This window comes from Anser anser (assembly GCF_964211835.1).
Source record: "Anser anser genome assembly, chromosome: 2".
Classification (NCBI taxonomy): domain Eukaryota; kingdom Metazoa; phylum Chordata; class Aves; order Anseriformes; family Anatidae; genus Anser; species Anser anser.
The window spans coordinates 32548716-32620804 of NC_139721.1; the positions used below are offsets into that span (position 1 = coordinate 32548716).

Consider the following 72089-nt stretch of genomic DNA (forward strand, 5'->3'; position numbering starts at 1 on the left):
CTTTCCAGTACCTAAAGAGGGTGTACAAAAAAGCTGGAGAGAGACCATTTATCAGGGAGTGTAGTAATAGGACAAGGAGTAATGGCTTTAAACTAAAAAAGGGGAGATTTAGATTAGATATAAGGAAGAAATTCTTTACTCTGATGGTGGTGAGGCACTGTGAGGCACAGGTTGCCTAGAGACACTGTAGATGCCCCATCCCTGGAAGAGTTCAAGGCCAGGTTGAATGGGTTTTCAAGCAACGTGGTCTAGTGAGAGCTGTCCCTGCCCATGGCAGGGGGATTGGAACTAGGTGATCTTTATGGTTCCTTCAACCCAAAGCATTATATGATTATATGAGTTCCCTGATAAAAGTTGCACAGATATACTTTCCCAGACGGTGTTTCAGCAGCTTCTTATGATATGCACTTAGCCCAAAAGTTCATAAACAATAATAGCGTGCAAAGACATCTTCAGGCTAATATTCAGAACAATATTTTTTATCACAAATTCTTGTTGAGAGGAGATGGTTTCGAAGCAAAAAAGCTTCAAGTGTTCCTCACATCAAGTACAGGTACTTAGAAATTGGTGACAGAACCTTTGTTAGGGGGTTTCAGGCTACTGCAGCCTATGAAATCTGAAAGTTCCTCATAGTATAGAGTACTAGCTGTTTTGCTGAATGGAAATTTGAGCCTAAATCTCGTACCTCCCACCATTAACGTTTAAAATCAAACACTACACCACAAACACACATGCACTTTTAAGTCAGAGAGGAAGACCGGTGGAAAACCATTTTTCATCACAATGCTGCAAGCAAGTTAAAGTGTTGAATTCTTCTACAAATAAATAAATAAATAAATCTGTATGTGATCCAGTCACTGGTTGAGCATGGTGATGAGTAATTTTAAATGTTTTGTGGCTTTGCCAGTTCTTACCGTACCAGCCATGTCATTATGTATCATTGTTTTTCTGAACTGAACTGAATAGTTTCTTCATCTCACAGAGGTTTTCAACACAAAGATATTTTATTTGTGAAGATTGGGCCTGTTTGTTTCTCATCAAAATACAGATTTCTTCTCAATTTGAACTCTTCTTGCTGGAACGGTACAGGACATCTAATTTATGTCTTTCCATAACAAACCTAAGGTTCATTAGTTGAGATTTAGAGAGTGTAATACATCTGCCAGAGGCTGTTGGCTGTTGGCAGTGACTATGCTGAAATGTCTGAGTTCCTTTAGATATCAAACAAAGTTGGCTCCGTGTCCAAACATAGATTTATAAATATATATATATATATATGTATATATATATACTTTCCTAGTGATCTTTGGAAGTCAAATCTTTTCCTTCTGTAAGCAATGAATTTACATATAAAGCAGAAATATCCAACTTCCTGTCAAGAATGTGAGTTATATCATGACAATACACCCAGTAGCTGGGTAGCAAATAAACCTTATAATGTTGAAAATTGCTGGAGAGCAATTTGGAGATCAAAAAGAATGGACCTTGGATCAAACCAGGTCCAGAGTCCCCTGTAGACAATCCTGATATAAAAGGTGTGGAAAAACTAACAAACAAACAAAACCACTAAAATAATACAATATTACATGACTGTTTAATAAAATGCACTCGTCTTTTTTATTGACAGTATTAGGCATCTATCTGCCTTAGTGTTCTGCTGGATAGTATAAATACCCATTGGGTATATGGATGTCTCTTCTTTCCACTTTTCCTTTTGGCATATGTCAGTCACTGTTTAGCTGTTGCTCGATTTTCCTAAACCAGGAAGGCACAATAAAGGTTTTCCAACATACATTAAGTGTCATTATACTATTCTAAACATAATTCTTAATCTAAAAATCATGCTCTGTTTTGCAACAATTACCTGAAAGGCTAAGACCTGTTCTGTTATATCTGCAGTAAATATTATCAACATTCCAGCAAAATACCATGCAGTATATAGTCCCCAGTACCCCTATAAAGAAGACAGTTCCTGTCCTCCTCTTCAGGTAATGACTCTTAGCTCTACACCTGTAGAGGTTTCAAAATTTTGTTTATGAGAGGACTTATGAGAGAGGACTTCATTTACCTTGCTGTAGATACAGTTATTTTGGTTTTGTAGAAGAAAAAAAATATATATTTTATTACTCCTATATATATATATTATAAAAATATCAATTAATTGTAATTAAAATTCTGGAGATAGGAAGAAAATTAAACAAATGTGCAAATAGAACAGTTTTGTGTCCTTTCCTTCTATTAATCAGCAAGTAGTAGCAGTCTGTTACCATTTATTTTCACACTTAAGAATCTGTCTTCCCTAAGTCCTGGGAACTTCAGAGAAACACTTTACATGTAAGTCAAACTGACTCCAATCTAGAATACTCTCTGAATCTAATTTCTCAAGACACTTTAGAATTTCGTGGGTTTTTTAGTTTGGTTGGTTGGTTGTTTTTTGTTGTTGTTGTTGTTGTTATTTGTTTTTTTTTTTTTTGGTTTGTTTGTTTTGTTTTGTTTTTGCTATTATGGTATAGCTCAAATCTGGAAAACAGCAGCAATGAAGAGTTTAATCATAAACCTTCACTTAAGAACAGGATCAGGCTACTATTTACCAAAGTAGTATTCCTTTTTATTGTTATTTATTTTCAGCTTTCTTTTTACTGCTTTTCAGTTCTAGATTTGCTTTTGATTGACTTCTACCATTATGCACTTTCATTTACACTAAAAATTCCCTTAGAATATTATCAGTAAGTACCAGACCCCTAAATGTACCAGACCCCTAAAAAGCAAGGAACTGTGTTGTGGATTCTTCAGCTATATCTGTGGATATTTTAACCCGTACCTCCTTACGTATAGAATGATAGGTCTAACAAAAATGGATCCAGACTTAAACTGTAAACTATGAAATTGTCTATCTTCATCAGTTCAGAAGCGGAAAACCAAATACCTCTCATATTCCTTTAAAATGTCTAAAAGCCTTTAATATGCAATCAATGCCTTTAATATGTAATCAAAATTTAACATGTAAAACAAGAAAAACAGTAAGACTAGATGATCAAGGAGCATCAAGTACCTTATGCAAACTGTTCATCAAAACACTTACCAAATGAAATCACAATCTTTTTCCACATAATTTGTAATTTTCAAGAATGACATTACCTTTGCTGATATAGCCTTTGGCCTTTCAAGTTCCCTCTATCTATATTAAGCAAGCAAATAAAATTAAAATATCAAAAAGCAAATGAATAAAGTAAATTCTCCATTTCTATTTCTCCTAGACAGATTCATGTTACATGTATTAGAAATTTCTTCCCTTTTTAAGAATTAGACTTCTCTTTTTGATTTCTTCCTCACAAGAGTAGTGTTCAGATTACTGCATGTCCACATTTGAGAAAGAAAATCTGATAGTATAAATTTCTACAGACAGACAAGTTATTTTCATAGCACACAAATTCTGTTCTCTTTTCATATATTTTTGGTAAATATTATTTTAATTTTATTAATTATGCCATTTATATTTTCTGTAAGCATTACCTTCTGAGAAAAGATATTGAAGTTACTGCTGCTCTGGAGGGGTACAAACTAAAAAATAAAAATAAAAATAAAAATAAAAATAAAAATAAAAATAAAAATAAAAATAAAAATAAAAATAAAAATAAAAATAAAAATAAAAATAAAAATAAAAATAAAAATAAAAATAAAAATAAAAATAAAAATAAAAATAAAAATAAAAATAAAAATAAAAAAGTAGAGAGAGTCATTCTCAGAGCAAAGACATTAAACCTTTAATTATGAGTAACTGATGAGCTAAGGGGATGGAGTTCCTAAAACTCATATATTATCAGTAGGAAACAAAAGAAAAACCTGTAAATATCTCAAACAATTTATTTTAGATGGTTAAATAATTAAATTTGCAGTTATATACATTTCAGGCCAAATTATGCTTTGTGATGTGTTCCTGTAGTCTTCTACAGAATTCAGTAAACCAAACTAACATGCAAACATAACATGTATCAAAAATTGATCCCTTAGCATCTATTATTTCTTAAACCTTCTTCCTTTCTTTTGGCAATTAACTATACTTGGAAGGTTGCTGTCATCTGGTGTTCAATCTCCACATCTAGTCCCTCTTTCTGTCTTAATAACTCAGTCAATCTTTTTGCTTTCATCTTTATGTACTTAATAAGTACTTAGTACTTAATAAATGTAACCTCACTTGTACTACTGCAGTTCTAGTATGGTGTAGTTCTTCATAATGTTCCATGCTGTTCCATTGGCTTTGCTAGCCAGCAGTGAGTAATCCACAAATTTCTTTACACGTTTTGCAAGCATGTAACAAAATATTTACTAAAATCAGACAAGCCTGTGAAGAAAACAACTAAAAACCTCACTGGACCCTTCTAGTTCCCTTTTAATAAGGAGTTGTTTTCCTCAGTGTTGATTCTTTAATGTTAGTTTTCATGTGTGTGTGCACTAATTCCCTGCATAATTTGTAGATTAAAAAAAAAAAAATGTATATCTTTACAACTTTCCTTGAAGCAGTATTTCATACTTTCAGCTGAAAGCAATTGGATATACTGCATTTATTTTGTCTAAATAATATTTTTCTTTTAAACATATAAGACTAGACTGCCATCACCCATCCTTGATAAACTTATGCTGCATTTTATTCATTTTACTCTATTTTCTCTTTTCTTTTCTTTTCTTTTCTTTTCTTTTCTTTTCTTTCCTTTCCTTTCCTTTCCTTTCCTTTCCTTTCCTTTCCTTTCCTTTCCTTTCCTTTCCTTTCCTTTCCTTTCCTTTCCTTTCCTTTCCTTTCCTTTCCTTTCCTTTCCTTTCCTTTCCTTTCCTTTCCTTTCCTTTCCTTTCCTTTCCTTTCCTTTCCTTTCCTTTCCTTTCCTTTCCTTTCCTTTCCTTTCCTTTCCTTTCCTTTCCTTTCCTTTCCTTTCCTTTCCTTTCCTTTCCTTTCCTTTCCTTTCCTTTCCTTTCCTTTCCTTTCTTTTCTTTTCTTTTCTTTTCTTTTCTTTTCTTTTCTTTTCTTTTCTTTTCTTTTCTTTTCTTTTCTTTTCTTTTCTTTTCTTTTCTTTTCTTTTCTTTTCTTTTCTTTTCTTTTCTTTTCTTTTCTTTTCTTTTCTTTTCTTTTCTTTTCTTTTCTTTTCTTTTCTTTTCTTCTTTTCTTTCCTTTCTTTTCTTTTCTTTTCTTTTCTTTTCTTTTCTTTTCTTTTCTTTTCTTTTCTTTTCTTTTCTTTTCTTTTCTTTTCTTTTCTTTTCTTTTCTTTTCTTTTCTTTTCTTTTCTTTTCTTTTCTTTTCTTTTCTTTTCTTTTCTTTTCTTTTCTTTTCTTTTCTTTTCTTTTCTTTTCTTTTCTTTTCTTTTCTTTTCTTTTCTTTTCTTTTCTTTTCTTTTCTTTTCTTTTCTTTTCTTTTCTTTTCTTTTCTTTTCTTTTCTTTTCTTTTCTTTTCTTTTCTTTTCTTTTCTTTTCTTTTCTTTTCTTTTCTTTTCTTTTCTTTTCTTTTTCTTTTCTTTTCTTTTCTTTTCTTTTCTTTTCTTTTCTTTTCTTTTCTTTTCTTTTCTTTTCTTTTCTTTTCTTTTCTTTTCTTTTCTTTTCTTTTCTTTTCTTTTCTTTTCTTTTCTTTTCTTTTCTTTTCTTTTCTTTTCTTTTCTTTTCTTTTCTTTTCTTTTCTTTTCTTTTCTTTTTTCTGTGTTTTGTTTTATCTTGACCTACTTTTTCTTATAATTTTGTTTCAAAACTTGTTGTTGAGGGCAAACTAGCATGTTTTATGATTACATAATCCTCTCCTTCCACTACAGACATATAGCTTTTGTCACTTTTCAAATTTCCGTCCTTACTAAATGCCATCCTCAGTATTCCCTAGCCAACTCACTGTATTTTCACCTACATTTCTATTTTTTATTCCTTCACATTGTTTTCTTAATCTTTTAATTTTTACTGTTTTTAGTGATATTTTTTCATTGCCTTCTCCGTAAAACTTTCAACCCTCCTGTAAACTCTTATCAATCTGTCCTCAAGGTTTTCAGCTCCTCTTTCCTCTCAGAGGAAGGTTTCAGTGGCACAGCTCTTTCTTTCAGGATACACACCTTATAATCATGCTTTCTCCCAGTGGTTTCATCTTCACATACATTTTTAGCATAGTAATACTAATGCTCCACCACACCTAATGCTAATGTCTCTTCCAATCCCCACAGATCAAGGCCTAGTCCTTCTGGAGACCTCATTATAAATGAGTAACATACCTCATAGCCAAAACTTAGCCCTTAACCTGCAGTTTCATTCTTTGCCAGAGATGATTGTAAGTGTTTAATGCCAGGGTGTATGGGGCTTTGAGTAACCTGGTCTACTGGAAGTGTCCCTGCCCATGGCAGGGGGGTTGGAATTAGGTGATCTTTAAGGTCCCTTCCAACCCAAAGAGTTCTATGATTCTGTGATATTTCTCTTAAGCCAGATCTACGTAGTAGGAAAACTGCCTCAGGTCTAATCTATTTTCTGTAACCAGGATGGTCTTTCTCCTGTCATTTCCTCCTGTCTCATCAGCTGGGGACACAGAAAAGGCCTCACAATGAACTAAGTCTCTGTCTTGAGCTGCCAGTAAGGATCCTTCAGCATCTTTCCCCACATTTCTTATCACTGTATGGTTTCCTTCAGGTTGGCTAGAGAAGTTGTGGATGCCTCAACCCTGGATGGGGCCCTGGACAAAGTGATCTAATTTGTGGCAGCCTTGCCTATTGTGGGGGGGAGGTTGGAACTAGATGATCTTTAAAGTCCTTTCCAAACCAAGCCATTCTATGATTCTATGATTCTATGATTCTATGATTCTTTTATATACTCTTCTATTTGTTGCAATTTTCATGACAGTTCCTGTAAAATGCTGTACGATCCCAACTAAGTTTCAGAAAAAAAAATACATTTCTGTATTTATAAATAGTGGTATATATTTGACAGTTCTTATTTTCCTATCCATTCACATTTTATATAATATCTTCTACTGTATACTGATGGGTAAAGGGCTGTGCTTTTGTGAGATAATCCAGAGTTTATAAAAAAAGGACATTGATATAAACTATAAATTTGGAGTGATGCATAAGTAAAGTAATATAACCATCTTTTTATAATAAAGGAAGTCTGCATCAACAGAAAAATAAATCATGGATATATTCATATGTAGTATACATTTCATGGACACTGTTCTGAGCAACTTAGCTGTTCAGAGATGAATAAACATGGAGTTTGTAATATTATGATACAAAAGAAAAGGAAGGAAATCTGTACTTTGGTGAACATGGCTGCTCTTTTAAAAATTTCTTCTAAAAATATGTTTTATCTGTGGTCAAATTTCCCTAAAAGTTCTCTTGAATATTATATCCCTCCCATGGAGTACCTTAAGGAGAATTATATGCAAGCTACATTTTTTTAAAATTATTATTATTTATTTATTCTCCCACCCACAGGATGAACAACGGCAACATCCATTCCACACACGAGCTGGAAATGTTTCTGTTTGGGGAAATATTTGCTTAATTTTATGAGCTGTAGCTACATTGTTAATTCAGATCTGGTTCTTAAGTTTCCAGGGTTAGTGGTCACCTCAGGCCAATACTCTATGCTGTAGGTCTAGTAAATTAATAAATATAGCCTTCCACTATACGGTACCTGCCAGCTCTCAACTTTCTCATCTGATACATAGCTTTATAGGAGTACTTCTAGTCACAACATACAGTCTTGTATTTATCTCAACTTGCATTCATCACCTCCTTTCCTGCTGTCTGTTGATTTTCATGTGGTTACTGGATATCCCGTTTAAAAACACAGCACCCAGAAGGAATGTAGACTTTTTAGCTTAAAGTTCTAATTAAGAGGTGTAAATCCTTCTGTTCCACATATTTTTAAAAGAGGTTAGAGCCAACACTCACAATTTTCCGAGAAGAACACTCCCTCCAGCTACTGTATGTAGTACATAAGGGAGTAGAGCCAGTTTTAGCCATGTATGAAACTCAATGTATTTGCAGAGGGGCCAAATACAACAATCAAATGTAGGAACTAAAGAATCTTTCAGTAATACAGTGGTGAAACAGCTGGGTTAGAGCCATTTTTCCATTTAAATGTAATGAGATGTAGCGGGATTTTTATTCTGTGCACTCTGAGCTTGCAGAAGTTTCCTGTGTGTATTTTCTTTATTTAAGAAAGTTGAAAAAAAAAAAAAAAAGTTAATTCCTTATAACAACGAGAAGTTCTGTCATGTAAAAATATTAAAAAAAAAAACAAATTATACTGGCTACAACATCCTTACAATTCCTACCTTCAGTTAGCTAGATTCTTATGGAAAGATGGTCACGTATATTTATCTTATGATCTGAGAGAAACAGTAGGACCCCACTGCCACTGACTCTTTGGGTAGGCTCCAAAGAGCCTACCTAACTAAAACTGTAACTAAAATCTGAAAAGATAGGTAGGGAAAAAAAAAAAAAAAGAGAGATTTTTTTGTTCTTGAAGGCAAGCATTCTTTCAAAATTTCTAAGGATTAGATTTTTTTTTTTTTTTCATAAAGTTTAATTTATGCTGACATGAGTCATCTTATTTAGGCTCTAGTGAAACCAAATCTGCTATTTAAAAGTTTTCTCTTTCCTCATATTCAGCAAAGTTGAACTGGCAGTGATAAGATTTTGAAGGGAATAGTCAGGGAATGGAACAGAGAGGATACTAGGTGGAGAGCTCCCAAAATTAAATAAATAAATAAATAAATAAATAAATGAATGAATGAATGAATAAAAGACATTTCAAAGACATTTCATGGAATGACAGAAGCAACATGGGAATGCTGGAGCGTCACCTTGCAAGCTTTTGGAAATTTTCATATGTTAAGCCATCTTCGTTGGTCAGCATCTTTTAGATTTTCTTTGCAACAAAGTCCCTGATACCCAAATTTAAGAATAAAGAAGAGATTCAAAAATTTCCCCAAACCCAAGATTAGCAACTACTGATTTCATCAACTTCAAAGGAAGCTCCCAAGATCCATATATTCCAAAACATATGCCAAACAGTCACTTTGGCTAAAGTGAGGTCAACACATACCCATAACTTGAGAACTCATTTTATTTTATTTATTTTTCAGGGGGGCAAAATATGCAAGATTTAATGTAGCTGCACCAGACAGACTTACTAATTTATAGACTATTTGTAATTCATTTTAGCTGTGAGGTTGACCAGATCTCATTTGCTCTACTTGAGATATATTTTGTTAAAGCAAACATAGTCATATAATGACATTCAAGATTCAAATTGCTTCCACATATTTTCTGTTTTGAAGGAGGGACTTCAAAGCACACAGCCAGAGAAGCACTATTCTCAGCAATGCCCTATCTCTGTTATTTCAGATAGGCTGATCCAGCTTCTAGCCAACATAACCTCACAGAAACAACAGAGGTATAAGGACCACATACATTTATACTTTTTACCCCATTTTTGATTTACCCATGCTAATCTGTGGTTTCAAATAGGTCACCTCAGTCCTAACTAAAATCTTGGCAATGAAGAACTGGAGCAGGAGGAAGAGCTGGATAAGGACATTTGCAGCCAAATGGACAGAAGTCAATTACTCCTCTGTCCCTTCTTCTTCTCTTTCCTTTGCTGACATGTTTCAACAATACACCAATAAGACAAAAGGAATTTTGCCCTCACACTTTAAAACTAACCTGTGTCTTTTCCATGTATCATGAAGCAATGCAATGCAATGCAACAGCCTATACAGACCTTTGCTGCGAGCTCTTGACCAGTAAAGGATCATCTGCAAAGCCTTCTATTTTAAGGCTTCATGACTACATTATCTCATCCAGTGTCATACCCTACTTGTAAGTAGAGCCAGATACTGCATATTAAATATCAAATGCACTGGTAAATGTAAGATAAATATATTGTGAGCCTGAATTTTCCAAAGATTCACTAACAAGTGAACCAAATGAAACAATCAGAATCCCTGGTATCGAGGGATTCAACACCTCTGTTGAAATCTCCTAATGAGAATAAAACATAAACAAGAGTTAACCAGAAAGAAGAACTCCAAATGTCCATGAAAAAGATGCGGACTCCTTTATTGTTGATGTTGGTGGTTGCTTGTCTGATCAAGAAGAACAATAAAGAAGAATAAAGAGGATCAATTATTGATCTAAGAAGATCAATAAACAATAAGAAGGGAAATTGGAAAGTGACGCAGACCACAAATGGTCTTTATGAATGCACTGGTGGCTTACATAAACAATAAACAGAATATAAAAAACATTAGGAAAATTGTAGAGTTGTACCGTGACAACTTCTAGCAACGCTGTCCACTTTCAGTAGCCAGTTCAGGCTATGTTAATGACAGGTAAAGCATGTCCACTTAAGAATCCGATAGAGGAAAAACTAGGATGAGTTATGTTCATGCCCTTGTACATAAGGGTCAGATTGGAAATGATTTGGCGTAGGTGATTGTCTCTTCTGAAAGTAGTAGGTTTCTAACTAAATCCTAATAATGCAAACATAAAGGCTGTTAATGTACTTATTAGCCATCACAAAATGCATTTCACATTGGATGGTTATAATACATTATAACAGCAGCAATCACACCTCTGTAATAACAGTAGCAGTTCATTTAAGGAGAGCAAGTATACCTCTTCTTCTAATCCATTATGTGAACATGATGAATGATGATGGTACAAAGCTCATATAGGAGGGAAGTGGAACTGGAAGGTGAAAGAACTGCCTTTGTAAAAAATAAATGGAGTAGCACATGCATAGATGTATATGGGTATAAACACTTCAGAAATCACCACAATAAAAAAATGCTTCCAAAACCAGTCAAAGTTTAAACATGAAGGAGGAGAAAATTCCTTGAAAAAAACTATTCAACTTCAGAATTAAAAAAAAAAAAAAAAAAAAGGCAAGAAGATGCTTTAAAAAGTAAGAAAATATTTAAAGAAATGTGTTTCTGCAGGGAGGGTCTCCTGGCACTAGAATTTCCTACTTCACAAGGGTCGGTTGACCATAGTCTTAAAATCTGAGCTTGGATTCATTACACAGTGGTTGATATTTGAACACAGTTGCCCATCAGGCTGAGACCCAGATCTTTTCCAACAAACTCCCAGAAATTATGCTTTAAATTATTAAAAATAATAATAATAATAACACAATACTATCCACCACTTTAGAGTTAACCAGTGTAAAGCATACTGGGGTCTGCAATAACAGCATGTTTGTGGTAAAAAAGTGGAAAAGAAACATAAGGTTATTTGATTTAATAATAAGTATTAACTACAGGGGGTTTGCTTTTTCTCTTCAGAAGATACTATAATAAAGCTAATTCATAAAGACAATTCAGGAAAGACTGAGAAAAGTGGAGTCTTCTTGAAGAGAGCATTGTAATGACTGTTTACAAATTGAAATCCATGTTAGAATTTGGAGTTTGGTGGAGCTTAATGAACGTAAGTGCAGTTTAAAGTGTACATAAAATAATACTTCATTTTTGTATTATTCAAGTTACAAGATGGAGGGTTTTTATTGTTGTTATTGTTGTTTGTTTGTTTTTTAACACAGGAGTATTACTGAGGAATAATTAAAAAATAAAAATAAAAATGTAAGGGTATTTCTTCCTAAGGAATGTATAGTAAGGAATGATCTTTCCTTAATGCTGGAAAGAGCATTAAAAGAGCATTAAGGAAAAGATTTGGCTGTTATGCAGCCTGCAGTGTCACAATACCACCAGAGAGCAGATTATCAGGGGGAAGATATGTCCTCCTCTGTAGTTCAGGCCCTCTAATCATCACTCAGCCTGGAGTTGGATTGGTCCTTCTGGGGAGCATTTCATCTCCCAGTCAGCCTCTTGCAATCCAGGCAGCAGGTACAGGGTCCCCAGCGTCGTATCCCACAGATGGCCTGGGCTGGCAGTTGCAATTATTTACAGTGGTAACGAGGAGTGTCTGAACACAGAGGCTTCTTTCTGTCTGTCACTGAAGAAGCTGATCTCTGAAGTTGTGAGAAGTTCACACGGTTGTAGAGGATCGTGGGAATCATAAACCTCTTCTCAGGTGGGAGAACAGTGTATATTCTACTGACAACAAATTGCCAAGGAGCATAACTGAAACTTTACATAAGATGGAAGTGGAAAAAAAAATATACTGCAACATGAAGATGGACATAGTGCAGCCACAGTGGATTCTTTACAGCATTTGATATTGCTCGACATATTCCCCAACACATCATGTTTTGAAGCTCATACCATACTTAGGAAACCATGATTTACACTTTATTTTAAGCATGTATATTATATATGTTATTAATTATTTGTGCCTTATCTTTAGAAAAAGGTTAGACATTTTAAAGATTAATTATGCTAAGAAATGGTATGCTGTGATAGTACAGGGATTTCTTCATGCAGTGGATTTCATTCCTTTAAGTAGTTGTTCCATCTAATTCTTGCAAAATTCAAGGTGAAAGTGACAAAAAAATAGTCCAACTTCTGATATGCCTCTGAACATATACCAAATCCTTAGCAATTGTTACCTAAACAGTTTCTTAACAGCAACAGGCACCGTGCTGTACATCAGGCTATCCATTGAGATTGCATTGAGAAACAAAGGGAGGACAGAGTTCTTCCTCCCTGATTCTCATACCAGAAAACCACCATATATTGAGGGATATTATACACTTGGGGGTATACAAAGGCAGGCAGGACCTTTTCCAGGAAAAGTCGTGGCACTGGCAGGACTAAGGCATACAACTAAGGCCTTAATGATTTGGCAGTGCTTCTTGAGGTAATGCCTTCACACTGCTGCTATGGGCTTTTGCTCAGAAATCCCTTATTTCATTCTATGCTATTCATTTTGGCAGAGAACCAATCTGTCAAATGTCCATTACCTTTCATTGCAGACTACATCTTCAGCATGCAGACTTTGAAAGAAGGCTCTGAAAGTTGGGTAAGCTGGAATTAATTTTATCATAAGTGTTGTATTTGCTGGAACTGGTTATCTGCAATGGTATGAATGAAGAGCTTTACAGTCTATTTTTTCTTCAGATTATGTATGTCAAATTCATGTTGTGGAAACCCAAATCAGCTGTTATAAATCTAAAACCAAAGTAAAGAAAAAAATTGTTCTTTAAGAAATAATTTATACACTACTCCCCTAATAAAGGATTTCACAAGCTGTAATGAAACAAAACAAAACAAAACAGAACAAAAAAACTAAGAGACTGATCACTTGTGTTGGTTCTTATGCAAAATAAAATAATGTGTAGACAGAGATTCAGAACAAACTAATATAAAATAAACCTTTCCTAACTGTTTCAGCATGTTTTACTTTAAAGTTTTTCACCTTAAACCTAAACGAGAAACATATAGACATATACCCACACAAAGGTATTATCATCAACAATAATAAAAACAATATTATCTGAGACCTAAAAATTGTTGAAGGTAAAATAGCTCAAATGATTCTTAATGCCTTTCAGGCACATCTGAATCAAATAAGGTAATTATTCTTTAAAATGCTTACACAAAGTCTGATTTGCATGTTAGTAATTGCTATGCTTTGTGGCATCTAGCAATTGACACAGCAATGATTTTAATTATTGTAATTTCATCAGTATAAATACTTCAAAGTTATGCAAATAGTACCTCATAATCCACATAGACAGTTCAGAGTATTTGATTTACTAGTCTTGTAAGTCTCTTTGTCTATGCAGTTTACTCTCAGATGTGACTGTGCATTGCAATTGAAGCCTTTCACTCACATCAAAGCTCTAAATCATAACAAGATGAGCTAATTTTACAAAGACTGACACTTCAAACATTAACTTGCAAATACAATTATAAGATGAAATATATAAAGGACTTTAGAAGGATATCATCTGGCATGGATACCTGCAGTTCATCATATCTGATGTTTTCTATGACAGTGGTAAGCAATGATACTGCAAGGCCAAACGTCTTGGTGTGAACAATTACAAACAGTCATTCTTGCTTCTGCACAGCTCTGTAAAAATACTTCATCCTGTTTTAAAGTTGTGTATTTTAAGTATTTTCAAAAGAATTAGTTTTTTTTGTCTGTTTGTTTGTTTGTTTGTTTGTTTTAATAGCATAGGGAAAGCACCGCTCTCATGACTGTTTCTGCTAGGGAAAAAATAAAGAAATAATATCATAGATGACATTTTATTTCAATAATAATGCAAAGGTACATCTGAGTGAATGCTTCTAACAATATTTGTACAAATTAAGAGCAGGTTGTGGTGGGGTGGGGTGGGTTGAAGTAGGAAAAGTTTCTACTACCGTCTTGTTGCCTGTTATTTACAGAAAAACCCCAAACCCAGATTTTAGACCAGATGTTCAGATGTTATAAATCACAGAATTTAATAAAACTTAGACAAACACTTTTCCCTTAGATAGCAAGCTTTTCTGCATCAAATTCATAACCAAAATGTTATATATCCATAACATCAAATGTAAAAAAAAAACATTGTTGACTAGCAATATTTTCTGAGCTATCACTAATGCTTGTTTTACAAAAGAACTTCAGAATAAATCTAGTTATTCCCATCCAATGCAAGCTCCACATTTACTGAGTGAAAACAGAATAAGATCTGTAGTCTTTTTTTTTCTTTTTTTTTTTTTCTTTAAATTTTTCTTTCTTTTTTTTTTTTTTTGTGGGGGTGGTGGGCGTAAGTTTACAGCCTACCTTGAAGAGTGCAAGTAATCAAAATCAAAATGTGATCACCTACAGAGAAAATACTTTAAAGGGGCTCAGAATGCTCAGGTAACTTGGAGGGATTTTGATGCCTACGAACAGCCCATGTAGAGACAACATGGTAATGGCAGGAGACAGGGAGCCCAGTGTATTTTTAAAATCCACTAGAGTGATATTGGAGTCAGAAAGGTGAAAGGTTTCATAAGAGATAACTCGAAGAGCATCATGACAACTTGCTTTCTGTATTTTTTGTAATTGCCATTTAATTCCTTTGCTTCTTACTGATTGCATAACAGTTACCATCTAATCTTGTAAAGAAGGCAGAAATAAAAGGAGTAGAGAGAGAGATAGGAAGGAACAGCCTTTGCATAAGTTAACTTTATTTGGAAAAATAGAAGTCTAAACCAAAACACGACATGGGACTATAAAATCATGAACAGTTTGAAGAAAGTGTACAGGGAGAAATTAATTCTCACACTAAAAGAACGAGAATGACTGTTGATGACAACTAGGAGAAATGAGATTTAAAGCAAACAAAATGAAATATTTTTAATGCAATGTGTCATTAAGTGGTAGAAATCACTGACACAATGTTTTGAAGGCAGAAGTAATAAATGGGCTCAAAAGGTACTATTTCATGGAAAAAGGGCCTGTCCAGAACTATAAACACCATGACTGTGATGCAAAGACTGATCCAGGAGGCCCCTCAGGGACTGACTGCTGGATGCCAGAAAAATATCCCCCTATACTTGCCATTTCTTTCTACTTGTGAGCTATTTGCTACTGGCCACTGTCACAGACAGGAAACTAGCACAGAGCAACACTTCTGAGTCTCTAAGAAAGTCACTGATTGCAATATTTTGCAAAATTGCAAGCATATAAAATTACCAACTGTAAAAATTAGCATGACAACAATGTATGGCATAAATGTCTTGGAAGAATGTATAACATGGACCGTTCGTAGAACATGTCTACCTGTTTACACATACATCTTGGGTTCTCAGATATTGCTCCAGAAGAATCAAGAGAAAGTTGACATAAGAAAAAAAAAAAAAAAGAAAAAAAAAAGATGTCAACATTAAGCATTTCAGCCAAGTTGTAGACTACTCAGGTAAAAGATGACTTGCAAATCCACCTTATGTAAGGGAAGGAAGGAATCACTTGAAAGGAAACACTGAAAATCAGACAGCAGCATGAACAGCTAAGTAAATTCCACACACAAACAATGAAACACTGAATGATAACACTGTTGTATCACACTATGAAAGAGCACAGTGATGGAAGTGACATACTAATGCAATCACATGTAAGAAACTTGAAATATTAGAAACCAGAATTAGTTTTACCTGTGCTCCTAGATGTAATTATTGGCTGGCACTGACTCACGTATACCCACTTCTTTATTACATTTTTTTTTTCAGATGATGAGGAAATAAAAATTGTTTAATAAATTAAGAATTATTTTAGTGGAAAACAGTAGCTTCCACATGGAAGTAAAACATTTGGTAATTGTATACAGATCATTCAATATCTGTTCCTCTCCTAACTATGAAAACAAAACAAAACAAAACAAACAAACAAACAAACAAAAAGAATCTATTTTGCAATTGGATCTTTATTCATACACTTAGCTCCCCCCACCCCCACCCCCCATCCTACTACTACCTTCTTCCCTTCTTCCAGCACCGCTTAAATCAAGGGTGGTTATAAATTCACAGCACTTCATTTTTGGTGCCAAGGTGCCAAAAATATTAGTTAAAGAATGCACACCACAGTAAGCACAAAAATATTTGATAACGTACCTGAAATCTAATAAAGATATCAAAAATTTTGTAGGAAAGATGATTCAACTAACATTTCATCTTTGTAGGCAGTCCTTAAATGGCTAATGCAACATATACTGAAAAATTGCTAAGGAAAAATTTTACCGTCACTATGTTGCACCAAAGGTCAGTAGTCATTTAGTAGTCATTTCATTTCAATAAATTCTAGAGCGTCACTTTTCCAGTCCTTATAAGTTTTGTTTAGAAAATAAAACAAAACACTGTTACTGCAAGAGTACTACTTAACAATTAATACACACAAAATATAATTATCAGGCCACTCAAAATAAAGGATGTAATATACGTACCTAGGGTGTACTTTTAGGAGGGGAAGATGTATGAGTTGCTAAGATGTATTGAAAAACAACAACAACAACAAAAACTAATAGAATCCAAGTTTAATTTTTAACCTCCTGACTTTTCTTTCTGTTAATTAACACTGGGATCTCATCCAAAAGCATTTGCACAACATTAATTTGCTAATAAATTAAATAATCTCAACTATTGCTGGGAACAAGGCATCCTTATAGTCTGAGAAGTATGTGTTCCAGAAATACGTTTCTTGTAACCATTAAGAGTGACTTGGATCATGATTAAAAATCATGTAACACTAAATTCAAATTAAACACATTGGTAATCAGATTCACATGTGTTTAGAGCAACACAACAAACCAGCATGTACACAAATATTTATATGATGAAACCAGAGTAAACAAGCAACAACAGAAAGAGAACAGGATGGAAATTGAAACATTATAGTCATTATATTATGCTAAACAGTATATTGGCACTTCTGAGAATAGTTAGTTAGTGTTAACTATTGTGAAGTATGCTACATCATTTTATGAACACTTAAAAGAATCTGTCCCTGTTGCAATGTCTCTACAAAACCCAGTAAGTGTGTTAGTTTTTGCTCAAATCCACTTTGTCCTATTATAAGAAAGCAATCAGATTCTGTAAACCGACATCAAGATTGTTTTAAGTTCTAAGATTCACTCATTTAAAGTGAGGAATAGCTTATGAACCATCCCCAACATATGTCAGGAAGTCCATATACAGCTGGTGATCAGCAGTTTGCACTCTAGAATACACCATGAATTACCTAGAATAAAAAGCATAATTTTCCTATTAAAAGCCTACTCACTGAAGAAAAATATATCATTGAACAGACCAATCTTTATGAAAGAAAACCCTATGCAATGTTCTCATTTAAAGGTGATAAAGTAAATCAAGTATTCCATCAGGTATTTTTCTTTTTTTTCCCTCACCACTATGTGCACACAAAAATAAAACCAATATCTGACCAAAAAAAAAAAAAAAACCACTTTTTTTTTTCCTCTCACACATGCCCAAAAACCTTGAAATGAAAGAAAATTCTAATATGTGTTACCTGTAGGAACCAAATTCCTATGGATTCTTTATCTAGATGGACATGGCACATCTATAAAAGTAAAATTCAAAACTGATTACTGCTTTCTCAACCAGTAATCCTCAGATGAGGGCACTTTTCAGGTTCGGTTCTGAGCTCTGTTTGGGTCTAGTCTCAGAGTTTGTTATGTTACCATCATCGATGGTATTTTCTAGTTTATTTGAGAAATAAGCAACACTATTGGTCCAGTCTATAATGACCAGTGAAGCTCACTATGTCCCTTTTTAATACAGTTTTCTCAAGTTCAAGCAGACCTACTAGCAGTTATGTCTAAAACCTTCAGAATAAACAAACTAAAATTAAGAGACAGTAAAAGAAGGAGCATTCTTCCCATTAGACCCTTACTGTGACTTTGTCTTGTAATGGAAAGAAATTAAAACTATTATATATATATATATATATATTTCAATGCATTTCTCAATTTACAGCATTTGTGTTCAGAAGCATTTCCTCACGCAAACTCTGATTACTGTGCGGAGTGATATAGGTGCAGCAGAAACTGAAGAGCCATGATTATATTGTACATGTATTTCATGTCATAAACATATGAAACATTTAAAATATAGTATTAAAAATGTAACAACATTTCCTAGCACAGAAAGAACAAAGGTGTGGGAGAGCAGTTTTTTAAAAACCTTTTAAATAATGCTGGTAAGAAATGTCCCAACATGATAAAAATCCTGTCTTCGAATAAATTCCCCTTCATATTATTCTCTTTGTTGTAGATGCAGACTGTGCTTAAAAAAGGGAACTGCTGGTTGCTTAAAAAAAAAAAAAAAAAAAAAAAAAAAGGTTTTAACTATTTAAGCTGCTGAATAATTATTTTAAACCATTTGTCAGAAAAGATGGCTACAGCTTAAAGGTTAAACAGTAGTTGATGACTATGAGCAACACTTTTAAATAACTGTAATATCAGTAAGAGATGTTTAGAATTTAAGAGATCTTGAAATATATTTTTGTAATTAATCACCATCTTGTCAATTCCTTCCTGCTGTTTTCCATAGCATTCCCCTGAATGTAGTTTATAATAATGAATTACATACCTTTCTTGTACGAAGTTCTGAATAACAGTAAAACAGTGCCCAACATCTGAAGATCATGGAATATATCTGGGGGGAAAAAAAAAAAAAAAGAAAAAAAAAAGAGGAAGAAAGTTTGGAGATTGCTGAAAATAAGCTATTCATGTTTTTAAAAGTGTTCTTCTCACTGTTAGTCACTGCTATCCTGGCAGATAGGAACTTTTTCCTACAGAAACAGAGACCCTTTAAGTGGACATGTCATCAAGATATCAGAGAGTAGAGCTAAAATAGTAGCCAATACATCAGAGTTGGATCTGCCAGCAAGCCATCTCCTGTAAACCTCACAGTATAAAAGTGTCAGTCTTCTCTGTTTTCACTTGAAGATGTAAACTATACTTTTCAGAGATTATTTTCTGATCTACTTCAACAGGTTCGGGGTCCTTGAACACTGAAGGAACAACTGGCTTGGCTTCCACCACACTTCTGTTTGTATAGCCACAACACCTGCCACTTTAGATAATTCAGAGGGTAGTCTCCCAAGGGCCTGTCTGATATAGTCCTAAGGGCAAGGGGGAATGTCCTATGATCCTCTCCCAGAAAACTTTCCTTGCAAGGCTGGGAATAACACTGAAGAGCTAAGCACATGCTATTTGTTTCTCAGTATGTCCAGTACAGAAAAAATAGCACAACTTTCTGATTTCTGTTTGAATTTCAGGCACTGTGGAAAAAGGTAGATTTTTCTCGTCCAGCTTAGGTAGTAAAGTTCATTTAAGCTTCAGTGACTCCTGGGAGTCATAATACATCTCCTTGCAGGCTTCTTACCTCTGGGTTTGCCTGGAAATGGGAGGATTCAGGTAAACAATGTGGGGCACAAGGTTCAGTCATGGCACACCTCAGCAGGATACTAAACCCCATAGGAAGTGCTTGCCTTTTTTAATTTTCTTTGAGCCCAAGCATATGAGCTGAGCTTTCCCAGTCTTGTAAGAAATTTCTCTGCCTTGTGAGAATGCAGCCTGAAACTACTGTGTTGAAACAAATATATTACATTTTGCTCTGGGAGAAATATAAGAGGGGGAAGAGAAAGAGAGAGAGAGCAGTGACCCAAATTAGTCCTATTGCAGTCTTCTTTGTATCCATGAAAATTCTTATATTATTGTTTTATATCTTATATGGTATTACCAGCTCCTCTGACACTGCACGCTGAATTCTCATTGACATGGAAATATTGCACCTACTCACATGGAAGGAAACTGCCCACAAAAAGTTATTTATTTGTATATATGAGACAAATGTCAGAAAAGGAACAAAAACAATTTAGAAATCAGTAAAAATTTTCCCTGTTGTATTGAGAAATATAGAGATAACAGAATATTTATTTTTAATAGCCAAATTTGCACCAACAAGAAAACAATGCTAAGAACTCACGCAGTGTGAGTTCAACTGTGTTGAATTTTTTCCGTTGCTTTCGTGGATGGAGAAACTTAATCACTATTACAGAAATCTCCCTTCCCCAATACCTCCTGTGTTGAGCAGGCAGGATTTAGGAGCAGTGTGTCTTCTCCCTGGTAGGTAAGGAGTGAGTAGAAGATGCAGCCTGTAGCACTGCTTTACCAAGCACCCCAGGGGTTACATCAGAGGATCCATCCTGCAATGCCGAATTAATACAATTAGAAAGGCTCACATACTCACTTTAGGGACCTCTACACAGCAGACCTCTGCATCCTCTGCTCCAAGCCCTAAGCCTGCTGCAGTGGTGCACACATTTGTTCCCACCAGTACTTGCTTTACCCTTCACTAAACATGCTTGCTTAATACAGTCTTTCAGATAGTGGGAAATAGGTCCCTTGAAGGCTGTCATTCCCTTTTGGTAACCTTCTGAAACAAAACAAAGAGGTGATCTGACTTTCTGCTCTCCAGAGTTCACTTGGGATCAATTCCAACAACTCTCATAATGTTGAGATTAGGCAGCTTTTCCTCCTCCTTGTTAACAAGGCAATGACAAAGAGTGAGAGAAGTCAATTTCCTTTTCAAACAAAACTAAGAAACCAATCCCTAGTAAACAGAAAGGTTACAAATAAGTAAGGCATTCCAAATGGAGAAAGCCTGCAGGACTAGTGGTACTGGCTTCCAGGACATGGGGAGATCATCTTTAGAAAGCAGAAATTTGGATTCCATAAGACTTTAAAGAGCAGACTCAAATCCCAAGAGAAAGCTCTTAAAGGTTAAACTTGAAAGCTGCCTTTCTGAAACAGCCAGCTGCCAGCCTGACCGCTGACACCATCTTTGCCCCGGACAGGGGCCTAAGCAATCAGGGAGCTGACATCTAATATACTTTCCTCACGCAGAGCAGCAGGCAGGATCTGGCACCTCCTGTTACAGGCTGCTGAAGTTTCCTCTGAGCTGACTGAAAAGACGAAAGCAGACCTCAGGAACCAATCTGGAAATAACAAGGTCAAAATGACCTGTTCTGAAGCAAAGTTCATTAAAACATTGGCTTTTACGAAGGCATTTACCCAAGCAGTGTCGGACCTTCCCATCAGTGATAAATCTCACCTTCGTACAACTCTAGGAAAACATTCTTCATACTGCTCATTTTGGTATGAGCACCAATGAGTTTCCTCCCAGTCAGCTGATTTATGAGGTGACTAACATCTCTCCCTCTCAACTAGAGTAGGGCTGCCAACCCTTGCTATCCATTTATATTGGCTAGAAAACCATCAGGGGAATGCATGGATATGAAGTGGTACTTTTTTATTTTTAATTACTGAAGTGATTACAGCAAACAAAATATGGAGCACGCCCCAGCACTTTGGTGGATATTTTCACTGTGTGCACAGAATTTGCACTGGACATATCCTTTCCATGCTAAGCTAACTGCCAAGTTACAATAAATAAATACATAAATTAGTAAATAATCAAATATCTTGTTTTGTGCAATTCCCAACAATGTATTTCACAGCTGTTTACACAACTTATTGGGTGAATAAAAGTACCTGTCTTATTTAAAATCATTTCAGTCTCAAATTCCTTAAAAACACTCCTGATTGCATTTTCATGACACTCTTGCATGAAGGATGACAACACTGAGGAACCTGGATTCCTATAGAGCTAGATATGTAATATTTTAAGCAACATTATAATTAGGGGACTTAATGAAGCCTGGTTTCTTACTCTTGGTGTTTTGTTCCGCAGCATTACCCAACCCTTCTAATGATCACATCCCAAGTTCTACCTGCTATTTTATCCCCTATAGGCATGAGACAACAGTGCTGTAGAATGTCAAAAGTAGTGTCTATTATCTTGTTCATTTCCTGGTGCTACCACACAGAAGATAAAAGAGATGCTTCTCTGGCCTTCAGCTTCAAAGTAAACTCCAAATAGTTTATCCACCACTGCTTTTACTGGGTTAAACTGGGGGGTGTAGGGGAATAATTCACTCACTATGTAAGCCTAATTTCCACAGGAAACCATGTTAAAAATGTTGAAAAAAAGTATTAAAAATAGGTTGAAAGAGACAACAAACTGTCTTTTACCTTTACTTTTTATCTACTGTGAAGATGAATTCATTGCAGTCCAAACATCCCATCAAGTGTACTGAAAGTTAAGGAAAGAATAAACTGTCTTACATTCAAAAAGAAAAGAAAAAAAAAAAGGAAACAAACAAACAAACAAACAAAAACCAGACAAAAACAAAAACATGAAGAACAATCTGTTCTGTGACATTTATTTAATTTAACAGGGTGACCTTTTTCTCTGGTGATAATTAAAAATTACATACTGTAGTAAATGGAAGAAGCCCATCTCTTTTCACTCTGCAGATAAAGGCAATAAGAATAATACATATTCTCTAACTACTTAAAGCAAACAAATAAACAAAACCACCACCTTTTTCTTTACTGAACACTTTTTTTTCTAACATTTTCTTAAAGACTTACTACTACTTATTATTCATTACTCAAATACTTATGGGTTCTGTAAGATCAGATACATTCTATCCCTTAAGACAATGATAACATTCATTTTTCTTAATTTCTTATTTTCAGTTTTTCTTAAATATCAATAACATGTAAAAGTTTGCAATGAATATTTGTGTTGCTCTTTCCTAGATAATGAACAGTAGCAAAACAGATTGATTTTTTTATTCCTCAAAAGTAAAAAAAGTCCTGGTTTGGTCCAAGCCTCTTATTCCTTTAAATATATACCAAATTCTGTTAAAATAAAATATATTATTAATCATATTAATGTTACTGAAAAAGTGTATTGATTAAGTTATATTTGTTTATGAAACATTTCAGAAATATTTTGAGTCTCCAGTGAGTTTCCACCTGCTTCCAGTTCCAGAAGGTCTTTTCAAAGATGATTTAATCAAAAAGTTTTCCAATTAAAACAATAATAACAAAAAACATATAATTTTTCATGGAAAGTTATAAGGATAACATTAATAATAATAACATTAATAATTATTATTTATATATATTTTATATTTATTATTTATATATAATTTATAATTGTTATTGTTATTGTTATTGTTATTATAGTACTAGTAGTATTAGTGGTAACAGTAATAGTGATAGTGATAGTGATAATAAGGTTGCATTTAAATAAATAGTTCTAAAATTTATTAATAATTCAGAATATTAAAACATTACTATAGCTTTCAATATCCCTAGGTAAAATTTATATTAAAAAGTTGGACTAGATGATCTTAGAGGTCTTTTTTCAACTTGAATGATTCTACAATGCTATGTTTATTGTAGCATTTTATCAACAAGTTACAAAGTGCACTGAAGTGCCTATAATACTTATCAGCTAACAAGATTTTCAGAAGATACAAACCTTGTCTAGTTTTTGCCAAAAGTTTATTGTAACTCAAACTATGGACTTTAAACTAAATTAATATATTTCTTTCACTATCTTCAAATAATTTAAAAATTTATTATGAGTGTAGTCTATTTTAAATACATGTTCTCTCTTTAAAATTTACGTTGATAAAATACTGTAACAATTAGTTTCTCAGGCAAAATCAAGATATGGAATTTTTTTTTGAGATTTTCCATCTGATCAGGACATCAGAAACAGTGTTTTCTGAGTAATCACAAGCAGCCTGTATTCCAAATACTGAGTAAAACATTTTCAATAAAGAGTCTGGGAAGCTGCGTATAGTAAAATATCTTGGGAAATGCATCTATGTTCTAATATATCATGTGCAGAAATAAAAATGTTAATTTATTTGTTGAAATCAGCACTCAATCTCACTTCAGTATCCAAAGTCTAACACTGAAGGAAATATATACTCAAACCATAGGGTGTTTTTTTTTGTTGATTTTTTACTGTTTAATACTCTTTCATTTTTACTGTTTAATACTCTTTCATTTTTACATTCTTTGTGTTTGTTGTTTTTTTTTTCTGTCTATGTGTATGTCAACAAACCACTGTCTATACATGCTAAGTAGTGCCACAGAAAACCTCTTAAGTGTTAGAAAAACAGAATTTCAGAAACTATGGGACAATTATCAACATTTCTGAATTCTCTAATTTTGTTATAATCTCCTCTTGTAATGGCCACTTTTATTTATTTTTTTCTTGGTTCTTCATGATAGTGTTCAGATGGCAACTGAATTGAATTTGCAACAGAAGGGAAAGAAAATGATACCTTCAGCATGGCAAGATGTCTTTTCTTTAGGATGCTCTCTTTATACATAACTGTTCATCATTGTTCCTGCTGAAGTGCTAAAGGAGTTGAGTCCTCTTGCTCAAGTCCCTAACAGTGAAGTAACTGTACTAGAAGGACCTGAGGAAGAAAAACGGAAAAACAAACAAACAAACCCACAAGCCTTAGACTAATTTTTGATTAAAAATAAGAAAGAAAACAAAACAAAATCCAAAATACACAAACCAAAAACTTCAACATGCACATGGGTCTCCTACTAGAAAAAAAAAAAAATTATATATATATATATATATATATATATATATATATAAGCACATGTGCCAGCTGGGTGAAAAGCTATACATCCACTTTGAAAAAGGCAGGTCATATGGCTGTGTTTATTAAATAGATTTTTTTTTTTCTATAAATGTTGTTTCAGACCCTCCAAGCAGTTCTAAGATTTATCAATATAACAGAAGGATGGTGAAATTGCAAGAAATAATTAGGTCACACTATCTAAATTCTTTGGTATGTATATGAAAATTAAAGAACTACATGCCCACATACATGAAATGGAGATTGTTTTCAGCAGCAAATTTATGAGATGTCTGACGTTATTAGTGAGTTCTAAGGAACAGCCTTAGGCACTGATTATGTGCTATTCATTTTACTGGTAAGCACTGCCTGAAAATGGCCATCATCACCAAGATCAAAAGTCTACCTTGAGAAGTATCCTTACTTTGATGGTAGATAGCAGTAAATCCTTATGAAGAGTAAAAAGGGAGGCAGGAATAGAGGAATACAAAGTAATATTTCTCTCCAGACTATCTTCCAGCTACTGCAATGTGAATTTTGGCAATAGAGGTTTAGGTTTAGAGGTTTAGAGGTACTGATGAATTACTCTCCTGTTACTTTGGTAGTCAATTTGAATCCTCTCATTCTGTTGATCTCCACAGTGCATATCAAGGAATTAATGCTACAGTTATGCACATAGCACACATACACTCCAAACATGGCCAAACATTTATTTTCTTCATACAGTAATTTCTCTTATGAAAAGACATATCTCTTATGAAAAGACTACAGTAGTACAGTAGAAGCACACACTATCAGCATTTTAAACATTTGTAATATGTTTACCCTGGAAAATGTCTTCCTAGAACTTGGAGACAATCTCCCCCATCCCAACTAAATGTGAGAGAAGCATAAGAGGTACTTTTGTATGCTTAAGGCTTTGCTTTTTGCTTGTTTTTAATCAGTTTGATTAAAATAAACTAGAGCTACAAACATCTTTTTCCTCATGATCACATTTAATACTTGGAAATAGAGTTGGAAAATACAGGCCAGACACTTGTACAATAAGACACGATTTATTGTAACACAGAGAAAATTCTGTCTCTGATAAATGTTAACACTGTAAACAATTTTTATATTAGTGTTTACAGATTTCAGTCTTTTCAATCCCTATAGATATCTATCTTCTTTATCCCAACAATTGTAACTGCAATAGCTATTTCATTTTCCAAAATTGCAAAAATATTGTTTTAATAGTAGCTATTGATATGGATATATCTGTAGCCAATATTAATGTGATTTTCTAAGATAAAAATCATTTGTTTTAATTTTCTATGAGTCATATAAAGGTTGGAGGGCACTACTCATGACAGCAAACATAGAACATGTACAAGATTATACTTTTTTTAATTCCAAACCTTTCTTACATAGTAAGCACTTTTTGGCATCTCATAATTTAAAATTCTCACAAAGGAACAATAACAAACACTATAAAGTTTCCAAACAGCCAATTCAAATCAGCAGGCAACATCAGTTGCTAGGAATTATGCTGCTCTAGTTATCTTAGAAGTGAAAACAGTAACATGAAATGAATGCAACATTATGTTAAACAATGTAATATGTCCATTTTGATCTTCAAAAAACTGAAATATTTATTACAAGTAATTTCTAGTTGCTTGTTTTTAAGGTTATGATTGCGCTATTCCAGGATTTCATCCTGTTGCACAGACATTTTAAAGCCCTCACTAAATAAGACTTTTTTTTCCTTTTTTTTCCCCCTTGAGAAATAGTGTTTATTATTAATAGAGTTCCTATATGCAACATTGAGGTAAATAAAAACATACATGATTTTTAATTCTAACAAGTTGCCACTGCAACTGTAGTTAGATATAAAATGAAAAAATAAGAATAAAAAAGCAGACTACATAGATTCTTTACATTTCTGAAAGAAGCAAATGGTTGAATAAAATAGTTCATAGTAGAGATAAGGTAAGGAAATATGTACCTGAAATAAGCAAAGTTCATGAAAACAGTTAAGTAAAACAAATATCATGGTAGAGACTGAATTAAATTTTTAAATGCACACAACAGAATATCTGTATAACACAAGTGATTTCCTTCTTACAGTCATAAATTCAACATACAGAAACAATGCATTGCAGAATGATGCACTTTATAGGATTTTTTTCTTCCCCTCTTAAAATATAGAACTATTATGATTCTCTTGTGTGGATGATAAATCCAGCTCAAAAATCTACCCAGTGTGAGTTCTACCAAAACACAGTACTGAGAATGAGCTCTGAGAGAATGAGTTATGATATAACAGTGTTTTGTGTGGTGTGTGTATTGAAGACAGCAAGGAGTGGAAGGGAAGGAAGGGCACACAAAAGGGAGAAAAAACAAGTAGTATTTTAACAGTAATTAAGATGGGAACCAACAAAATTAAAAGTAAAAATAATTAATTTAAGATAAATTAAATCTAATCCAAAAAGAACATTTTATAGAATTTTAAATTAAATAAATTACCATTGGAAAGTAGTCTATAAATAATGTCAAATGCATGATTTCAGATGTCAGCTTTCAATACCAATATTATTAAAATATATATCTTGAACAGCTTTATTCATAAGAAATAGAACAACTGAGTTCAGAAAAGCTGCTATGTGTCTCTAACTAAAAGATTTCAAGATTATTCAATTTTACTCTGAAAGAAAAAAAAAAGAATAAAAGAATAAAAAAAGAATAAAAAAAGAATAAAAAAAGAATAAAATAAAACAACGACTCAAAATAAAGAGAAGCAGGATAACAGGTGGATACTCAACATTTGAAAATATTGGAGATGTTCAAAATTTTAAAGAGTATTTTAGCAGGAAAGACTAAAACTCTTCTAAAAACATGAACCACTTGAAGCACTCCAGTAATTTTCAATTGCTTTGCAATGTGCAAGCAAGGAACCTTGATCACTTTCACACTGAAGCACTTAAGCTCCCTGATAATTTTACATCCTTATATGCCACATATTTCTAGAACCCCATCGTTTCCTAGCTGAAGTGGTTTTAAAAATATGTGAAGTGCTCCAATAATTTTAAATTATTCTGTGCAATGCAAGCTCAGAACCCTGATCACCTTCAAATTTAAGAGCTTATAAAAATTTGAAGTAGCCCAATATTTCTGAATGATTGGGTATTGTGATTTCACGTTTTATAAAATGCTGCCATTTGGAAGGAAGTCTGGTGACAAACTGAAATATGGCCATTGGCTAGCAAATCTAGTCATGTAAAAATATATTTAAAATAATAATAATAATAAATCAGGGAACATGCTTATGCCCCCCACAAAAATCAACTCAGGCAATACAACAAAAAGTAAATGGCATCCTGAACCCCAGTAGAAAGCAAAGGATAAAAGATCTGTCCCAAAAATTCAGTAACAAACTGTATAAATTGTACATACAGAAACAGCTGACTATATGCAGAAGATACAAAATCAAACACTGCATTCCTTTCAGGAGAGTTATAATTATTCATATGTCTAATAGCCTTTAAAGACATATTTCATGGATATTTGTAATTAATATTTCTATTTTGTCAATATGTAAGGAGCTGACAGACATTTCACTTTAATCTGTGGTTGTTGTTTTTTTGTTTGTTTGTTTCAGGGTTATTGTTTTATATAATACAATTGGACAGGAATATTTTCACTTCTACAGTAGAAAATAATGAAAAATATGCTTTATTTACACCAGCAACACTAATTTTTTGAAAAATATGTATCCTTATCTCTTGAAGGTTTGTAGATGGTTTACTATTCTGAAAGGGCTTGTATTTTAACTACGCATGCAACTTTTGGGGCAAAGATGATAGCTAGCAGGTCTATCCACCTGTATAAGGGAGAGTGAGGCTTCTGTATAGGTCACCTCATTTATGTTCATAACCTACACACAAAAAATGACCCCCTCACCCCACTACAGCTGAAAAAAAATATTCAGCGGTCTGTCAGCTTGCATTTCAATGATTCTCACATACACTCAGAAAAACACATTGCAAAAAATAATCTTATATTCATAATTTTTTGTCCTTCTCTATATTTCCCTTTACCTTCCCACTTCTTGCACACATACAGTAGTATTTAAATTAGAGAGTTCACAGTGCCAGTGCTTTATTTTTTCATTAAGTTTCCAATTAATACTTAGTTGAGGTCTGCCAGTGGAAAGGAGATTGCTCTCACTCCAAAGCAGAGTCTTGGGAAAAGATAGACCATCTGCAGAAGACAACAGAAAGTACAGAAGTTGCTAGAGTTTCTTCTTTTTCCACACAGTGCCAGGACCTACTATAATCTTCTGCAGTTATTTTGATTAATGCTATGGTTTTGCTGTTGTTCTCACTTTCTGAGAAGCCTGAAATCCACTCAGCAGAGTGAACCATTTGTCTGCTATGGTGCATGCATAACTTCTATTAGGATGAAGAGTGGGAACGGATAAGCAACTAATAAGGTATGCAACCCTTAAAAGACCTTCTTTTTTTTTTTTCCCCTTTTTTTTTTTTTCCTAAACAGAGTGTTTCCAAAACTAGGTCACAAATTACTTATCAAAGAAACAAGGAAAGGAAAATCAAAGGAAAACACTGGCATCAGACAAAGGCTTCCTAAGCTACTTCAGCAAAAAGACTAATTATCAAACTGAATGAACTATCAAGACTCAACAGAACTCTAGAAGCTGATGAAATGTCACCTCCCGCAAATAGAATATGTCTCCTGTAATTTTTATTTTTTTTTTTTTGTGTAGCAGTGGCATGTGAAGGAGAAATGCAACAGTTCTCACATACAGCAATATAAACAAGTAAAAAACAGTAGCAAGTAATCATTTTTTCTAAATCAATGTCTAAATATTCTGGACTGGCAAAGAATCTTTATAAAATGTTCGGGATTTCTTTCTGCAGTTAACAAAACTGGAACAAGAACACATCTTTTTCTTAAAACAACATTCAGTTATTTATTGTTCTTTCTTATTATTATGCAACATAAATCTTTGTTTTGTCTTTAGCTCAGGCTTCTTGGAGTGGTAAAAAATTAAACTTTATGTCAGGAATTCTTGACATAACTTTTCATCCCCAAAAAAGTCTATCCCATCAGCAGTAGTTTGCAATTTTTTCTAGAAGATTCACTCATTAAATATTTCCAATGTCCTTTTCCTGGCCCCAGCTTTTAAGGGTAAATCATCATGATTACTAAGAGATGTGTAGGATCATAATTACTACTGGAATAAAGTATACATTAACCTAGGTGTGTATTTTCAAAACTGAGGGAAGGTACAAAAAAAAGAAAGGATGTTATGTTCTTCATTTTACCCATGAGGTTTTGCACATTTCTCTTTTCTGTTGCATTGACTTGAAGTGAAAGTTAACTGACCCAAGAGAAGCAGGTTGCAAAACACCCAGTTTAACTTAACAGAAGGAACAGTGATAGCAAATACAAATAATCTGAGCAGGGGCAGCTCTTTTAAATAGAGGTTTAACAAATGTGTTTTAAAGAACTTTGAGTTGGAACGTATTAGGTTTGACATGCCACCAGGAAGACTCATTCTGCTCAAATATGTCATGTTTCATTATTATTGCATAATGTAATATATTGATATAATCAGATGAATTTTGAAAACAAGATGTCAAATATGTGAAATTCAAATGAAGCAAAGCTTGAAAAAAGTCCTCAAAAGTGGCTATGTGATAATACTTTAATTACATATTTTTATCTATTTTAAAAAGTTTGTATTTCTATATTATACTTATTTAGAAAGACATGTTTAGAAAGACTTTGCCTAATTTAACCTCATTTTGAATTGCAGTTGATATATGCATGCACATTTGACCAGAGAGAACTCTCACAAAGTAAATATATTTTCCATGACAGGAAGATATAGGCAAGGAAAGACCTTTTCTTTCTACAATTCCTGCAGTTTCCTACAATTCCTATATTCCTTTTGTTGGGTATGGGCAGATTATAAATATTTTAGTCTTTTTTTTTTTTCTGTTTTTGTTTTTCCAATTTTTAAAATGTACTAGGAACTAACACTTTCTAGAGTTGTGGTCTAGGTGACCCTGCTTGAACAAGGGGTTGGAAGAGCCTGTCCATTCTCAACCATTCTGTGATTTGGTAAAAATGTATGGTTTTAGTACTGAGTCTCCAGACCTTTGAATGAGTTGAGTCTAATTTGAACCACACTGCAAACAGGTATTGCTGACATGTCACTTCCATTCTCACAGTAGCCTTTACAATCTTTATTATTCATAAAAATAGATTGATATAGAATAGATCACTATTCAGATCTGAATATCTGCAGCCTTTCATTTTGACTAGAAGTTATACTGGTTTGAGCCTGCAGTGCACCTTGCAAAACTTTCTAAATTTATAAGAGGATCCAGCTTTCACAGGTAATTAATATTTCTTTTGGGATAGAAAGTATAAAGAAGTCTATACTTTTCTCAAATTCTGTCACTTCTGCAAGAAAAGACTCTCTCTTGAGGGAACCACAGACAGGTAGAATGTACAAAACATCCAATTTCTTGGAGTTGTAGAGGTTTTGAACATACTTAAGCATTCTTTTATCGTCCATGCTGAGACTGGCTTCATGCTAGAGCAGTTCCCATGACTCACTAGTACAGGTGTTCCTGTAATTGTCCTAACTGCTGCTTTTACTCTATAGAAAATACAGCTTGAAAGACAAGATGGTCAACAACCACCTAAATTCAGCCCTGATGTTAAAAATATTAGCTAACATTATGTTAGTGTTATATTCCCAAAAGAATAAAGTAGATTTTAAGAAATAATAATAATAATAATAATAATTAATAATAATCCCAGTATATAAATAAGCTAAAACGTTTGGAAGCATTTTAGTCTGAATAATTTTAATACAAAAATATTTTTAAAAAACACAAATCAAGAACAACACCAACAAAACATTTTCGTTCACTTTTGAACTATGGCAATAATTTATATGCCAAAAGATAAAAAGACTCTATACTAAAATTCTACTGGTTAATTCAAACTCTTCCTGAAGCACAGCACACAGTAATAATGATGACAACACCTAGCCCAATAATACAAAATCAATGTAATGTGTTGAACTGCTATCCAAAGCAAATCTAGAATGTCATTTCGTTGATTGTTAATTAAATTGACACCTGTCAAATCAAATCCAAACCAACTAATACCAAACAAACTTTATTTTATGTGGAAAATTAAAGCTATTAAATAAGTATTATATGTACATATATATAAGAGTAGTAGTTTTGATGGTGTTAACATAGAATCCCAACAATTTTTACACACTAGGCTTTGACATATTTAAAGAAAAGAAAAATCAGACTATAAATTATATAAATATAGCTTTTGCAAATGGTCTTTTAATTATTATTGATCAAAACCTTGGCATTCAAAGTCTAATTAAACTAAAACTCTGCTTTATCTCCAGTGTACTGAGAAATCATTGCCTGAACTTAATTAGTACTCCAATCACACCATTCTTAATTATGACCTGATCTTTGTAGTGCTTGATACACTATTTTATTGAGGCTTTTAAGAACAATTTGACAAACCTCAAACAAAATCTTAATTTCAAGGAGATATTTCTGTTTTATCATATATTATACATAATGAAAATGAAAGTGTTCCATGAAGCATTAAGGCAAATAATAAAACAAACAAACAAAAAAAAACACTCCACTTTTGATGTTTCTTAAAAAAAATAATAATAATAATAATAAAATAGAAGAGTAAGAAAATAATCCAGAAATATTCCCTCTGAGCCTCAGTATATAACTACATCATGTAGACTCTTCATGCTTTGTTTTGTTTTGTTTTGTTTTATTTTGAAACTCCTTTTGCAAGTCAAGGCTTGATGTCTATTTCACTGACTGACTAATAATATTAGAGACTGCAGTTTCTTAAAATACCTGTTTTATTAGCACAGTGGTCTGTGCTTGTTAAGAAAATACCAACTGTGAAAGTTAAGAGCTTTTTATACCGTGAATCAGCAAATCTCCTTTGGGGTGAGAGACTTAAATCGTGCTTAGTTTACTGAAATTTCTGATTACCTCAGTGATAATGAACTGAAAGGACAGGTAGAGCTGAAAAGTTGTTTTCTTCATCACTCTAATGTGCTATACTTAGTGATATAAATGAATAGGCTGGTACTGAATATTTTGGGTTTGCAGGGTACAGCTAAATTCACAGGATGCTGTTCAAATAGAGAAATGAGTTCCATATGACTTATGTAAAATAACTGAGTTAGATCAGGCTAACAATCCTGTATAGTACATTTACTCACATGCAGCACCATTTGTTTTGTTGTTTATTTTACTTCACATATCAAAAGTTTAAGTTCAATCACAATATGAAAGAAAGAAAGAAAGAAAGTGGGCATAGCAATCTAATAAGAAGAAAGAGAAATCATAGAACACCATATGGGAAAAAATATTTTCAAGCCTACATTATGAGAGATCTGAAGATTTCTTCCAGTCTTAATTCAAATTATTTTCCCATGGTTTTGACAGGTTTTCTGGAAAAAGAAAGTCCACTAAAACACCCTTTGTAAAGGCCAAGGACCAGAGGAAAAGCAACAAACTGGTGGAAACTGATGCAAAATTTTTGGAATTTTACTTGGCAGAACCCAAATCATAGTCTATGAAAGCAATTTATTCTTAAGGCTACAGTTAATAGGGCTTGACAGAGTCAGTTAACCTGTTGGTCCAACTACATATTTGCCCTTAGATACTACTTAAAACATAGATAAAATATATGTGGTACTGAAGTACATTGAAGCAGTCTCTGCTCACACTCCGGACCCCCCTGTCCAGTCCACAGATGTTGCTGTAACAACATAAACTTGAACAATTCTACAGCAGATTTTAAGGACTGGAGTCATTCAAGCTCTATGACATTCAATTTAATCTTCTGTACAGGTGTTTCATATTTCTTATATACCCATTTTAAATGCTCAGTGAAGTAAGCAATGTTTCCCTCGATAGTGAGTTATTTAGAAAAACAGCACATTGTAAATTCTCTTTCTAGTAGTCCAAGAAATAGTTGATGCAGTAAACTTCCAGTTCTAAACTATAAATAACTTGTGGCAGATATGCCTTTAATTGCTGAATACAGAAACTAGATCACTTTAATTGAAAACAATTGAGCCCCATATTTACAAATATAATATCTACCTAAAATTCTTGCCTATTCAAAGTACTGTTGCTGAGTCTTTGAATGATTTTTGGCACTCTTCATAGAAAAGGCAAGTGCAAATTTAGTCTTCTTTTCAGATTTGGCAAAAAGATTGCCATCAGTCTGGTCAGAGACTGCCAAGATCCTTCAGCCTTCCTTTGCTTATATTGCTCGTCCAAGAAAGCTAGGGAAAGGCATTACATAATCTATTACACACTTCAGAAAAGACACACTTTTTATCTCACTATTGATCTAAAAAGTGATCATGAAATCCTTTTGCCTTCACAGACAAAGATTACTCACAGTCCTTAAACAATAACTTGAATGTATGTAGCATCTTCTCTGGAAGTCTACTTCTAACAAGTATGTACCATTTTAATTTAAATCTAATGGAAATGAAAGGAAAAAACAATACAGAGCTTTTATGATGCCTTTCCTAGAGTACTGTGAGGTTGCATTCCTGTCTAACACCAAGCTGTCCTAAGTGGTTTATAAATATGTGCTCAGCTCTCGACCACAGAATAGTTAAAAATACTTGCATATAGTTCTGATATGCAAATATGCATATATATACACATACATATACTTCTGATATTCTTGTATTACCACATGTATTTTGTTTATCTATTTCTTTTTAATTCAAAGAGGAGTAATGCCTCTGAGGTGTATTTGGAAAATAGATTTCATATATTTTAAAGTGGCGATAACATACAGGATTCATTCTGACATCGTTTTTAGAGTTTTTAACTGCTCAGAAGAGATTGCAGTGGTCTTTCTACCACATATATAGAGACTGTGAGAGCTAATGATAGCCAAATAGCATTATTCAAAAACAAACGGGAAAAAAAAAAAAGAGAGAAAGAGAAGAAATGACTACTATTTAGAAAAACTGTTGGATCTTTGAAGCTTAAATCCATTTGCATTTGATCATAAATATGACTTTCTGTGGAGGAGGGAGGTGGAGAATGAGATATGACCAAAATTTCTGTTATCTGAAGTCACTTGGCTGTCTAGAGTTGCTTGATCATTCTGACGTGCTTAATTCTAGTGTGCTTCAACTTTCTTATTTAAATCTCTCTTCCCATCAATCATTAGGGCTTTCCTTCCTGGGTCATTGAGAGCATAATACTTCATTGTGTCAGCTGAAGGTGTGCTGACCTACTTTTCCTGGTTAATTTCAAGGGTAGGATCAGATGTTCCATTGCTTTTAGTAATTGATCTAACGATAGATCTTTACTAGAGCACCCATGACATGGTCTGAGGGGCATTCCAAGCATCACTGACTTCAAGGTCATAATTGAAATGAAAAATTCTCCAATGAATTAGGTAACTTGACTGCTTAGTCTGCTCTTAAAAATGATTCTTTCAAAAACATATTGCTTTTGTTTGATAAAAATTGGGTTTTACTGCAGAAGATCATGTAAAAATTGCTGCTACCTTTTGGTGTGTAATATTATATTTGATGTTAGGGGTGTCTTAGCCATCTTAAATTTACACTAATTACCTAAATAATTAGTGATAAGTTACCACTCAAAACAGATTGCAAGATACAAAACCAGAAGAATCGTTGATGACGGAAAGAAAAAAAAAATGTTATCGAAGGTGAAAAGAAATAGTTCCAGAAAATAATATCTCAGGAACAGACTGCTAAACTGCTAAGGAGAAGAAACACTACTCAGTTTGTTCATGCTTTCTTCCTCTGGCACACCACAAAATTTGATTTTTCAGGTCTCATTCTGCATTGTGTTTTCACTAAATGTTACGTCAATGCAGATACTTCCACAGTGGAGGATATATACACCTGCCAGGAGAGCCAAGATTTTTATTTTTATTTTTATTTTTTGGCAATGGTCTCATAATTACCAAAATAAAAAGGGGAAGTATCTGCCCAAAAGACAACATTAATATGCACAGGACTTTCATAAATATATAAATAATGTATATATAAAATGCAAAGTGAAATGTAGCTTGATAGCTTCTGAAAAATATTACTCCTGAGCCATTCATTTTCACCAATTTTCTATTATTCCAGATATTGAACATTATATGCCCATAGAAAACAAAGAATTCAGTGTCTTTATAAATAATAAATAATATCATTCACATGGATAAGTACATTTAGATGTTCTTTTTCTTTATTAGTTTACCTGCTTTAGTAAAATTGATTGTATTTTGACTAAACAAAAATTTGTTTTTGTAATTAGTCTGCATAAACTTATGTAATATCTCAGCCATGCAAACACTGCCAAGTTATATACTAACAGTAATAATAACACATTTATTCTTAAAATCATTGTATAGAATATAAATGAAATGACGTGTATCTTAAGAAAATCAAAATATATGTTTATCAATACTATTATAGTTTATTTAATGAATGACTTCTATTAAAGCCCATATTTGAGATTTTTTTTTCCAGAAGTCTACAGTAAAGTTCAAGATAAAAGTGAATGTTTTTACAAATGTATTCATCATGTTTGTCTTTGAATATAATTAAATTGATTGTGAGGCGTATTGGAATCCTAAAGAAGTGTAAGTTTCTATAAGTTTTGTTTATATAGTCTGTTAACAGAAACAAGGCTTAAGGCATATGTATTCAATCAAAACAGTTCAAGTTTCCTATAGTCAACATGATAATCCCCATAATCAGTTCAAAAACAATCCCGTGGCTGAAATATAGTCGCATAAAATTTGGTTGAATAACTGTAAAACAAACATCACATACATGTCACTAACAAAAGAAAGCTAAATTTAGCACAGTGTTATTTCATCTAGGCCTTTTGAAATGTATTATATTTAAACATATCATTAAGGAATACAAAATTTATTTATTTTACATACATTCATGCTTTGTGATATTACTAAAGGTTACTCCCCAAAAGAAATTAAGAAATAACTAAAATTAGAGTTATCTTTCATATTATTTAGGAATTGGCAAAACAATAAAAAACACCACCCAGGAGACAGACACACATCAGTAGTCTTAGACCATTTGTAAAGATTTTCTGGGGACTGGCAAAGAGAAGGTAAAATCTGCTACATTATACTGTTATACTATGTGTAACTGTGTGAGAGAAACAGAGAAAACAACAGAGGGATTGACAAGGACAGGAAAAACCCTGGAAATTATAGCCCTGAGAAGGAATAATGAAAGAATGGTGGAGACTGATCTACAGAAGAAAAAATAAAATAAATAAAATAAAAATATAATTCATATAATATAATATAATAATAAAATAATGTGATTCCTACTGTATATAAAAAAACATTTTGGGTATCTGATGAACTGGGTCTTTAAAGAGTAAACATGAAAGATCTTTCTCCAAAGAAAGATCTGCCTCCACTGCATTATATCATTACTGGAACAACCCTTTTCAGATTTAAGTATGCTGACCACCACAACCAGAGACATAAAGTAATTTTACCTCACTACTGAATTCCTAAGTTTCACTAGATGTTAGCAAAGAGACCCTATTATTGCTAAAACATTTATATTAAATTAATTTTTTTTAAATACTCTCAGTTAGATCTTTCCAAGAACATAAGATACCTTCAAATATGCTTCATTGACAGTACTGTTAATACTGCTAAAACCAATTTAGAAGATGTGGAAAAAAAATGCTTCGGTTCTTGAAGGTGAACTGTAGTTTCTTTACATTACCAATATGACCTAATGAAGCAGACAGAAGGTGGAGATCTGTGATGAGTGATGATAGAATTCAGATTCTCAGCCTGTCTGAAACTGTACTGCTAGACAGACAAAGGTTCCATCTGCTTTACTATTGAAAAGGCATGACAAACTTACAGTTATTTTAACATAGTCACCACATCTCATGTCAGCAAATCACAGCAGCACATCTCTCTTATCATTCATGGGTATCACTGGACTCAGTACCTATTACCCCCTATTTGCCAATGAGGACAGTTTTGAAGTCTGTATTAGTCATAACTACCCACTAGAAGTGTAACAAATTTTTGCCTCAGTTCATGCAGAGGAGAATGCAAAAGGCAATTTTCCACTAAATACTTATTGTGGGATACGTTAAGTGTGTATAAAGACAATGAAAGGAAAGGAGAGCTTCCTTTTCAGCTGAATGCTTTGGTGCCTTCAGCTGACAAGGAGGTTGGCCTTCCAGAAATTTTCTTGAATCTCTGCCTAGAAGCATCACTTTCATCTTACGTTTATCACAAAGTAATGACTTTTTTCTCAAATGGCGTATATCTTCCAGGCACTTGCACCATATAGTTATGGAACTGACATAAATCTGACATAAATCAGACTTTTAGAATGAAGAGTAGATTAATACATACTCTTAAATATTTAAGGAATGCTTCAAACCAAAAAAAAAAAAAAAAGAGTACATTCTAGTAAAATAGGCAGGATATAACTTAACCATGATTATTTTTATTAAAATATCTACTGATGGTTTATCAGTGGGTATATATTTTTAAACTTAGGCAGTGCCAAAGGCACTATCTTTACATTCTTTGTAGTTGATACAACCAGATATAGCAGACATCATGTTAAAAATAAAATATTTTTGCAGGAGAAACTGCTGCTAGCCAGATTTCAGTCTTCACATCCTCATTCAAGCTTTCTAGTCCAGCCATCGACTTGTATGATTCTCACTGTTTATTTCAGTGTGTATCTCCTGAGTTTTCTTTAAAAATATATGAAGACATTACTGAGGACCTGATTCAATAAAAAGTATGTCCAAACCTCCATGCCCTGGAAGCTCAAACAATGTTGCAAAAGCTGCAGAAATGGGACATATTTTCTATTGAATTGGGTACTGAAAATGCTCATAAGATTTTTGTATTGATTTTTGTAACATCCAGCAGTGAAAGACACAGACAATATTAGCTTCATCCACTACAGGCCTGTGGATTTCACTTTGTGCATACAACAGGGTATGGAATGGAAATAGAGAGCAACCAACTTAGAAACAGGGTGCAGGGTTAATTCTAATTCATCATAAAAGCAAATTTGTACCTTATTACAACATGAGCATTTACTTGACAGATAACTTTAGGTATCAATTATTACACAAGAGTAAGTGTGGTTATAACTTCACTTTGCAATTTTATATGTTTTCACTTAATGCTAGCATTATATTTTGATGTATGAAGCTTAATGAGACAATATAGCTTCGAATTAAAAAAAAAAAAAACAAATAAATAAGGTATCTCAAGAAATTAATAACTTAAAAACAACAACAAAAACTTGTTTACACAAAAATAAATCACTCGAAAGCCAAAAGCTCAAATTTCTCAGCTCCTAAAGAAGAATAATTCTACTTAAACAGGTGGTTTTTTTTGTTTTTTTTTTGTTTTTTTTTTTTTGTGCAAGATGGCCAAGAAAGACTACAATAGTCATTCCTTTCCCTCCGTAAATGTAGTGGTTCTCTAACAGCAATTCCAATTAGCTCCATCCTTATTTTCAGTTTTCCAGGAGATTCAAAGGGCATAATGCCTAGCAGACTGTCACAGCTGATTCTCATGTAATACTTGAGCTCAGTGGTTGCATTATATTGCAACTATCACTGTCCCAAATAAACTATTGCAAAGCTACATTGAGCTCAGTGATCTTCCAAGTCAACCAGTCAACCCAGCCTACTCCACCTCTCTTTCCAGTTACAAAACTACAGCTGTACCTAAAAACTGACCTCACACACAAACCCATTTAAACTTTTCAGATTTTTGTCATGCAGCTTCAATGATATGAAGCCTGGCTGCTTCAGTGATATGGAGCCTGGCTGCTGCCATAATAATTTGGATCAGTAAAATGGCTGAGGTACTCTGTTCCCTCCTAAAAGGCTTTATACAACGTAAAGGAATTGGCAAGGCATTGTAACAAGTGAACAAGGTTCTGGAAAATTTGAGAACTTTATCTGGGGTGAAAAGTTGTGATTTTCTGTATATGCTGCTAAAAGGCACTCATCAAACACTGGAAGTGTATAACAGCTATATAACTTCCCATTAATTAAAAAAGTTGGTCTAAAATTCATGTTCTGGAATTTTAGACAATAGCTTAAATAAAGCTTTAAATAAAATAAATAATTCCTTGGGCAGAATGAAATCCTACTTGCTTTTTCTAAAATAGATCCCAGAAGGATAAACATGCATTTCAGCACTCATCCAACACAAGGAATTTCTATTTTACACTTTTATCTTTTATCTACTCTTATACGGCATCAAATCCTTGCCATATAAGAGGAAATCCTTGCTGTATAAGAGGAAAACAAGAAAAGGCCTCAAATTTCAAGATTTTTGTAAGGGTGTGGTGGTTTAACACTAGCAGGTTTAAGTTACACAACGTCCACGCTGCTCTCTCATTCCCCCTCCTCAACAGAACAGGGGGAGAAAATATGATTAAAAAAAACCCTCATGGGCTGAGACAGAGCCAGGGAGATCACTCACCAAAAACTATCAAGGGCAAAACATACTCAGAATGAGGCAGAGTAATGTAAGTTATTGCCTACGGATAACATACTAGAATGGTGAGAACTAAAAGCAAACTAAAAACACCTTCCTCCCATATACCCTCTTCTAAATCTTCCCCCTGAACAGTGTAGGGGAACAGGATGGAGCTTGTGGTCAGTGCCTAAAGCTTCAGCTCTGCCTGTCTTTCATCTTCACTCTCTTCCCCTGCTCCAACTTGGAGTCCCTCCCATGGGACACTGTCCTTGCAGAATTGATGCTCCTATGTGGGCTTCCCACAGGAAGCAGCTCTTCAAAAACTGCTCCAAGATGGGTCCGTACCACGGGGTCCTTCCATCAGGAGCAAACTGCTCCAATATGGGTCCCCCACTGGCAGCAGCTGCCCCCCAGATCCCCTACTCCTGCTTGGGGAGCTCCTCCACAGGCTGCAGTTCTGGCCTGGGACCTGCTCCTGCGGGGGCTCTCCATGGGCCGCAGCCTCCTCCAGGCCACATCCACCTGCTCCACCGGGGGCTCCTCCACGGGCTGCAGCATGGAGATCTGCTCCGTGTGGGACCCATGGGCTGCAGGGGGACAGCCTGCTCCACCAGGGGCCTCTCCACAGGCTGCAAGGGAACTTCTGCTCCAGCGCCTGGACCTTAGTGTCTGCAGGGCGGTTTCTCTCAGATTTTCTCACTCCTCTCTCCCAGCTGCTGTTGCACAGTGCTTTGCTGTTGTTGTGACTGTTTTTTCCCTTGCTTAAATCTGCTCTCCCAGAGGACCAACCAGCGTTGCTCACTGGCTCAGCTTTGGCCAGTGATGGGTTCCTTTTGGGGCTGGCTGGAGCTGGCTCTGATCTGACATGGGGCAGCTTCTGGACTCTGCTCACAGAAGCCACCCTTGCACCCCCCCCGCTACAAAGCCCTTGTGATGTAAACCCAGTACAAAGAGGAACATCAAATGAAGTATAAATAACCTTCATTTTCATAGTTTTCATTTTCTCTTTGCACAATGAAGATATCAATAAGACTCTAAATCTGAAATCCCAGAATCTCTTTATGACTTCACAGCAGTTTTACAGCAGCAGACTTAAAATTGTTGGTGTAAATGTTTGTCTCCCCGAAATATATACATATATATCCACAGAAATTAAGATGTAAAGAAATCCTCCCTTGGCATTGTCGTGTAGTTTACAAATGAGCACTATGTCAGCAAAAAAAAAAAAAAAAAAAAAAAAAAATTGATCATGTTTGGCAGTTGCATTTTTTTTAAATTGTTATCTTGTGTTAATAGGGACCAGTTGCATTTTTTAAAATCCTTAGGACTTAAACATGTTTTTACTTAGAGAATACCTCGATTGCAGCAGAATTAGAAGCAAGGATAACATTACATACCTCTCTACATGTTGGAAGAGCTCTGGATTTATTATTATTATTATTATTATTATTATTATTATTATTATTATTATTAACAGATACAAAAGATTTTTTAAACTCTTTCTCCTAATTGGGATTGTTTCTGCTTAATGTAAAGTTCAATGTCCCAGACACTTCCCCTAGCTCCAAGAAAAACAAACACAACAAAACAAAACAAAAAAGTCCTTTGTTCTGTAGAGAGAATATTTATAGAGAAGTACTAACATAAACAGCTAGTATTTACTTATTTATTTATTTTAAGATGATAGATATTTGTCAAATATTTGTTTTACCTCAGCCATACTTGTAATTTTTTTTGCTTTTGGAAATATAAATCTATAATCTATTGAAACATAACTCAAATATGAAAAAGGATTTTCATTTTTAAAATTAATGTTTTGACCATAAGGGTATCTTGATATCAAATACAATAATATAAAGCCACTTTTTCGATTTTAATTGAATACTTGCTTGTTTAAAACTTAGTTTATGTGTTAACATCATTTTTTTCTGCCCATTTGCTTGAAAACAGAGAACAAATTCAGTCACAAAATATTTTATAAATTACATAACATTTATAAGATGGTAATCCAAGAACTGCAAAGAAATTGATTACATGAAGGTTTTATATTACTAAATAAACAGAAATCCCACCATAGTATGGGACAGTTTAAATCCAAATTAGACTTTAAGTCCTTTGATTAACATTTTATATGTCATCTGATTATTACTTAAATACAGATTTTCTCATTGATGTTTGTGTGGATTGAGTATTTATGGTCACTGCTTTTTACTGTTCTAACATCAACAATGTCCAGGCTTGTTACCCTTTATTACATACAGTCAGCTGATGTACTATATAGCCAGTGGCCCATGACAAAAATGGACTGTACAATCAGAACAGTAAGAAAATCAAGTTGATACAACTAACAATTTCTGACAACAGATTTTGATGGAAATGGAACTATACATTTAAACTGACTGTATTCAAATGCCTAAAGAGGAAAATGTATTCACTTTTTTTTTTTTTATTTTAAATATTGAGTTCTAAAAGTTAGATCAAGATTCAGAATATTGTGAATAAATTTTCAATTTACAAAATACAGCAATCTGCTGCTTTGTCCTTTTGGCCTTCATATTTTGGTTTTGACTGATGTAGACCAGAACACTGTCCTTCAAGGAGGATTGATGGTTGTGGGGAAAGGAGAGGTATCCATCCTCAGCCAGAACAGGTCCCAGGAGGCAACTGCTACAACTTCTAACACTTTATTATTGGTTAATTTGGGGGCTTCTTTCACTCAGATGACATAGCTACAAGGATGTCACTGCACAAATCAATACCTACTGCCTTGCCATTGATGTGCCTGCTACCTTAAACAACAACAGCTGTGTCTACGATCATCTCTGAGCTGTTCAGGATACTAATTATTGTAAGCACACTACTTCTGATAACAAACTGTCCAGGAAAATGCTCTCCTCTTAATGCATACTTGAGGAGCTTACTGCACACTCTCTAGTAGCCTTTGCCATTCCATTTTCTTTCTGTAGTGTTTCCAGAATGATTTCACTACTTTTCAAGTTAAAATTCATGTGTACAACTGGCTTTAATGTTAAAAAAAAAAAAAAAACATTTTGAATTTATTGAAAGAGGAAACTGCCTATAGTAGTTCTTAGACCAAATGTGGGATTAAGAATCAATATTTTAAGAAGGCATCATATATCTCACATACATTTAAATTTCCTTTTCCTTTTTATGTTTTTTGTTGTTGGTGGTGGTTTTTAATCCTAATGTGACGATCCAACATTTTTTAAAACAGCATATGTGAATGAGTTAAATGTACATTTTAATTCTCTTAAGTGTGTTGTTGGAGAAGCCAAAGAGTAGACCTGAAAGAATATGAGGTTCTTTGCAAAAATTTCTCATTTATTGTGAAATAAGTGGTGCATAAAGACAATCTTGTGCGTGCATTTCAGTCTCACAAGATACAGAAAATTGCTCAGCTTTGCCTGAAAGGATATCACATTTCTGAACCATGCTCCAGCACAACTTAAAAGCGTCGTCTACATACAGTATCACAGATGTGCTGCTCTGCTATTATTTCTTAGGGGAAATCATAACATTTTCTGCCAGAGGTAAGTCTGCCTTAAAACATGCTCATAGTTTGGAAGTCAGGCAAAGATATCTATGAATTAGAGGGAACATTAATGTTTTATTGAAGGTTTTGAGAAAGTATAACATTAGTATTAGTTTCTACAGGGTATTTACCTGTTTGCTTATTATTATTATTATCATCATCATCATCATAATTATCATTATTATATTTATTTATTTTTCATGAAGATTCGCTAGAAAAGTTTAGTTAAGTCAACAAGACAAAACATTTTAGTTTTCAGCATGCCTCTCAGGATACCTTTGTTACCCTTGTCCATTCCCTCTGCTCTGTTCTTGGTCTCCACAAATCCCACTTCCCTCCACGCTCTCCCAGGAGCAATCACTTTCACAATTATCCATGTCCTTCAGAGAAATGCAAGTGCAGTCAAAAATGCTGCTGCCACTGACTTTAAAATGATAACATACTTTACCTCAGTTTTGTATCCTGATGACTGCACATAGCACAGTTAGTAAATATTTCAATAAATTCTGCAAGTGAATAACTAAGGGCATATTCACAGAGCAGAGAGCATGAACTCATTCTGTAGGAACAAGCCCTCTATACAAATAAACCATATTAAAAACTTACGTGCCTACTGAGATGTCTCAAATTCTTTAAATGAATCTTTCAAAAGGGTTTTACAGACAATGCAGATTCACTTAAAAAAAAATCTTATATAAAAAAAAATCTTATTTAAAAAATAAATAAATTAGAATAAACCTCACCAACTCACCAGAAGGTCTAAACGAACCATGGCTGCTACAGGTTAAAAAAAAAAAAAAGTCCTCATATGAATAAATAATATAAACAATATAAATAAATAAATAAACCAGGTCACTTTCATGGTGAATGGATGTCAAAAGTTTCCCACAGGTTTCTGGACAGGGGAGTAGATAGACTGATATATTCATAATCCATGAAGAAATGCAGAATCCTTTCTATACCAAATGATCAAATAATAGGAGGTAAAATGCAGTGCAGATAAATAGGTGAAGCATTTGTAAAAGAAAAAAAAGAAAAACACACAAAAAAACACAACAACCTAACTTTCCATATAATGAGGATGTCTGATCTTATTATTGCTACTCAGGAATAAAATCTGAAGCCTTTTAACCAGTTATTTATACAAAATGACTAAACAAATAAACAACAAACAAGCAAACAAAAACACAATTTCAAATCTCAGTAGCATTATTAAATAAAATAAAAACACTAACAATGTTAAAAAATATTTTGAAAGAAAGAAATTTTAAACAAAAAGCATAATTACTGCATTTCACTGAATGGTGTGCATATACACATTTTAGAGTACGCTAACTTTTGGGCCCCTTGCTACAGGAAGGACATTGAGGTGCTCAAGCGAGTCCAGAGAAGGGCAACGAAGCTGGTGAGGGGTCTGGAGAACAAGTCTTACGAGGAGCGGCTGAGGGAGCTGGGATTGTTCAGCCTGGAAAAGAGAAGGCTCAGGGGTGACCTTATCGCACTCTACAGGTACCTTAAAGGAGGCTGTAGCGAGGTGGGGGTTGGCCTGTTCTCCCACGTGCCTGGTGACAGGACGAGGGGAATGGGCTAAAGTTATGCCAGGGGAGGTTTAGGTTGGATATTAGGAAGAACTTCTTTACTGAAAGGGTTGTTAGGCATTGGAATAGGCTGCCCAGGGAAGTGGTTGAGTCACCGTCCCTGGATGTCTTTAAATGACGTTTATATGTAAAGCTTGGTGATATGGTTTAATGGATGACTTGATAGTGTTAGGTCACAGGTTGGACTCGGTGATCTTGGAGATCTCTTCCAACCTGGATGATTCTGTGATTCTGTAACTCCACAGAAGCACTTGCTCAAAGTACATAAAAACAAGACTCATAGCCCAGAACAGAGAATGCAAACTGAAGCTGATATTGTCATTTTTCTCCAGACTGAGATACATGGGTGATTGAAACCAAGTGTTACATCTGAGAAGCCCTTGTTTTTCAAAGTAATTTAGCATAACTAGAAAATGCATTAATGTAGATCTGCTTCTAAAGTTCATTAGGCCTTTGGCTACCCCACAAAGAAACTTCCCTTTATTTCATAGGCCTAATATATTCTAAAACACACAAAATTGGAGATTCTTTGGAATTCCAGCTAGGGCTGAATCAAAGCCTATCTATATTATAGTGATGCATGGATGAATAAGCATATCAATAAATAAATGTTTTTACACATTCAGTGAAAATAACGAAAAGGAGAGGCGAGAGGAGGGGAGGGGAGGCAAGGGGAAAGGGAAGGGGAAAGGGAAGGGGAAAAAAAAAAAAAAAAAAGAATCAGGCATCTACATACTACAGCAGCTTTAACAAAGTATCTGTACCTGAATTGGTTGAGAGAAAATGAACTGGAGGATGCAGTCCTGACCCCAGCGAAGTTAAAATTTTGCCACCCGCTCCACTGCAACTAAATTTATCCAGAGCAAAGGAAAGAGAGAAATCAGGAAAAGATGTCTGTAATATGAATTACAGCCAAACATGAACTACAGGCTTTGAGGAAAGGTTGAAGAAGCCTTTCTAAAAAAAAAAAAAAAAGTAGCAGTAGGTCCTTGCTTCCTCCCTGCCCCATTTAGCAGCTAAATAAAGACAGTCTTTCAGGGCTTGATGTGCAGAATGCCTCAGCATTCCTCTCACCCTGCTTCCCTTGGAAATAATCCATTGTTTTCTCAAGCCAAAAGCTCCTTGAAAAGTTTCAAAATAAGTACTGCATTTTTTAAACACATGTTGTGTTTTGCTTAAATCAGAAAATAAGTAGGAGATGTGTTAACTAAATGAAATGTATACGAAAACTAAGAGAAGTGAGCTCAATCTGAAGTCAGTAATGGCATTATCTAACAGCCTTTAAAAGAAATAAGTCATCCAGCAGAATTCTTGAATGGGAACTTTTAAGAATTCCTGCACTTCAGAACTGAAGCAGTGATTCTCAGCAATCTTCAGGTTGGCAAAGTTTTAAGTGAGAAAAAGGAAAAAGTGTGGTTTATACAAGCAAGATACATACTGCTAGTTTCATATTAGTAATGGAGCACTGATACAGGGAAAAATGAGTATTCAGAAATTAGGGTTCCCTTTTTAATGTCCCTGTACAGCTAAACATCCTAATCCAGTCATTCACGTTCACAAATTTTTATAGTTGTGGGGGACCCAGACACGTTTAGCAGCTCTTGAGTGGCTGCAATATTCAGAGGGTGGAGAGTGCTCTTGCCTGGTAGGTAGCTCACTTTTATTTTCATTTCCTGTTCAGGAGTGAGATTACTGTTTGGGGAGAGTTAAATCTATTTCAGGCATAAGAATCATTTATCCCTGGAGGTGCTGAGCTTCGATTAATAGCTCTTGGATTCTTCTTATTCATCTTAACTCCAATTTGTACTGCTTGGCACTAAGGGTCCAGTTTGTTCCTTTCTTCATTTTCAATTCTCCCTTCCCCCACCCAGTGCAGTGTATCAGAGAGAGCTTTCACTCTGCCACCTTAGTTTAAGTATATATTTTCATGTAAAGTTAATGTTTTACACTTGATTGCTCAGTATTTCTCTCAGGTGGAGTATCCTACATAACTTGTATGACTTTTTGATGTTAATAAAAGTCTGAAACAATGTTAAATCAGAAATAGATCCACTCAACACGTTATTTTTTAAAGCTAGCTATAAATTAGATATGACATCCGTTTCAGTATTTAATGTCTCTCGATTTTAATTCTTGTGCAATAAAATCTTGGCCCATGTTACAGATTAACCACCTGTAAAATTATAGCTTTGTATACTGAATCCATTTGCAGCTGTAATACAACTACAAGTTTAATCCAGCACTCTTAAGCTTCATTTATTCTGTACAGTTCAAAAGCACTCAAATCAATTTGCTGAAAATCTGATAAATAGTTAGGGCTAAAATCTACTCTGAGTGTGCATCTCACTTAAGGAGGGAGATTCTGGATCATCGTTCCTTTGACTGAAGCCTAAACAAGAAGTCCTTAACATAACTATTCCATTGTCTGCTGCTTCAGTAGGTTCAGCTACTCACTGACAAATCACACTTCTGTTTTTCCATAACCAGCAGAAAACAAAGTAGTCAATCCCAGGAATTGTGGAGTGGGACCAAAAGCCTGGCTACAACACCATTTTTAGCCGGTCTGAAACATTTGTTAATTCAAAGTTCAGCTTAATTTCTGTTCTCCTAATGGCTTTACATTGCTGGAGATCATGATACTTGAAAGAGCCCAGTCATGTTCAGCCCAGTCAAATTAACATCAATTTGCCAAGATCGTATCTCTGTAAAAATATATATAGATGTACACACACACGCACCTATATGTCACAGTCCCATCTAACAAATGAACAGTCTATACCTATTAAATGTTCACAGTTCCAAGGAATTTCTGTCTAACCTCCATTTGTTTCCTCCTAATACAGCCTGATTCGCAAGCTTCTATCACTCCCAGGTATCATAAATACTTCCTCAAAAAATCCGTGGCTCCTCATTTCCATATCCTCCACATCCATCACATTATCAGTTCAAAGAGAACCCCCTCAATTTAAAAAAATTTATCCACTAACTTTGGAAAATATTCAGATGACAAGAAGAGTTGCCTTCATGTGATATCCAAGGATCCTCTGGCTTAGTGGAATCCTCAGCTGGCACACAAGCAGTAAAATTGCTTCCTTATTATATAAAAGGATTAATTTGTTTATCTTTAGCATTGCATTTGTTGTTACACAAAATGAAGACAGTTTCTCTTCCAGGAGAAGTTTCCCATCCTGTTCATGCATACTTTAAAAAGTAATTGTAATACATTTTTTTTTTTTAGATTAATTAATTTAGATTATCATTTGACTAGAGACATGAAAGTCTATTCATGAAAGAATTGAAAACAGCAGAGTTGCTTTCACAACTAGAGAGACAAATCAAACTGGTTAGAGAAGGCTTAGGATTGATTAGTCATTTTAGAGAAATGGAGCGTGTCAGAAGAAAAATTAACATGATGAAAACACTAAAGGAAAAATACTGACAGATTAAAAAAAAAAAAAAAGAAAAAAAGAAAAGAAAATGGGGAAAATGTGAAGAGGTAAATGAATGTATACCCAAAGGTTGCATGTGCAATCTTGCAATACATGTACAAGGAGTAAAAAGTCAATGAGGATGATCTGAAAAGTCCAAAATGTAATCAAAAGTAAGGAAAAAGAAAATATGAGGCATAAAACATCAGCTACACAGCAGTACTGAGAAGATTAGAGAATGAAGTTAAGAGAGAGTGCAAAAAATGATAAGAAAATTAAGGATAGAAAATGAAAAGCAGATTGCATGAGGGTTTGAGATAAATCAGAATTTTTTAAAGTACATGGAGAAGAAGAGGTCAGCAAGGAGGAAAAGAGTAGGACCTCTCAGAAATGAAAGTGTAATTTATTCACAGAAGAGGTAGTTACTGCTATCAGTTTAAACAAATCTTCATATCAATTTTCAGAAAGTAGGATGTGGAATGAATACTAGAAAACAGTCATACATTTTACATTTTGTGGGTTATAAAGAAAAAATAATGAAATAAATTTTATCATTCAATGGGAACTGATGAAGCAATTGTATAGTGTGTTCAGCTGGACTCCCTGGATCTGATTTAAAGCAGAGGTTTTTTGAACAGAGTCCATGGTTTGTACAGCACTAAGCACAATACAGCTGACTATAAATAAGTCATCAAGTTTGATCAAACTCTGGGACTAAATAAGATGCTGAGAAATGTCAAAGTAGATAGGGGAAAGCTTTTGCTAGAATTATCAAAAGCTTTTTAGAAGTAACTTTAGCATCTGAATTTAGAAGTAATTTTAGCATCTGAAAATAGGAAGTAGTAAATTATTCCAAATGTGTTCAGGTGGAGTTGTGTATGCAGGTTTGTCAGCTGGACAAAAGCAGAAGAGCAGGAAAAATTGACCATCAACATCTACTGTTCCTGATCTTTGCCTCACTTTCATTGATTTTTCCAATTCCATCAACTGTCTGTAACTCAGTTATATACCAATAGCAAACTGTGCTTTCCATCAAATGAACTCTAATCCTTTTGTTTCCTCACATACTTTTTTAATGTTCCATCTTCCAGTGATTTGAAGACACCTCTCCATGCTCAGAGAAACTGAGTGAAGATAACAAGGCTTACTCCCACTGGAAAACAAACCTCAGAATATATCAACTTTAAAGCATATTTTAATATATCTAACTTAAACATATTAAGAAATGGTATCATAAAATTACCCTTCACACAGGGTAGGATTCAATTCCACATTAACTTTGGTGACATAATTCATTTACCAATTCATTTGCAGTTTAGTGCTCTTTGAGATGCCCTAGGGTGTTATTTTTGGCTTCCAGCTGCTCCCAAAAGCCCAAATCTCCCATAAGAGAAAGTAAATATTTTTTAGCTCCATATAGGTCTCTTGGATACAGCAATCTGATGGCACAGGGCACTCTTGCTTAGACCTGGCAAGATATTAAGTTGTATGGGCACCCATTCATCTCTCTCTAAGGCAGAGATTATTCAACAAACTCAGCAAAGTCAGAGAGTGGGAATGTAATGTAAATTGAGGTACCTGGCATGAGGAGTCTTAACCTCAAACTGAATCCCAGCTGAAGTCTCTTTAGATTTGTCATTTAGAAAAGGAACATGAAGGCTTGATCTGATACAAAGATGAGCAAGCTTCCTAAAGAGGGAGTGCATTTAGTTTCTCACTGGAAATAAATATAATTCAGAATATAATGCTCACTATTCCTGGCATCAATCCACAAATAAAAATGGTCAGTATGCTGCAGTTTAAAGAGCACAGTTTTCAGTAGACTCAGAAATTGAAAACATTCCTTCTTCTCCAGTACATGTTGTTCCATACTTATAAAAATCAAAACTTATTGTTATACTTGTACCATTATTAATATATGGACAGCTTATTAATACATGTGTAAAGTAGGTATTTTAGTGTTTTGAATACTGGGAAAATGTCTTGCAGGATGTAAATAGTAAAGCATCCTTCACAGGTGAAACTGTTTATCAAGATGACAACAGATAACTTCAACAGTACATCTGGGATAATAGATATAAGTGCTTATTCTTATACCACTGTATTACCTAAGACTTTGTCAAATTATTCACATACTTTTTCCATAATATTTAAGAGATATCCAGGCATCTCCATTTAGTGTAATGAGAAGACACACTATCTTTTTACATGGTCAGGTAGTTCCTTAATTTCCATATGAAGTATTCTTAGTATATGCTTGTTCTTTTTTCTTAGTTCCTTTGTTTCTCTTCTATTTTTGTCTATTAGATGATCATTTCTAAATTCCCAATATTTGTTAGTGTGCATACTTACATATATTGCAATGATAGTCAAAATGTCCATATACTTTGAATAAGGTTTATTGGGGAAGCTGTGAAAAAAATATAAATAAATAAATCACTGACACATGATTTCCTATTTTTCTTCAGTTTGTATTTGGTAAAAGTAAGCAGCTATGAGAACAGGAAAAACAGACTGACCAGCAAGGACCTCTTGGAGGTCAGAAGTTATAGACAAAAAGTGAAAGCTGTCAAATGATGAGTTAAACCTTCCAAAGGAAATTAAAACAGATAGTAAAAAGTTTTGTAGCCATATTAATAAAAAGAGAATGACAGAATAAAATAGAATTGTCATGCAAGGAGAAAGGAATATACATTAATGATAATCTGGCTAGAGTCCTGAACTAAATGAATACTTTGTTCTGTTTCCAATCTGGGTGTTGATGTAGAACAGGTGGACATAAGGAATAAGAAAAGATGCAGTTAAATATTTCCTTCCACATGACTGCAGGAAAATCTAGACGTACACATGTTTAGGGAACAGGATAATCCCCATCTGAGAGTACTGAAGGAGTTAGCGCATGAAATTGCAACTTCAGAAGCAAGGATACTTAATAAATCTATCACATTCAATACCTGTGACCAGAAATAGGAAATGGAATGTTTATGGTGAGGAGGAAGAAAAGGCATCTCAGAGCTATAAAACCTGGAATCTCACTTGAACTCTACATACAGCCAAGGAACACATGTGGAAGAAAACATTAATTAGTTGTAAGTAAATGAGGTGAAATGCAACAGTGGCACACCTAATGTAAATTATATCACATTCACCAAAGTATTTTAATTGATGTGCTAACTCTTGGAAAAAGTAGTATATGTAATCTGTCTGGACTTCAACAAAACAGTTTAGATGGTACATCACAAGAAATTACATATTAAAACAAATAAGACAGGGTTTAGAAGAAACCTTCAGCAAGTAAGAAACTGTCTAAATCAAGTGTAAAACCATTTGACAGGATAGTTTTAAGCTTATTAAGTGGGTTTCTCCAGGATGCTGTGTTGGGAAAGAACTATAGAGTCATTAAGGTTGGAAAAGACCTCCAGAATCATCTGGTCCAACCACCGCCCTACCACCAGTATCACCCACTAAACCATGTCCCTAAGCACCACATCCAACCTTCCCTTAAAAAAAAACAGGGACGGTGACTCCACTACTCCCATGGGCAACCTGTTCCAATGCCTGACTCACCTTTCTGAGAAGAAAAGTCTCATAATTTCTAACCAAAACCTCCCCTGGTGCAACTTGAGGCCAATCACTCTAGTCCTATTGCTAGTTATCTGAGAGAAGAGGCCAACCCCCAGCTCCCCACAATTTCTTTTCAGGTAGTTGCAGAGAGCCTGAGTTGAGAGCTTGAGTTCAGAGTTGTAGAGAGAGAGTTGTAGAGAGGTCTCCCGTGAGCCTCCTCTTCTCCAGACTAAACAACCCCAGTTCCCTCAGCCATTCCTCATAGGACTTGTGTTCCAGGCCCTTCACCAGCTTCGTAACCCTTCTCTGGACACGTTCCAGGGCCTCGATGTCTTTCTTGTACTGAGGGGCCCAAAACTGAACACAGTTCTTGATGTGCGGCCTCACCAGAGCAGAGTACAGGGGGACGATCACCTCCCTGGTCCTGCTGGCTACACTATTCCTGATACAAGCCAGGATGCCATTGGCCTTCTTAGCCACCTGGACACACTGCTGGCTTATGTTCAGGCTTATGTTCAGGCTTATGTTCAGGTAAGCATCAATCAGAACCCCCAGGTCCTTTTGCTGTGCACAGATTTTGAGCCACTCTCTCCAAAGCCTGCAGCATTGTATGGTGTTGTTGTGGCCCAAGTGCAGGACTCGGCACTTAGTCATGTTGAACCTCATCCCATTGGCCTCTGCCCATTGACCCATCCTGTCCAGGTCCCTCTGCAGGGCCTTCCTACCCCCCAGCAGATGGACACTTCCCCCCCAACTTGGTGTCATCTGCAGACTTACTGAGGGTGCACTCAATTCTTTCATCCAAATCATCAATAAAGATATTAAAGAGGATGTGTTCCAACACCAACCCCTGGGGACACCACAGTTGCCGGTTGGATTTCACTCCATTTACCACCACTCTCTGGGGCCAGCTGTCCAGATAGTTTTTAGCCCAGCAAAGAGTGTACCTGTCCAAGCCACAGGCTGCCAGCTTCTTCAGGAGAATACTACAGGAGACCATGTCAAAGGCCTTACTGAAGTCTAGGCAGAGCATGTCAACAGGCTTTCCCTCGTCCACCAGGTGGGTCACCTGGTCATAGAAGGAGATGATGTTGGTCAGGCAGGACTTGCCTTTCATGAACCCGTTCTGGGTGGGCCTGATCCCCAGGTTGTCACATACATGCTGTGATTGCATTCAAGATGACCTGTTCCATCACCTTTCCTGGCACCCAGGTCAGGCTGAAAGACCTGTAGTTCCCCAGGTCTTCCTTACAACCCTTCTTAGCAAGTCTCCAGTCATCCAGGACTTCTGCAGATGACCATGACCGCTGATAGATGATGGAAAACAGCCCAGCAATCACATTCACCAGCTCCCTTGGGTGGATCCCATGTGGCCCCGTGGACTTTTGACAGTCCAGGTGGAGCAGCAGGTCTCCTGTTTCTAACTGTTTCCACCTGAGCTGTGGAGGGTTTCTTCTGCTCCCCATCCCAGACTTCCAGGTCAGGAGGCTGAATGACCCAAGGAAAAGTGGTCTGGCTAGTAAAGACAGATGTAAAGAAGGCATTCAGCCTTTTCTTTATCCTCAGTTTTAATGTTCTCCCCTACGTCCAGTAAAGGATGGAGATTCTCCTTGGCCCTCCTCTATCTCTGGTAATGTTTTTTCTAACAACTTTATGCAAAACCGGGAGTGTACTAACAACAAAATGTAGAAAAGCCTCATCATTAGAAAACAGAAGATCACCAATAAAGAACAGGATGAACAGGAGGACTCCAGCTGAGTTTGAATGAAATTCAATACCAGAGAATCCAAACTAATGTGCCTACTGGCCATTCAGACAGGAATCAGCTGAAGACAAGTGAAAGGAAACATTACGCTATTTTAGGTGATAACAGATCTGCATGGTTATGAATGTACACACTCCATGAGACAATGCTTTGTTGTGATAGCTTAATTTATTCTAAGTGATCAAGGCCTCGTACCATTTGTGCAAACTGTCCTTAGACTCTCCTGTCCTACAGTATGTATTTTGTCAGTCCTCAATGGGACGTATCCAGAGAAAAGGAAAATGCAAGTCTAGGATTATTAGGATATAGTAACATAGTAATACCAGCATTCAAGGCATTGATGATATTTCACCTGGATTATTTAATATTGATATTCAAGAAAAATTATTCATAACAAGAATGAGGACACAGAAGAAGAGTTAAAATGATTATCAGAGGATACTAAAAGACCTTGGCTCTTTTAGTCAAACAAAACTACTGTGACAGTAAGACCTTGGCTCTTTTAGTCAAACAAAACTACTGTGACAGTTGTGTATGAATCTATGAATGTAAGTATTAAAGATGAAAAATGGGACATTGGCTCAAGAACAAATTTCATGTATTTATACAAACAGTTTAATACTTATTGCATGTTCTAGAAGGAGAATAGGTTGAATGACAGGAGGCACTTTCTAAAAGCTCTTTTTTTAACTTGTTATTCATAATGCATGTAACTGTAAAGATATCCCAAATAAAATATGTCATGATATCAACAAAATCATGTATAACATAACAAAGATTTAAACAAAAATCAGCCTTTTGGCTAAGCATTCCTGTTATGATTTTTTAAATATGCAATTGATCATGGTAAAATAACCACAAAAATGATCTTCTTGCAGTTGACAGAAAGTTGTATGTGGTAGCAAGGCTTCTGATTTGGAAGGGGAGAGAAAGAAAGGAAAAAGAGAAAAAAAAAAAAGAGGCATAAAACCCACACATTCAGAATGCAGGCTTTGTCAAATGATGATCAAATATCAGATTACTGCATACACTTCCATTACATAAAATTACAACTTCTTAAATTAAAATGGATTAAATCTATTGAATTAAATGTAAGTAATATATATATATATTTAATAATAAATGAGGCATCTATTGCTTATGTGTCATTTTGTTTTTTCAGTTTTATGATGGAGGCTTTATTATAGTTTTTTTTTCTTTAATCCAGCTATGCTATATTTTCAAATTTAGAGCAAACTGGCATGCCCTCTTCGGCTTGGCAAAGGAGGAGACCATGTAATCTCTGACAGAAAAAATGTATTCGTATAGTATGCATGTACATATCTAAGAAAATAATGAGATGAGAAGGTAGAACTAGAACAGAAGCGTGGATCTACTGGGAAGCCAAGAGGACTGACTGATAAAGCAAACTTGACAAGTCACTTAATAGAAGTTCTGTTACATATACAACACAACAGTGATATGTAACGCTGTACATTAGCTGAAATATGTAACAGTGGGATGTGTGTCCCTGAAAGAGTCTCCTTGGTTATCAACTCTTATGTCCTTTCAGCTATTACAGGCATCCAAGTCACATAATGGCAATATTGTTTGGTTGTTTAAGGTTGGTCATTCCAACAGAAAGCACTTCCAGGATCAAGTTAACAAACGGTCTTTAAATTTAGGGTGGAAATTTCTATCATAAAGTGAGTCCGTAGCCAGCTGACATATATTTGCTTCTATGATAGGCAAAGACCCAAAGCATTGCAGGTGGTTAGGGATGTTTTTGCTTGAATTTTGAGAAAATGTCTGGTTGCCATGGAATTTGGCATACCAGTGGGTATGCAAGGTATTAAGCATACAGAAAGGTTGCTCCTAAGGACTCTCACTTTATCCCCAAGTTACACAGATGAAGCTGAGGGTACTTTCAAGGAGCAAACAAACTCCAAATGACAAAGAATGTATTGGCATCTCTGGTGGAAGCTAGTTAACAGTAGCTTAACCTAAGCCTAAAGTCCGCACAAGGTGCCAAGCAGACCCCATATTTCATTAACAATACTACCTCTGAAATAAGGAAGATTATTTTCTTATTATTTCAGTTCAAATTTTCACCTTTACCAGACTATGTCTCTCATATTTCTACTGCAGATAAGTTTCCAGCTGAAAATCTACATCTATAAATTTTGCCTTGACTGACCACCTGAGACATCCAGAGTAGCAACCTGAGACTAACATATTCTAAGTTGGATTTTGGACTGAATTTTCAATTTGGTTACTTCTAGGGCAGAAGCTAATGCAACTACAATGGTATATATATGTGTGTGTGTATATATATGTATATATTTATAATTATTAATTTTAATATTTATGTATTTAATTTATTGGAAGTTACTTGGTAGTATTTTAATAAATAGAATTTTAGAAAAAATAATAATAGAATTAATTTCTACTCGAATATTCTCATCTGGTTAATATATATTTAATATATTTCCCTCAACATTTGTGCATTCACAGCAGACCTTTGTCTGTGACATTGGATGTAAGATTCAATATCATTAATTTAAATTAATATTGAAAAGAACAAAAGTTCATGCTGTTAACAATGAATCTAAGATAAGAATGACTGGGAAATAGAATGATAGCTAATGTTACATGTTCTATATCAGCCTGTATTGAAAGCAAATATACTAGTTTTTTTAAACAAGATTCAAGCATTTTGAAGGACCCCACACCCATGAAGACAGTGGATGAATATATCTGTCTGAAAAAAAAAAAAAAAAAAGGTAAGATAAGTTTATGGTCCAAGGTAATGTCACATAATCTTAACATATCTAACAATCTTAATTTAAAATGGTCCCTTCTGGGTTAGGGTTGCACTATGTGCCAAAGATAGCACTTAAAAAAATAAGTGACATTGTTGCAGTACTTTAACAACAACTGCTAAGGCATCCAGAATATCACACCAATGTCAATACTGTGATTTACTAATAAACAAAACAGAGAAACAAGTTACAGATACAAACACATCAGATACCCACATACCACATGCAAATTGTCTTCTCTGAAAATCTAAATCAGAGAAGTAAGAAAAGACTTAAAATACTGGGGATGGGTTTTGCTAACATTCTGGAAAAATATATGTATAGATTTATTACAAAAATAGCTTCTTGGGGCAAAATACAGTGCAGTTAGTAAAAGCAGTTGGTAAAGCAATTAGAGAAGCAGTCAAGGGACAGAAACAGAAATATCCATCAAATCTAAGAACAAAACAGTGCTCTCATCATTACCACTGATAAACAATTTGAGGATAAACCAGACATTTGAAGGAATCCTTCAGTAAGAATAAATTCACTATCACATTCACCTGAAAATGTTTCAATGAAATAAGATAACATTCTAGAAAAACTAGTTCTAATGTTAAGAATACAGCCTGCTGAAACTTACTGTTCAGCTTTTACTGTAGAAAAATTCCCATTGACCATGAGAGGGATAAGAACAGCAAATAGTTTAGTTTCTACTAAAATATTGGAGCATTGAGTTCTTGATCAAAACCATCTAATTATTACAACAAAAGCAAACAGTCAGAGAGGTCAACACTCTTTACTCTTATATAAACAACAACAATGAAGAAATGACTCTTTACATTTAATAATGTTCTTACTAGCTGTTGTATTATAAACAGTACTAGTGCTGAGTATTCATGCTAAAAGGAGATGGTTTAATGGCATTAACACTTTTATAAAACTGAACAACAATTTCATAACAGCTGAAAGATTACTCTGTATTTCAAGTAGAGTGAATCATTCCCTACGCATTTGAAGTTATGATAGACTCAAGTTGATGAAGTATGTAATTTGAAATTCTTAAGTTTGTAATTTGAAAGATTACTTTGTCTCACTGTAAGCTGCTTAGGCTTTTCCATTTATAAAGCTGAAACATTTGGTTACACAAATATGGCATCAACATAACTTGTCATACAATCCTTTGGTTTTTAATAATCTTCTACTGATAATCTAAATGATGATTAGTCTTGTCTCAGTAATTTCTTTGCTCTTCTAATACACATTTGTATTAATCCCTACTACATATTTTGATTTTTTTTTTAGAACAAGACCATATTAAAATCCTTTTCAAAACCTAAAATGATTAAAAAATAACATTTTAGATATATATTTGAAATTTCAAAAAGATTTGAAGAATGACAGATGTGCAGAAATGAACATTTAAAAATCAAGTATGGCTTACTGCCTTTAGCTAGGAGGACTGAAATTATATAAAATCTTCAAAGGCTGTAAGAGATTGATTTATATATTGTAAATATTATTTTCTTATTGTACTGCAGTATGTATACAATATATAGAAAATCAGCTTGTTTCAGCTGCACAGAGATTTGGCATAATTTCGTCACCATTCATCTATCATATAGTCCTAGGACTTACTGGAAAAAAAATAATCAGGGCTTTCTCTAGTTTTTGCCATTATGAGGAGCAACTGGCAAGGCTTTTCACTGGCACAGCTGAAACACTCCACAGTGCTACTGTAACAGTAACAAATATCAGGAATCACCAAAAAAAAAAAAAAAAGCAAACATCTCAAATAAATTTGAATATGCAAGCTCCTCAGTGGTGAGAAGAGAGTTAAGTTATATGCCAAATCAGTGTGCAAGTTAACAAAGAATACTATGTCTCCTTAAAAATACATTGCACAGCCATTATTTTATACATGGTCATTATGCATATGCTGAATAATGCATATGGCTTGCCACAGAAGAATTAAGGTAGTCTTGTCCAATTTGGCTAACACAACTTTGCTGGAATACTCATCATGTGAATTATATGGAGAAACACTGTGGCTAGACAGAGAGCTGCACAGCACTTGATCCCAGGCACTAGGAGGCTCTTACTCTCTGTGAAGTTCTTCAGGGGCAAAGAAAGTACCTGGATAAGAATGGCTTTAGACTCTCAAGTTTTCTTCAGTAAACTCAAGTTAGTCACAGTGATAATGACAATATCTACAAGAATACAAAGGACATTAAGGAGGACAGATGCATGTGCAGAAAAGAGAGATACAAGAGTGATTGCTATAGTAAATGCAATACCTACAGTTCAGCTGTAGGCCCCCTAAAAAAAATTAGTCTTCAGATTCTGGATTCAGCCAAGAAACAACATTTGAGGTCATATCTAAGCATTTAGATAACTTAATTATTGTATGCATAGCGACATGGAGTTGTATTGGCAATCATCAGCAAAATGGAAAAAATAATAAAATAAAATAAAATAAAATAATAAAATAAAATAAAATAAAATAAAATAAAATAAAATAAAATAAAATAAAATAAAATAAAATAAAATAATAAAAAATAAATAAAATAAAATAAATAAAATAAAATAAAATACACTTAGCATAAAGTTGGTGCACTTCCAAAAGCTGAGACAAACCACTGTGCACTCTTAAAGAGAGCAAGCTATCGTGAAGTTTAAATTGTGAAGAAGAGAATGCAGAAAGTGGGCTGGAATTCCAAATGGCTAATGCAAAAGCAGCTGGTTTTGAGCAAGCTTTCAAAGAACAGGACCGAAGTCAGTTCACCTGTGGCAGAAAATTTATACAGTCAGTGAAAGAAAAGATAAGATTATGAGCAAAGCTGGTAAGAAGCCTGTTGTAGTCATTAGAAAGAGAAGGTCAGAGGATTTATTTCAAAGATGAGGTCTCCAAAACAGACAATGAGACTCAACAGTACAAGATAAAGGTATATTGCCAACTGTACAAGCAGGAAATGAAGCAGAGGATCAGAAGTATTTAAAATATGAGATCAAAAAGAAATATTTTTTTTTCTGAATGGCTGTCTAGAAGAGAAAGACTTATTTAGGAGAGAAGACTGCCAACAAATCAGTGGAAAAACATGTAAAGAGTTCAAATAAGGTATTCTGAAGGAATTTCTTAAAAGTTGCTTTTCCTAAAAAATTATTAATCTTGATGACATTTAAATTTTCAAGTTTTTTTTTTTTGTATTTTTTTTTTCAGTTTTACAGTCTCTCAAATTTTTTGTCCCAGAAGTAAATGGAATGAAATTCTGATTCTTATGCACAAAAACGCAGGTGTATACAGATTTGGAGATGCTTGGTAGGGGCTCCACCAGTGGCTATGTTATCAGATGGGTTAAAAATAGGCATATATTCCCATTTTTTTTTCCTGCAAACTAAGCAGTTGATCAGTGTGAAATTTCAAAAAGAGAGCAGCTTTCATATCTTCATTTTTCCATACCTATATATATATATATAAAGATTTCTCTGAATGCATGCTCTTGTTGAGATCTGTGTCTCATAGTCATACCTGTCAGGGATGTCTTTGTTTAAGACAGGTGTCTCTTATACAAATATACAATCTTGAGAAAAAAAAAAATATATATATATATATAAAATTGGGAGCTTTGTTCCATTAAAAATAAATAAATTACTTAAAACAGATTTAGAGTAATTTTCCAATCACTGTTAACATTTTAAAATTAATATCATACATAGTGCCTGCAAATCTGGTTCACCGCATGAGAGAGCAATGTACCCATGTAGATGAACATGCCTTACTGAATAATGAGGTGGGGAGGAAAAGGAGAAAGAACCGATGAAAGCTGGTTTGCTCAAGTGAGAGGCCATGCATGGTGCCTTGCCAATGGCACAAGAGCCAAGCATACACACTTCTTTCAGTCAAAGGTCAAGAAGGCTTTGCAGAAGGCTCTTGTCAGGAGCTATGCCCTTCTGAAACTTCATATCCTTTGCCAGATGCACACTTACAGTCACATTCTGAGTGGTACAATGCTCCTCATGGAATTTTTTTTTACTTAAATAAATTAAAACCCAATTCTTTCCTCCAATTAAGTATGAGAAAACCACTGGAATAAAAATCACTGGGGGGAGAGAGAGAGGCAACTTTCTGTAAAGCTGACAATATGCCTTAAATCTTCCCAAAAGGGAAATTCATCTATTCCAACTCCTTGCTTTTTCTTCAAGCAAGCTTCTGATACCTTTCCATACTCCTGGTAGGCTTCTCCTCAAGCATTCTTGCCGTCCAGTAACCATGTTTTTTACTTCAGTTCCTTGTGAAAGATGTAGTAGACACTAAAATGCCTGTTTCACAGATCTTACTATTTCTTTGCAAGGGACAAAAAACTTTTGTACTGTGTCCACTGACGTACACTTAGAGAAGTTAGAGAGCCTTAGGAATTTATGTGTGAAACTGGGAAATCCTGAGACTCAAGATACTCTCCCAATAAATTTTGTTATTAGAAAGATTACAGTTACTACAGAAAAGAAAGAAAATAAATCAATCTATGCAATTTCCTTCTATTTTTTTCACCACACTGTTAGCATTCATGTAACAGCAAACTACCATAAAATCTTAAACTTAAAATAGGCTAGAAGCACAGGCATTGCTTTCATAAAATATAGAAACTAGTACAAAAATACCCCCAAAAATAAAAAGCAAAAGGAGATTCAGATCTCCTTCAGATCTAATCTAACAAAACACGTAAGTAGAGACTTAATTGTAATGTCAACAGAACTATACATGGGCTTAAAGTTAACCATATACTTAAGAGTTCTGCTTACCAAGCACTGTATCAGCTTACTGATGCTACTACTGCTTTAAAAGCAGTGGTCAGAATCTCCAGTTAAACCTACCCATGTACTGAGATTTTCTGGCTTCTGATCACTCAAATGAAAGAACGAGAAAGCCTGTAAGACTAACCAAATGCAGGTATCAGATCTCCTGCTGTTTAATCATTCCTAATCGCTGCATTCAGTCAAGTTCTTCCTCAACCGCACCTGTCCCAGTTCAGTCACTGATACTTTACAAGTAACACCCCGGGTCCTCTCAGAGAAATGAAAAAATCAGCTGAATTAAGTCTACGTGTATGCTAAAATTTTAATTCCTGCTATTCTGTAGGAAGAAAAGTCACAGACACATAAGAATCTTCACAAAATTTTGATGTCTATTCTTACTGATACATTTCTTTGCTTTGTATTCAGAAAAGACTATTTCTAATCCAGAAAATTGTCTTCTATATTTAGGTGTTTTAAAAGTAATTAAAATTTGTTAGCAGGCATGTCTGAAAATAATAAATATTTTTTTTGTCATATGGTGTAGTGGAACAATAATATAAATACAAGTGACTGTTGTCATAAAGAGGACAATACTATGAGACTATGAAGAAAGATTCTAACTTGAACTTTCATAGGAACATAATAAATAAAAGACAAAATCAGATAGAATCGTGCTGTAATAGACGTTGATCCTTTCAACTACCAGAATTCCATTCTGTTCCACCTTTTGGATAATACAACTTAATTATCTATGAAAAGGAAGGAAGGAAGGAAGGAAAGAAGGGAGGGAAGGAGGGAGGAAATCTTGCAAGCCCAAAGAATTCCCAGAAACTATTCCAAGTGTGATATTTAAAAACACCTCTTCACAAGAATTAATGCCATACTAAATTATGGTAAAAAGAACTGAAAGACTTTTAAAACATAAATTCTACAGAAAGCAGGAACATGCATATGGTATATTACCAATCTTAGGTATATTACCAAGATAATATTTCCCAGTGATTGCCAATAACCCACCAGTTTGAAATATATATATATATTTCTATATTGTATACATTGTATATATACATTGTATATATATAGAATATATATAACTAGTGTAGCAGCATTTAGAGAGAAAGAAAAGAAAAAAAAAAAAAGAAGGAAAAAAAGAAGAAAAAAGCAAAGCAAAACAGTCTTCCTAAGACAAGACTACTGTTTTTGTGGAAACAGTTTAAGGACTGAATTCTGCTTATTAATGGCTAAAACAGAACAGAGTACTATTGTAAAGTCCATGCTAGTCTTATTCTGACTTGGAACAATGAGGAGAGAAAAGATCTTAACACAGAGCAAAGTATAATATTGAAGTGTGGAGATATTAATATAATCTTTATTAGTATTACTAAATGGTTTTGCTCGACATGTTTTATTTGTCTTCTACTTAAATTATATTGCTTCTAATAATTTTAACATTGTGCAGTTCTTTTCCCTATACCATCAGTACTTAATATAAGAGAAGCCATGAAGTGGAATATATATATATATATATATAAATAAATATTATTACTTAAGGTACATCAAGCCAAGATGCTTACAATTCAACCATATAAAAATAGGCTGTAGGAAAAAAAAAAAAAAAAAAAAAGCTTAGTCTTGATATAAACTTTAGTAAAAGAAAACAATTTTCCATAGACAATATACCATCTGTCTCTAAACCATGTGAAAAGAAAAGCTTTTAAAATCCAGCCGCTGCTAATGTGACATGTTGAAACATTAATCACCCCCTAAGGCCAATATAATTGTAGCTCCATGTTAATTACCTAACAATTAACAGCAGTAATTTCCAAGGGGCAATCAATGAATTAGCTTGTGATTTTCCCACAGACTTGAGTCCCACACTGCCAGCCTGAATGCATTTCAAACTCTGAATCATGGTTCATCAATGACACTTCTGGTGTATGAAATAAAAATTCATTTGCACCCTTGCTAATTAGGCTCGATTATATCCCTATGTGTATTACAAACTCTATTCACTTGCACAAAATCTCTGCCACAGGCATTTTTCTCCATTTAAAAATTCGTTTTCTATTAAATTAGAAGGTCACCTAGCAGGAAAATGTACTAATCAAGATTTTATCACTAACATATTAAAGGGTTTTAATAAGCAAGTTTAATTAAGTTATCCTAACAAGTGATAAAGGCTATCTCCAACCTATCTGAATGTTTATGCAAGTATAGATATAGTATATGCAACGTGTGTATTCAAACATTAAGATATATTATATATATACAAAAACAATTAAAAATTAAAATATTATTTGAAAAATTCCCCATGTTTCTTTTTCTCTACTTCTTATTACATTTCTGAAAGAAATCTTACCTAAGCTAGGGCTTCTGTTTCCTGGTTCCTTTTAAGAAACATATGAATTGTTCTTATAATCATGTGGTAGATTCAAACGCAGCTTGGTAGGATAGTATGTTATCACATCCTACTGTCCAGACACAAACTTGCTCTTCGTACGAGTCTGTGCTAATATGTTGATTATTAACCATTAATATAAATATAACAAGTTGTCATCTGCTTAATTTGCTATTAACATATTAACTTTTATTTTTTAAAGATTAAAAAATCAAGCACTGGTTTTACATCAAGTAGCATCATGATTTCCTTTTAACTATGTTTATGTTTTGCAAGCATGAAGGGCAAATTTTGCAGCTAATCTGTTCAAGGAGCCAGAGTGGAAGGAATGAATACATTACACTTTCCCTCATTAAGCCTAATCGGAATTCCGGTAGTATCACATTTGTTTGTGCAGGGAACAAATATGTGAATCAAATGTGCTAAATTTGCATCTCTGGTTTCTGGAAAGATAGTTCCAATATTGCAAATGTATTTTATCCCATGACCTATATTCCATGGAAGACAATGCACTCAGGTACAAAGAGCTACCTCATTCTCTCTCCCAATTACTTTCTTTCTCCCAGCCCTGCTGAAAATTTTTGCCACTAGGACAAATGGAGACTGTTGAGTTAGGGCTTTATCACCTAACCTTTGTCTCCTTAAGTGGTTCATTTAAGTGGTTTAGCTTCAAACTAGTACAAATCCAATATCTGTTCTATTATAAATATTAAATGGTTACCTAACTCTTTCCATTTTAAGAGGAATATTTTAGGCTGTGGAAAGCTATTCGTAGATTATCATCTTTTTTGCTAGGTGCAATAAAGGTACTTCCAAGACAGCAGAGATGCACATGCTGAGTAGTGCTGTGTCCCAAGCTGAGTTTTTCAGCTGCTTTCTCTCTCTACCTCTTCAGACACCTTCTTCTCAGCTATTCAAAAGGGGCAAAAGAATCAATCCTCCTGCTAAACTGTATCAGTAAGTTCAATGCAATTACAGTTGTGCCAAAAATGAAATCCTGTAAACTTAAAGCAGCTGAAACAAATTCAAAGTATAATTGTCAAGAACTTTTTTGTGTATACCTGCTTGTAGTTTGGACCCATGTGTGTGCCATGTCTGTGGGAACTGTTTTCACTGAGAAAAGGCACGCTCCTTTTATGTCTGTGGCAAAGAGTCAGACTAGGCAAAATTTCAACATACACATGCTCTACTTGGTTCTGCTCCATATTTTTAGTAGGAGACCCACTTCTGGGGAGCACCAGTGAGCTGAAGACCTGATGAAGCTCTTACAGAAGATCTAAAATTGACAAGAAAAGACCTTCTCAAGTCATCAGTCTTACTCTGTAACTCAAGGCCTCACCTAAACCAGTCCTAATGGACATTTTCCTCATTTTCTTTTAAAATAACAAATAAACAACAACAACACACAAAGAAACAATGGACATTCCACAATATTCCTCAGCAATCTGCTCTAATGCTTAGTTACTATACTCACTAGAAAGTGTATCATATTGCCTGTTCTCTGCAGGAACAACCTTGCTGTTTAGATACTGCCTCCTTCACTGACAGATCCTTTAAACATTTTCTTCTTAGTTTCCCTAAATAATTTCCTGAAGAAATATATGGCTTTACTGTCAAGAAAACATTTCTAATCTCCATCTCCTTCCTCTCTCTGGAAATATGCACTTGCATATGAAACTGATGTTTCATATTTAAGTAGTAATTTTCTTGCTGTCACATTTGTAGGCACATTTCCAAATTAAAAGTCCATGTATTTTAGCAGTGTAAAAGATAAGACACATAATAAGAACATGCAATATATTATTTTTTTAATGTAATATTTAAACCCATCCCACAACTCCCTCCCCCCCCCCCCCCCCCGTTTTTTTTTTTTTTTGGTCAGTTCTTTGACCAAAGGATGAGAATGTGAAAAGGAAAAAAAATAAATCTTCAAAGCTTCTTTTTCTTCCCAAGCAATAGGAAACAAAACCTTAGGCAATATCTATATTTACATTTAGTGCCAGTGTTCATGTTTGAGCTCAGGTTAGCCTGGGTAAGTGGTAACAGCAATTGCAACCATACTACCAGTAATGACAAGTTTCCCACATGGAGAGAGATTTCCCCAAAGGAACACACCTCAGAAGGCAATCTGGGACTGCTCACCAGTTAACCTGTCTATGTAAAGATCTGTCAACTTCTCTCATTATGTGATCTGCATTAGTAGACATGTAAGAAAGTTTTGCTTACCATGGGAAACATGGGAACATAGCAGAGACAGGAAAAGCCAAATCCAGCTTCCACATTCAATAGAAAAAAAAGAAAAAAGAAAAAAAAAAAGAAAAAAAAGAAAAAAAAAAGAAAAAAAAAAGAAAAAAAAAGTGTGAGAGCAGTGGGAAAATATGATCCTTATTTCTGAGAGGCATTTGCCAGGAAAACTAGAACTGAAGTGGAGGACCTTGTATCAAAGAGCAATGTCAGCAGACATCCAAAGCAAAACATTGATGGTTTAGGAAGTAGATCTTAATTAACAGAAAATGGAAAAATGCTTATGCCTGCTGAGTGCATATGCAAGTGCACTGTGACCAACAGACTCCTTATTTCCCAATCTTTGAAGCACTCTCTAATGAAGAAAAGATGTAGAAAAAGAGGCTCAAGAGCACTAAATTAATTAGATCTACCTATGATATCTGAAAAGTAGTTGGGGAAAAATAGGGAAGGAAAAGGGTAAGGGTAAGGGTAAGGGTAAGGGTAAGGGTAAGGGTAAGGGTAAGGGTAAGGGTAAAGGTAAGGGTAAGGGAAAGGGAAAGGGAAAGGGAAAGGGAAAGGGTAAGGGTAAGGGTAAGGGAAAGGGAAAGGGAAAGGGAAAGGGAAAGGGAAAGGGAAAGGGAAAGGGAAAGGGAAAGGGAAAGGGAAAGGGAAAGGGAAAGGGAAAGGGAAAGAGAAAGGGAAAGGGAAAGGGAAAGGGAAATGGTACTAGTTCATATGGGAGAACATCAGCAGGCAACAAAATTTAGAAACATCACTTCTGGAATTTTTTCAACATAACTAATTTATATTATGAAAATATAAAGAAAAGATCAATAAACTGCCTGTCCCCAAGTAATAATAAATATAATAATAGTAATAAAATATATGAAGGATGAAGAAACAAGTATGGAAAATACCTAAAACATTAAAAAGCACAACAATTTCAGTAAGTTCAGAACATCCAAACATTCTATGATATAAACAAAACCAAAATTCAAACTATTTCCTACTTCTTAGAGAAAAGAGAAAAGATAACAAGTGCTAGGGAACTAACAAGCAGAGGTATTGATTTTCACTTAATTCCTTCTGGAAAACATCTGATATTTTCTTCACTATTTCCAAGTCTGATTCAACACAAAAATTTACTACCTCTGCCTTTAACCATATCTTTATTAGTAACAATCATGAAACAAAATCATTATTTTCATGTATTTGCTCCAGTAGAAACATTCAGTAAACAATAAGGAAAATTTGAAGGGAATAAAGAAAATAAACACAAAATTCCTTTACGAATTTCATATATAACTGAATTCCATAAACTGAAAGAGTAATTTCTCTTTTCTCGATTTTTTTTTCTTCTTCTTGGAAAGCAGTGGAAGGGGAAAAAATAAAAAAAAGCCTTTTAACGTCAAAAGATTTCTCCTTTCTGCTATCCTTAGAACCATTTTTCAGGTCATGAAAGAATATTTAACACTCAATGTTTTTTCAGCGGAAAAGTCAATTCATAAAAGAACACTTCTTGCTTCCTATCAGTTTGCTTACCCACTTGGAGGAAAAAAAAGAAAAAAAAAGAAAAAACAAGGATATGTGCTTTTTATATACTATATGTGAATAGTGTACACTATTCACAGAAAATATTTCTAATTCCATACTGGTTTGATGCCTGCAAAATAAATAAATAAATATCACTATTTCTAGCACAGAAACTATTAGTTAGGTTTTATATATTAGATTTTGTATAGATCTGTGTTTATCTAGTTTGGCAATACCTTCCAAGAGCAGTGATTTACTTATTTCAGCAGTTTATTTAAGATGATATTTACATTCATTATTTCTGTATTTAGTTTACTAGTATAGGAATTTGCTTTTTTGTGCTATTTCTGTGTGAGTCAAGTAGAAATATGTAGAAACTTAAGTTTGAATTGACACTAATTACAAGCATATCCTGTGTTTTCTACTATTTGATTTAGCACAATCCGGTTATCAGAGTCCTATTAACTTAATATTTATTAACTTCCATACCCCTCAGATACATGTATTATCTTCACTGTATGTCTGCTGATAATCAGCTCTTGAGAGTTTAATGTTATTATTTCAAGAACATCAGTAGGCACATTTTCCACCTAAATCACAATTCTAGCAGTGGTTCATTACACTATCTCGACAATGCAAATGCATTTAGCACTTGCCATTTGAAACACACTTAGAAAGGGAGGCATTGGTATCCAAAGTTACCTCCCACATATTCAACATGTTTCTGCCAAACTTTTCATCACCAATTGGTTCAGTTTCAAGTGGCCTTTGGACAGTTCTGGTTTTGCATTGTTGGACAGGCTTCAAAGCAAAAATCAAGTTTTAATACAGATCAGTGTTTTCCAGTGTGCATGTGTGAATTCATGAGCACAAGTCTGTGTGTGTGTCAAAGAAAAACCTTCTATTATTCTCAGTGGGAAAGAAAAGGTGTGCAGGTCATGATTCTCCTATACTGCAGCATTTTGGGAGATTCGATATTTTTTCCCCTGCTATCTGTTATGGGTCATAACACAGATTCTCTAAGTGTTTCATATGGAAATCTACTTTTGCAGAATCCATAAAAGAGCTTTTGATGTGGACACGTCTCAGGAATGTAGGAGGCCTGTATACTGGACTACGTTCAGTTATTGTGTGATGTTCCAGCAACAGTCCTACCTTACCTGCTTACTAGTTTTTTTTGTGTATATCTCCATCCACCTTTTCTACTGAAGAAAAAAAAAATATATATATATATATTCTTTAGGATTTTAGTCTGATTTTTAAGGTCTTCTCCTTGTATGTAGAAGACTGAGGTTCTAACCTTCACTTTATACCAAGTAAAGGAAGAACTTGAACAATATTAGGGTGTACCTTCTGCCACTCACTCACTCTTGATTCTTCCACCTTCCTGAAACCAATAGGTTGGGGATTTTTGCACCCGTATGTATATATGTATACACACACAAAAAAAAAAAAAAAAAAAAAAAGCACATTAACATATAAAACATATTCCATTAAATCATAGAATTGTAGCTCAGGTTGGAAGGGACCTTAAAGATTATCTAGTTCCAATCCCCTGCCGTAGGCTGTGTTACCACCCACAAGATCAGGTTGACCAGGGCCTTGTCCAACATGGTCTTGAACACCTCCAGGAATGGGGCATCCATCTTTCATTATCAGATTGAGCAAAAAGTTTCTCTCCGTCTTTTTTATAAACTCCCTTTAAGCACTGAAAAGCTGCAATGAGGTCACCTCAAAGCCTTCCCTTCCGTAGGCTGAACATCCCCAGCTCTCAGCCTTTCTTCACAGGAGAGGTGATCCAGACCTCTGATCATTTTTGGGGCCCTACTCTGGAACCACTCTCACAGGTCCACATCCTTCTTGGGCTGGAAGCCCCAGACCCAGACCCAGTACTCCAAGTGCGGCCTCACAAGGGCAGAGTAGAAGAGGATAATCCCCTCCCTCGACCTACTGGCCACTCCTCTTTTGATGCAGCCCAGGATGCATTTGGCCTTCTGGTCTGCAAGCACGCACTGCTGGATCATGTTGAGCTTTTCATCCACCAGAACCCTCAAGCAGGGCTGATCCCAGTTTGTTCTTCTTGCAGTCTGTACTCATGTCTGGGATTGCCCTGACTCAGGTGCAGCACCCTGCACTTAGAGTTCTTGAACTTCATTAGGTCCATATGGGCCCACCTCTCAAGCTTGTCCAGGTCCCTTTGGATGGCATCCCTTCCTTCTATTGTATCAGCTGCACCACTCAGCTTGGTGTCATCTGCAAACTTGCTGAGGGTGCCCCCAATCCCACTGTCTATGTCAATGATCAAAATATTAAAAAGTAACAGTGCCAGGACAGACCCCTGAGAGACACCACTCGTCACCAACCTCTACCTGGATATAAAGCCATTGACCACCACTCTCTGGGTGCCACCTTCAAGCCAACACCTTACTCACTGAATGGTCCACTTATCAAATACATACCCCTCCAATTTGGAGATCAGGATGTCATGTGGGACCATGTCAAAGGCCTTGCAGAAGTTCAGGTAGATAACATCAGTCAGTCATCCCTTGTCAACCGACACAGTCACTCAAAAATAGAAGGCCACCAGGTTGGTCAGGCACGATTTGCCCTTTGTGAAGCCATGCTGGCTGTCTCAGATCACCTCTTTGTCTTGCATGTGCTTTGACATTACTTCCAGGAGGATCTTTTCCATGATCTTGCCAGACACAGAGGTGAGGTTTACCAGTCTGTACTTCCCTGTGTCTTCTTTTCTACCCTTTTTAAAATAGGAGTGATGTTTCTTTTTTCCAGTCACTAGAGAATTTGCCTGACTGCCAGGACTTTTCAAATATGATGGAGAGAGGATTGGCAATTCCATCAGCCAATTTCTTCAGGATCCTGAGATGCATGTCATCAGGCTCCATAGACTTGTACCTGTTTAGTTTCATCAGGTGGTCTTGAACCTGCTCTTTGCTTACAGTTGGAGGGACTTTACTTCCCCAATCCCCATCTACGAGTTCAGAGAAACAAAAGACTTGGAAAGCCTGACTGACAGTGAAGACTGAGGCAAAGACGTTGTTGAGTACCTAACTGGAACATTTACTGGAACATTCCATTTAAAAACAAAACCAAGTTAATAAAATTAAATTAGTAAAATAAAACAAACAAAATATCAGCAGTTTAGGTGGAAACACCACTGCTCGCAAATCTGGCGATATAAGGAATATATTTCTACATAAAATTGGCAGCTAGCACATACATATGATGGAGAAAAGGAAACCCAATGTTTAATGGGATAAAAAAAAAAAAATCAAAGAGAAATTCAGAAGGCTCAAACCGACACTAGATTTAATAAAATCTCAGTGTTGTCAAATGGCCAGAAGGAACTCTAGCAAGATAATTTAAAGCTTCTGCTCAGGTTATTGAGCCTATCCTGTGCCAAATAAAGTGCCATCTCTCTAGCAAAGACTGATCTTTATTCCTTTAAATTCTTCCTTAAAATCACCTTTTGCTTCCCTACCTCAAATCACCACCATCTGGGAGTGGTTATCCTGGCAGACACCTGTAAGTATTTAGGCCACTGTGAATAACTTACATGGACACCTGTCTTTACTATTATTGCATTTTTATCCTCTTCATATTCTTTTCTCCAGGTTCAGTGAAGCCCCAGACCATGAAGTGTGTGGGGGAGCTGGATATCTTTGTGCAATTTTCTGCCTGTGTACTACAATAAAATACCAACCCTTTTTTGGAGTTAAAGGTATTACCTAATATAATTGTAATATGCATTGCATATCTAGCTTGGTTGGCATCAAAAAGCCTGGCATATCTTCTGTGAAAACAAAAGGAAAAGATATAGGTCTGTATAGATAGTCATGCACATATATTTATGGTAAACTGAAGAGATGTGCTATAGTCACT

The 72089-nt window shown here is 34.7% G+C and overlaps 1 long non-coding RNA gene across 3 annotated transcripts; it reads right to left on the bottom strand.

Moving 5' to 3' along the window:
* Positions 1 to 8520: 8520 nt before the first annotated feature.
* On the bottom strand, positions 8521 to 47592 carry LOC310893694. 3 transcript variants are annotated; one of them, XR_014579215.1, is made up of 7 exons: positions 46466 to 47592; positions 24630 to 24767; positions 22510 to 22570; positions 20494 to 20621; positions 19001 to 19066; positions 12883 to 18718; positions 8521 to 12073 (listed from the first exon to the last, which is right to left on the bottom strand). It is a non-coding gene; the product is annotated as an uncharacterized lncRNA (long non-coding RNA). The 3 variants fall into 3 exon arrangements; XR_014579214.1 differs by having other exon boundaries at positions 8521 to 17630; XR_014579216.1 differs by having other exon boundaries at positions 8521 to 18718.
* Positions 47593 to 72089: the final 24497 nt, after the last annotated feature.